This window comes from Apium graveolens, chromosome 4 (genome assembly GCF_009905375.1).
Source record: "Apium graveolens cultivar Ventura chromosome 4, ASM990537v1, whole genome shotgun sequence".
In the NCBI taxonomy this organism is placed as follows: Eukaryota; Viridiplantae; Streptophyta; class Magnoliopsida; order Apiales; family Apiaceae; genus Apium; species Apium graveolens.
In genome coordinates, this window is record NC_133650.1 from 276,916,612 (window position 1) to 276,988,700 (window position 72,089).

Consider the following 72,089-nt stretch of genomic DNA (forward strand, 5'->3'; position numbering starts at 1 on the left):
AAAAAAGCTTGCTTGTGTTGACTTATTTTGTGGTGTAAATGGAATGGTAGGTGGATATTTGTTTGGCTAACTCTTGGTTAGTTAGTGGAAAGTGATGTAAGCAAGCCTATGTCACCACTTGCATCACTCTTGCCACTTGTCCTCTTCTTATGGTGGAACCTTTTCATTAAGCTTAATCTTTGTTAATTAGGTGCTTTAATACTTGTATTATCCTTGCTAATCCCCTAGCTACTTGCCCAAGCTTGATCCTTAGTCGTTTAATTGCTTTACGACTCGTTTATTATTCATTCTCGTTGATCGTTTGAGGGATCATATCCGGGATCTTATTACTTGGGTTCCCCTTAACCTTTCTCAATATTTTATATTCCTTTTATGATCCTCTCTTATAACCCTTGAATTTAAATCCTTTTAATCATGTTACCTTATACTCAATTCTTTCGGTATCTGGTGGATTTTCGAAAAAAATCAAAGTGTCCGGATCCGAATTCTAATGACCTTTACATACACTCATTTAATTTATGGAATACTAATACGATCTTAGAATGTCCATAACAGTACTCCTATATAACGTGGTCTGATAATTTTCCTTAATCAGCATTGTCAGCAAAAGTTACTATTCATCCTTGTTTTAAAATTTCCAAAAATTGGGGTTATTACAACAAGTCACATATAGCACATAATACATCACGTAATCAATGATATATTATTTATAAAGAAGTCTCGGGTAATAAATAGGCTTTCTGGTATTTAAAATGATTTTAAAATATTTTTCGGAATTAAAACGGGTCGTTGGATCAATTTCGGGTTAATAAATAGGGTTCGGTTGGCCCATTCTGGCTCCGAAATAATTTTAGAATAATTCTCGAGCCTTGGAAATAATTTAGAATAATATTTTAAAGCTCGAAACTATTTTTCAGAATTTTTAAATCATTTTTAAATAATTAAATCTAATTAAATAATTAATTAAAATCAATTAATAATTAATTAAATCAATTAATCAATTAATTTTTGAATTAATTGACCAATTAATCAATTATAAATTAACTGAAATTAATTAACTAATTAATTTAGATTTATTTATGAATTAAAAATAATTTTCAGAATTAAAATAATAATTTTTAGAATTTTCAGAATTTAAAAATGAATTTTTATAATAAAAATAAATAGGAAATATGATTTTTAAACATTTTATAAACAGGAACCCTAAATTTGCAAAGTCTGGAAACTTCAGGGACCTAACTGTATCGTCCCAAAAAGTCCAGGGACCAAACTGCAATTTTACACCCCGTCGCCGGAAAACAGTCGGGTTCGCCGGAGAACACGTTCCCGGCGTCCTCACCCCACCAACACTTCCAGATCACATCTACACAACACCAGGAACACAACCATGCAATCAATTCATCCTAACAATCCCTGAGTTGGCCGAAATTTGGCCGTGAAGTTTTTCAGTTTTCGGCGAACATCGGAAAACTTCAAAACACAACTCCCTTCTCTACAGACCTCGTTGGTTCATGAAACTTATACGACTAGATTGCAAATTTCACAGAGAACACAACCTACTATGACACAACATCAATCTATTACAGAATAAGAAACCCCCAAATTTCAATTAAGAACATTCATACGGGTTATAAACCCTAATTTTGAAATTCGAAATCAAACCCACTTTTGAGCATGTTATTGAACTCCAAATCAGACGTATGACATATGAAAATCATCAGGAAAACAAGCTCTACAACATGCAATCATCAAATCATACAAACAATCATCCGAACAAAATTTCATATTTTTAATAAAATAAATTCGAAAATAAATAAATTTTTAGAAAAATAACCTTGATTTCTGCAATGAAACAAAGCTCAGAATCTGATAGAACACTTCAAATCCTTCGTTTTGGTTACTCAAGCTTTGAAAACAGAGATCGGTAACGCCTTCGTTTTGCTGTTTGATTCTTAGAACAGTTTTAGGAAATTAGGGCTTTTCTCTGAAAATTATATAATTAACTATCTGCAAATGATTTTGATACGAAATAAAATACGGTAAAAGGCTATTTATAATTACGGAAAATTTGTATCCCGTTGGATCATTCCGGATATAAAACGGTACGTTTATTTGTAAAAACTGATCCAAACGGTATCGGTTTTCGGGATAATTATCCAAATCAGTACAATTTGTACTGCGGTCTTGGTCTCAGCGCCTAGTTACACGTATTACGAAGTGATAATTGTAATAGTTTAATAAAAAAGCTCTCGTTTATCAAAATACGAGTTTTATTGATTTACCGAAACGAATATTATATCGAAAATGTTGCGCCGGGACCCGCACAGGACAAACCGTACGCCGGATCGAAAAAGTCGAAACATGAAAAATGCTCGGAATATTGCAATTAGGTTAGGAAGGAGTTCTCGGAAGAGTTTCGGGTTCTAAAAACGTAACAACGGATGACGTCGGTTGGTTCCCGTTTTCATAAAATAGATTTTAAATACCCGGAAAAAGATTTTATAAAATTCATATAAATCCTATAAATTCATAAATCAACATAAAAATAAATAGGAAGATATGACAATTATCTATATTTTATTTTGGACATATAAAAATTAAAATACTCAATTAATAATATTTTTAAATATCCAAACACATTTAACACTTAATAATTAATTCACAGAATAGATACTGAACACATAAAATAATTATACGATATATCCCGGATATTACATCCTTCCCCCCTTAAAAGGATTCTGTCCTCAGAATCTCCTAAGAGAACAAATGAGGACACTTTGCTCTCATATCACTTTCTAACTCCCAGGGTGACTCTTCAACCTTTGGGTTTCTCCATAATATTCTTACTAGCTTTACCACTTTATTTCTCAATACCTTCTCTCTTTCCTCTAAAATCTCTATCGGACTTTCTACATATGACGAATCTGCCTGAAGCTCTATTGACTCATATTCTATTACATGCCTGGAGTCTGGATTATACTTCTTAAGCATCGATACGTGAAGAACATTGCGAATGTGCTCTATGTACGGAGGTAACGACAACTCGTAAGCTACTTTTGCCAACGTGCTTTAAAATTTCAAAAGGTCCGACATATCTTGGGCTCGGTTTTCTTTTCTTTCCAAAGCTCGTTAATCCCTTCCACGGCGATACTTTCAGTAGTACTAAGCTTCCTTCTTCGAATTCCATGTCTTTCCTTGATTGATCTGTTTATTTCCTTTGACGGTCTGGTACGGCTATCAATCTCTTCTGGATAACTTCAATAACTTCCTTTGTCTGCTGTACTAATTCAGGTCCAAGTATTTTGCGCTCTACTGCTCCGTCTTAATACACCAGAGATCTGTATTTGCGTCCATAAAGGGCTTCTTAGGGTGACATCCCGATACTAGCGTGATAACTGTTGTTGCAAGCAAATTCTATCAGAGGTAAATGCTCGCCCCAATTTCCTTTGAAATCAATAGCACAAACACGTAATAAGTCTTCTATTGTCTGGATTATTCTTTCACTTTGACCATCCGTCTCTGGGTGATAATCTGTACTCATATTCAATCTTGTTCCTAAACATTCTTGAAAACTCTTCCAAAATCCCGAATTAAATCTTGGATCTCGATCAGATACGATAGACACAAGAATTTCATGATGAACTACAATTTTCTTCAGGCACCTATGGATTAACTTATCGAGCGAAAATCTTTCGTTTATAAGCAGAAAATGAGCTGACTTGGTAAATCTATCCACTATAAGCCAAATGGCATCATGATTAACTTTTGTGATTGGTAACCCCAACTATGAAATCCATGGTGATATGCTCCCACTTCCACTCTGGAACTTTCCATGGCTGTAGTAATCCACTTGGTCTCTGATGCTCTGCTTTAACTCTTTTGACATGTATAACATCTGCTAATTCATTCCAAAAATTTCCCTCTTCATATCTGGCCACCAATAATTTTTCTTTAAATCTCTCTACATCTTGATACTCTCTGAGTGAATTGAATACTTTAAATTATGAGTTTTCTGTAAAATTTCATTCTTCAACTCCGTCACTGGTGGATTCCAAATTCTAGAAGAAAACCTAAGAATACCTCGACCATCCTTTTTGTGTGCACAATTCTTCACTTACTAAATGATTTATATCCTGATTCGTTATCTCTTCCTGACACTTCTTTATCTTTTCTAACAATTCCGATTGAAAAGTTATACTTATACATTCTTACTCCTTTTTAGATCATGAACCCTGACTTCCAATTCTAACTTCTAGAATTCCATAGATAATTCTGCTGGTATATTCTCTATGTTCATTCTCCCTCCTTCTTTCCCATCTCTTACCACTACATTTGCTTTTCCTCGGAAATTCATACTTCAAACTCTTATGGTCCGTATATATCTCCATCCTTCTCTATACTTATAATATTTCCCAATCTTTCAAAACAAATATTATGGTTGCTTTTAATTCCCAGTTATGAGTAGGGTACTTCTGCTCATAAGGTTTCGGTTGTCTGGATGCATATGCAATAACTTTATTGCGTTGCATCAACACACATCCTACTCCCTTACGAGAAGTATCACTATAAACTACCAAATCTCTCTAATACTTTCAAAGTGATAAAATAGGTGTTGTAACCATTCTTTCATTTAACTTCGCTAAACTTTCTTCACCCTTATTCATTTCATATAACCTTTTTGCTTTTCCTGGTTAGCTTCACCCAAAATATTGCAACTTTCAAGAAATCCTGCACAAATTTCTGATAGTAACTGGCCCATGATAAAATTTCTTATTTTTGTTGGTGCTTCTGATCTTTCTTCACTCATACTATCTGTTAGGTCACACTTTCACTGTAGAGGGGGTGAATACAGTGTTTATTACAATCAAATCAAACTTCAAGAACTTATGTAACAGAAAACAAACTTTATTGAAACAATAAACTCTGTTACAATCTGGAACTGTTATCTCTCAGTGATGAACAAAATATCACGAGAGCTGCTAGGGTTACAGTAAATAATATTCTCGATAATGATAACACTTATAGTGTAAACCCTATGTCTGTGTTTATATACTACACAGTTACAAGATAATCGCTAATTGATATGGAATATAATTCTGCTTCCTAATATATATCAATCAGATATCTTCTATTCCAAGTATTCCATTCTTTATGGAATTCCTTCTTCATGCATATCTCTTCTTATGTTTATCTTGATCTTCTTAACTTTAATCAGCTAATGTCCTTATCTGATCATCCTTCAACACTTAAGTTCCGATATCTATCTCCTGATGCTTATCTCCTGATAACATAAGTACTGATATCCCTTAAGTTCTGACTTCCAGTATAAGTACTGATCAGTTAAATACTGATTTGTTCTGTTCAAATAAGATCTGAAATCTAAACATAAAACATATTAGCCATGACATTATCAAATATATCTAACAATCTCCCCCAACTTGTAAATTAGCAAAATATACAAGTTTAACAGATATTTGATGATGTCAAAAACATTAAGTACAAATGCATGAGAAATAGACAAGATAACTACAACTTACAGTCCTTAAAGCTTTTACCAATTCAACTTCTGATAACAACTTTAGTCTGTATACACATCAGAATTTAAGTAGTTGTAGATCTTTGACTTGGCTTCATCATTTTCTGATCTCTCTGATGTCAGGAGTTGTTCTGAGATAATTCTTCAACAAACATTTCTCAGCATATCTGAGTTCATCAATCATTCTCCGTTTGACATCTTTAAGCTCTGCAGTATCTTCACCAGTTTGAAATATTGCAGCTCTGAGATCATTAATCTTTGCTTTTCTCAACTCCCGATCTAGTCTTATGACATAAGCTTTGTTAGACTCTAGATTGAATTCAAGCCCCTTAATACCAAGATATGTTCTGATCTGTGCAGTATTAGGCTTCATATCAACAATATCACCATTGTGATTTCTGTACTTTGGAACATATCTGTTGTCAGACTTAACAGAATAAAGCCTTTTCTGTCTCTGAATCTGTTCTTTTAAGTAGTTTGCAGCAGTCTCTGTTATTCTGTTATCCACTTGAAGTAAGAAAAGTACATGCTCCAATTCTTCAAAATACTTCAAAGGAATGGCATTTTGTCTTATATGATAAACCCTACCATCTGTCATGAAATACAACATGATGTATTCTTTCAAGTAGGTATGGTAAACCATCTGTACAGATTCTAGTTGATTCAATCTCTCAGGAGTTGCTCCAATACCTGGTTCACTCAAGGAAGTTGGATCATCGGTAGTGTTGTGTACTCTTCTTTCATCAGCACTTCCCAATCCAGTTTTATCTCTAGCTTCCTTTCCAGTAACTACTCTTGCTTCAAAACCAATTGGAGTAGTCTTCAAAGATTGAGTCTGTTTTGCTTTAGTGAATCCTGGTAGGAGTGTTTTAGATTTATTTTCTGATATCAAGTTAACTTGAGCACTGTCAGAGGTTACTTGCTTCTTCTGAATATCAGAACTTACAATTTCTTGACTCTGAACAACTTGAGCCATGTCAGAGGTTGTTTTAAGAACTTTTCTTGAAGTCAGAGCAAGATCATTTTTTTCATCAGTAATTTCTTCTTCCTCAGGAGGTACATAAGGCTTGATAGGTTCACCAACCTTTTCTTTACCCTTGGATCTTGGATCTATCTGTGGTTGTGATCTAGCCAAAGTTTCTTCAGTATGTATCCTTTCTTTGATCACAATGCCTTTAGGTTTTGGAAGTAACTTTTTACCAGAAGCTTCAGATTTAGATGTGACTTTCTCTGATTTAAGTCTGGCTTCTTCTTCCTTTAAACTTTCCAAGTCCATCCCTGGATTTTCTTGAAGAAATAACTGTCTTGACATTTCCTCATCAAGATCTAGAAGTTCATCAGAACTTATCCTTTTACCAGCAGCAGAACTTATTCTTTTCCCAGTATCAGAACTTGTTCTGTGACTAGCTTGTCTTGATGTAAACCTTCTACCTTGACTATGACCACTACCCATTCCAGAGTTTCCTTGGTCATCTTTTCCATCATCCTTTCCTTGCAGTGACTTGTTGGTGTTGCATTTGGACTTAATTACCTTCTCCCCCTTTTTGGCATCAGCAGGTAATAAAAGAGAGATAAGTAGTTCCACTGAGGTCTGGATTTCAGTAAGTTGCGATTGCTGAGAAGCTTGATTTGTCAGGATTTGATCAATCTGAGCTTGTTGCTTCTCTTGAGTTTTCTCAATATAAGCAACCCTGTCAATGGTAGGTTGGAAGAACTTTTTCTTATCAATTTTCCAAACTTGTTCCTGTTTGATAAAGTTCTCCTGAATCTTGTGTAGCTCTGCATGAGTGTTGGAATGAAGACCTTGTAGATGTTTAGTACTCAATGCAGTGACTCTAAGCTGGGTTTTAAAATCATCAGAATGTAACATTTCATCAGCTTTAGTCAAGTGCTCAGCAAGATGTAAAGCATTTGGAACACATGAAACTGAGTTCCATTCCTTAGTCCACTCCTGACCTGCAGGAGTTTCACTCCAAGGTACTGGTGCATCCCTGATAACAAACTCCTTTACCAGTTCAGACTTAGGAAGAGTCAGTGGAGGAGTATGTCCTGAAGGACCTGCTTCATCAGCATCTACAGTTGTAGCTGCCTCACCAGTATCTCCAACATTTGCAGCATCAGAACTTAGAGAATCAGTATCTTCTGATAAGACAACTGTGTGAGTAGCAATGGAGGCTTTAACATCCTCTAATTGCTGATCTGATACTAAGTTCTGATCAACAGCCATATCCTGATGCTCACCTAAAATCTGATCATCAGCATCTTGATGCAGAGAAGGTGTTAGTGATAACTCAGGAGTTTGAACAGCATCAGTAACAGGTGTTGTGGAAGGATTATTTGCTGTTGGAGCTTCTAAGAAAAGTATTTCAGGCACAACCAGGTTCTGAATATCAATTTCAGCACTTGTGCCTGGATCAATAAGAGACATAGAAGGTGAATTAGCCTTGTCAGATACAGGTTCCTGAGATGGAGTTGATGGAGAAGAAGTGACTGGAGCAAATTCCTTGTCTTGTGAGATCAGAGATTCCTGATCCCCTTCCTTAGCTGCTTCCTCCTCATCATCTGAAACTGGCCTTTGTGCCCTCTGTTTCTTGTACTTCCTTGTTGATTTGGATTCCTTGGGAGTTTCAGGAACCGTCATACGTCTAAGCCTCTTGAGAAGCCTAGAACCCCCAATTTCAGAATCCTTCTGAGAAGTTGCCTTCTCAGCTTCATTTACCACAGGTTCTGAAGAGGGAATCTGATCCTCAGAATCTGATTCATCTCTCAAAGTAATCCTCCTCCTCTTCTGAGATGTTTGAGGAACAGTCTTTGTTCTCTTTGGTTTAGAGGATGTAGGCTTCACAGTAGGTGCTGAAGAAGAAGGTTGAGCAGTCTGTGAAGTGGAGAGATAGGATTTGAGATAAGTTCTGAGGGTAGGTTGAGTAGAATGAGAGGTAGGTACTGAGGTTGATGGATTTTGGTTATGGTGAGTTGGTTGAACATTTGAGTAAACAGATTTGTAAGTAGCAGGATCAGCATTTACCAGAATCTGTTTCACAAACTGAGGAATCTGTAATTGTCTCACCATTGATTTCTTTGTGTCAGCATTTATCAGGTCGTTAAAGTACCTTTTTGCAACCTTAAAAGGTGGGGTTTGAGTGCTGACTAACTGGGGTTCAGCAGTACAATACGTATAAATAAGTTGACAGAATCTAGCAAAATAAACAACATCTCGATCCTCTGTCATCCTATCCCCAATAAAACCAATTATTCCAGTTGCAAAATCAAAATGAGTTTGATGGATAATAGCATACCCGATGTGCTGACTCAGAATTGGAATAGCATCAAAATTCGAACATTTGTTTCCAAAGGCTTTGGTGATGCAATCAAAGAAGAAACTCCATTCTCTTCTGATATTAGCCCGTTTCAACTGTCCAAGTTTCGTCAGACTCTTTTCATATCCCAAATCAGTCATTAACCCCCGAAGTTCTGATTCCTCTGGTATAGAGAAGGTACAATCTTCTGGAAGATGTAATGCTCTTCGTACTGTACCAGGAGTGACTACATAGGATGAATCACCCACTTGGAAGATAATACTGGGAGTTCCTCGTTTACCACCATCATCAAAAACTCCAGTCCTCCAGAACCGCAGAACTTGTTGACTTGAAAAGAATTCAGGCTGAGTTAAGGCGTACCCAACCTCACTATGTGCAAGAAGATCTTGCACAAAATGTAATTCAGATGGAGCTTCAGCATGATCAAGAATTGCAGCATAGTTGTTTGGAACAAACTTTGCTCCATCAATGATTAAATCCTTTGGTGCCATGTGAAAAAATATTGAAATTCAAGTATGCCTGTTAGGTGTTTGAGATAATGTCTGTATGAAAAACCAACGTGAGAAAGAATGAGAAAGAGAGTAAAAGTAAGAAGAGAGATAATGTATAAAGAAAATAAAAGATTAAAGAAATCTTCTCTCTGTTGTTCTTATACTCTGAAAAAAATGTTACCGTTGAACACCTGTCAGACATGCAGTAATAACGGATAGTTACTGGGCTCGAGAAAACAGGAATGATTACTTACCCAGTTGCCTTGTTTCAAGGAAAAACCATTTCAGTTATTAAGAGACACAGTTTTAATTCAAAATTGAAACCGTTAGCACTGATTGAATTATTTTTCACTGCAACATTAATATTCTGAAAATGAATCATGTTAAAAATGACCGAGATAATTTCGATGAATAAGTGCTGACAAAGAATCAGAACTTAAATAAAGACAAAATTTAAATGGTCATCAGAATATCAAGCAGGATTTAACAACACAAGATAAAATAACTCAGAGACAAAATCTTGAAGTAAAAACAGTTTTCATTAACATATCAAGTCAATACATATATGAAATAGAAATTACATCAATACAAGATTTTCCCTAAGCTTCTAATCCTAACGTCAACAGCTTTAGTCCTAGCTAAGAAGCCTGACAAAGCTGAGGATGAAGAAGAACAGGAAGAAGACGAGATTAAGTCATCTTCCTCTTCCTATCTTCGACAAACAAGATAGCGAGTCGAATGATTCGCTCTTGCTGACGGATAGCTTCCCCATGATTCATGCTGTCTTCGGTTTCATTTTCTGATGCTCCCCCTGAAACTATGCTCTCTGAGTTGGATCCTTCAGTATTTAGATTTTCAGTACTGTCAGTACTTGGCTTATCAGAACTTGACGAATCAGAATTTGAAGAGCCATATGTATGTTCTGATGCTTCTTGAGATGTGATAATATCTTGAGTATGCTCCCCCTGCATTGGTGCATCTTCCTTTGACGTAGTCACCACAGTTTCAATAACATCAGAGTTTAATCCATCAGAATTTACAGTATCAGGACTTAGACTGTCAGGACTTGAGGTATCAGAATATGAATCTTCATTTTCAAATCTCAGCTGATCATGATCAATGCAATCTTCAAGTCCAGTGATCTTCTTGTCATCAAAAGAGACATTGATAGATTCCATGACCACTTTTGTTCTCAAATTATAGACTCTGAAGGCTTTTGTAGAAAGTGGATATCCAACAAAGATTCCCTCATCAGCTTTTAGATCAAACTTGGATAGCTGTTCAGGATGAGTCTTGAGAACAAAACACTTACATCCAAATACATGAAAGTATTTGAGATTTGGTTTCTTGTTCTTCACCATCTCATATGGTGTTTTTCCATGCTTGTTAATGAGTGTTGCATTTTGAGTAAAACAAGCAGTCTGCACAGCTTCAGCCCAGAAATAGGTTGGAAGCTTTGCTTCTTCAAGCATTGTTCGTGCAGCTTCAATGAGAGTTCTATTCTTCCTTTCAACAACTCCATTTTGCTGTGGAGTTCCAGGAGCAGAAAATTCCTGCTTTATTCCATGATTTTTGCAGAACTCTTCCATTATCAGATTCTTGAATTCAGTGCCATTATCACTCCTCAAAATTTTCACAGAATCTTTGATCAATTTATCCAGATGTTTGACATGATCAATCAGGATAGATGCAGTTTCACTTTTTGTGTGCAAGAAATACACCCATGTGTATCTGGTGAACTCATCTACTATGACCAACGCATATTTCTTCTTTGCAATAGACATGACATTCACTGGACCAAATAGATCAACATGAAGCAGATAATAAGGCTCAAGAATTGATGATTCAGTCTTGCTCTTGAACGAAGATTTTCTTTGTTTAGCCTTCTGACATGAGTCACAAAGACCATCAGGAACAAACACTGATTTTGGCAGTCCTCTCACAAGATCTTTCTTGATCAGTTCATTCATCTTGTTGAAGTTTAAATGAGAGAGTTTCTTGTGCCAATTCCAGCTTTCTTCAGTTGAGGCTCTACTTACTAAACAGATTGCAGAACCATCAGAACTTGTTGAAAGCTTAGCTTCATAAATGTTACCACGCCTGAATCCCTTCAGAACAATTTTTTCTTTAGATTTACTAACTATTTCACAATGTTCTGCAAAGAAATCAACATGATAACCTCTGTCACAGATTTGACTTATACTCAGTAAGTTGTGTTTAAGTCCTGAGACCAGAGCTACATCTTTAATGATGACATTCCCAAGATTGATATTGCCATATCCCAAAGTTTTTCCAATGTTGCCATCTCCATAAGAAACACTTGGGCCAGCTTTCTCCACAAAGTCTGATAGCAGGGCCTTATTTCCAGTCATATGTCCTGAACATCCACTGTCCAGAACTAAAATATTTTTCCTGTTGCCCTGCAATCAAAAAGACCACTAATTATTAGTTTTAAGGACCCAGACTTGCTTGGATCCTTTGGCCTTTTTAGGTTTGTTAACATTTGCAGCGGATTTAGCATCAGATTTTATGTTAACAGTTTTCTTATCAGAACTTATACTACCAGACTTTGAATCAGAACTTACACTAGAAGGAACAACAGAAACTTTCTTTAAAGAAGGTTTTATTTGATAATAATCATAGTACAAACTATGATATTCCTTACAAGTATAAATGGAATGCCATAAACTACCACAATGAAAACAAGGATCTTGTGGTTTGTATCTAACAGACTGACTCTTAACTCCTGATTTTGTAGATAAGGAGTTAATATTCTTATTCTTCCTGCAAAAAGAAGCCAGATGGTTAGAACTTCCACAGTTATGACACGCTTTCCTAGGAGCATCAGGAACAGATTTATAGTTATTGCTTTTATTCATACCTTCCTTTCCATTCCTGTTTTTCCTAGGTGATTTTACCTTGTTTGCATTCTTAACATCTTTCAGCTTATGCTTAAGCTGCTTCTTTGTCATTAAGCCTATGTTAACTTCAGCTGTCTTTTCCTGTTTTAGTTTGTCAGAAGCTAATTCCTTTTTAACTTCTGATTTCTCATTTTCAGATTTTTCAGTTACAAACTTAACAGGTTTTAACTTCAGCTTTTGCTTATCAACAGGCTTAATTTCTACAGTTCCTTTTTCATTTTTATTTTCTCCATAACCTAAGCCCTCTTTCCAGTTTCCACTGCTTAGCAAATTTTGAGTTGTTTTGCCAGAGTTAGTCCAAGTTCTGATAATCTCTCTCTCCTTTTCTAACTCAGTTTTTAGAGATTCATTCATTTTTAGCACTTCATCCCTAACATAAAAAGCATCATCTCTATCCTGCTGAGTTTGATGGAACATGACTAACTCTTTTTCTAAGAAATCATTTCTTTTCCTAAAAGCAAGATTTTCAGAAGTTAATCTTTCACATGTTAAAGTTTGATCTCTATAACTAACAAACATGGTTTTAAGATATCTTCTCAACTCATTAATATCATCAGTATGAAAAGCATAAGTAGTCTGAGGTACCTTTGTTTCAGCAGCTTCAGAACTGCTCTCTGAACTTGATTTATCAGCATTTGCCATCAATGCATAGTTCTCCTCACTTTCAGAGTCTGAGGTGTCTGTCCAGCTTTTCTGCTTTGTGACAAGAGCTTTGCCTTTGTCACTCTTGGTCTTCTTGCAATCAGGAGATATGTGGCCTTTCTCACCACAATTATAACATTTAACATTAGCGTAATCTCCTCTGTCAGACTTTCCTCCTCTTCCTTCAGATCTTCTGAAATTCTTCTTATCAGAACTTATGCCTTTCCTGGAAAACTTCTTTCCCTTCCTGAACTTCCTGTATGCAATCTTTGTGATTCCTTTCACCATAAGAGCACACAGCTTCATCATCTCCTCATCAGCATCAGTTTCAGGCAAGCTTTCAGAATCTGAGTCATCATCACTCTCAGAACTTGATGACTCAGTATCAGACTTTATGATAAGAGCTTTACCCTTGTCTTTCTTTGAGGAAGGTGGTTTGGGGGATTCCTCTTCAGCCTTGAGAGCAACTGTCCTTGACTTTCCTCCTTTCCTCTTGCTTCTTTGTTCCATCTCAAGTTCATGAGTCTTGAGCATTCCATAGATTTCATCAAGAGTTGTTTCATCAAGATTGTAGTTGTCTCTTATTGTTGTTGCCTTCAAATCCCAACATTCAGGAAGAGCTAACAGGAATTTAAGGTTTGTATCTTCAAGATCATACTCCTTATTAACCAATGACAAGTCATTCAAGAGTTTGATAAATCTATCATATACATCAGTCAATGACTCATTAGTCCTAGAGTCAAAGTGTTCATACTCTTGAGTGAGTATTGTCTTCCTGTTCTTCTTAACTGTTTCAGTTCCTTGACACCTTGTTTCCAGTGCATCCCATATCTCCTTAGCAGTCTTGCAGTTGATTACCCTGTTTGACATTACATTATCAATGGCACTATGCAATAAGTGTCGTACCTTGGCATCCTTAGCAATAGATGCTATATCTTCAGTAGTGTAATCACTCTTTTCCTTTGGTACGGTCTTTGCTGCTTCACCTGCAACTACAACAGCGAGCTTGGTAGGTTTGTGAGACCCTTCCTTGATTCTATCAAGGTATTCTGGATCTGTTGCTTCCAGAAACATGGTCATCCTTACCTTCCATATGGGATATTCAGATGGTCTCAATATGGGAACTCTGATAGTCTCATATCGACTCTGAGTTGATGTCTTTGATGATTCCTCAGTTTTGGTAGGCTTAGTTGGAGTTTCTGTGTCAGACATGATTGTGTTTGGATCTTTAACTGTATGTGTGTTAACAGAAGGCTCTGATACCACTTGTTAGGTCACACTTTCACTGTAGAGGGGGTGAATACAGTGTTTATTACAATCAAATCAAACTTCAAGAACTTATGTAACAGAAAACAAACTTTATTGAAACAATAAACTCTGTTACAATCTGGAACTGTTATCTCTCAGTGATGAACAAAATATCACGAGAGCTGCTAGGGTTACAGTAAATAATATTCTCGATAATGATAACACTTATAGTGTAAACCCTATGTCTGTGTTTATATACTACACAGTTACAAGATAATCGCTAATTGATATGGAATATAATTCTGCTTCCTAATATATATCAATCAGATATCTTCTATTCCAAGTATTCCATTCTTTATGGAATTCCTTCTTCATGCATATCTCTTCTTATGTTTATCTTGATCTTCTTAACTTTAATCAGCTACTGTCCTTATCTGATCATCCTTCAACACTTAAGTTCCGATATCTATCTCCTGATGCTTATCTCCTGATAACATAAGTACTGATATCCCTTAAGTTCTGACTTCCAGTATAAGTACTGATCAGTTAAGTACTGATTTGTTCTGTTCAAATAAGATCTGAAATCTAAACATAAAACATATTAGCCATGACATTATCAAATATATCTAACACTATCTTTAAATTTTTCTGCTAAATCCCCCTTTGTCTCCTCCTTACTGACTATCTATATTAAGAATTATACTTTCTGCCATTAAAGTTTTCACCTGGTAAACTTTTTATACCGCTTCCTTCTTCTTTGACTCCTCAGCTTTCAGTGTATAGGTTGCATGATTCTTCATAAGTAACACAAGTATATCTTATCCAGATTCCTCTTTCAAGATTCTACTTATCAAATTTAAATATCGATGGTATACCAGTTCATCCAGCTAACATTTTTAGAATTTTGTAACAACAGTACTGAGTTCTGAAAATTATCTTTGATATGTCCATAAGTTCAATCTTCACTTGGTAATATACCCAACCTTAAATCAATCTTATAGAAATACCTTGCTTCATTCATTTATTTAAACAAACCATTGGTTCGAGGTAACAGATATCTGCTCTTGAGAGTAAACTTGTTGAGCTTTCTCTAACACATAAGCTCACCCTTCCATTTTTCTTATTAACACGTCGTGTCGGTGTACTTTAGGGGTACGCTAGGTCCAGTTGCTTTTTCTTCTAATCATCTCATGCGTTTGCTCTGGTAACTTCTTCATGTTATCTGGTGCCATTCTGTGCGGGGCTTTGAACGCTGGCTTCATTTCAAGTGCTAAATCAATCATAAACACATTTTCTTTATCTAAAGGAAATATTAGTAACTCATCTGGAAATATATCTTGAGACTGTAAAATCTTCAAGTTCGGTTTGCTCCGGACTCTTAGTCATAATCGTCATAACACTTATATTTTAGTCACTGGAATCTTAAATCATTCTTAACAAATTCTTTACTTTCCTTTGTCCTTTAAACTTCTTCATATTTTCATTTGGCGTCTTCAGAACTATCTTCCATCACGACGGTCTACCTGGGCATCACACTTGAATAGTTAATCCACTCTTGAAAATAATGTCAAATCCTCTTATCTCAAATGATATCAATTCTTCGCAGCTTATTGCCAGAAATATCGATTCCGCCATTGGTACTTACTTATTCAATAACTGCATGTTCTTTACTTGCTAGTCCTTTAGTCATAAAATTATTGATTCAACAGGATAATTCATCTTATCAATAAAACCTTGAGAGATACATGATCAAATTGCTCTCACATCTTTCAATACTTTAACACATTAGGTATCCGCGATAATCTTCCACGTTATCACATCCATATTCTAAATAACATATTTCTCAGGAAAATCACAAATTCTCGTTCTCGGAGACGTATTCTTTATTGAAGTAGATTCCCTTGACTCGTAATGCATCCCTGGCTAGGGCCAGTAATTTGCAATTCTCACCATATGCCCTTGTTTCCTTTCCATGCATGAGAGGTAGATGAGACTTTGCCCGCTGGGTGTATAATATGTTGAATTTTGTTTAAAAAGCTCTCATAAGGAATAATGGTACAACGAAACAACTAGAAGGATTCACAATTTTAATAAACTTAGAGTTGAAAAGAAAGAAGAAGTAATGATTTGAATATGAATGAGACAACCACATTGGTACTTAAGATGGCCAGTCTTTCATACCGTATGGCATACAGCACATGATTAGGTGGCGTCCCACCCGACTCTTCGTCATTCCGACAAAATGTCTCATCATAACACTGTTTGTCCCAATCAGAAAACAAAACCCGAGGGGAACAATTAAATTTGAAAGGAATGCAAAATCCTTCTTTTTGATATCATCAGAAAGAATTTATTAAGAAAATGAGTTCATACATTTTTAGGAAATAAAAAGGCATGTATTCTGTAATGTTGAGGACAAGAATGATACCATTGGTCACCATCCACATCTCACTTGTATTCATCTTTCGAGCTTGCTCGATCATTTCCCACTTGTATCACATAACAACTTTAGAAGTATGCTAAAATGCCTTCGCAACTAAGCATTATCGTAGATTCTTACTTGTTAAGTCTCGCGTCTGTAACGTTGCACCTTCACGTATAATACTTTAATAATTTGATCATAATGGCGTTCTTATCAGATAACTTTGAGTTTCCACTTTTTAATTTGGAGTAACCATGAATCATTCAACATAGCGATCATTTTATTAATAATATTCTTCCTTTAGAAAAGTCTGAAAATTTTCTCAATCTTCTTCGATCATACTCAGGCTTCCGTTTAATTAATGAATTCTTCGAATTAACAATACTGAATCTGAAACAACATCCTTCCAGATAATCCGGGTCCTTTAACTAACAAGAAACTCAAGTAGTAACTTGACAACCAAGGTTTAAAACTTATTTTATTCAAAAAGGCCTTTGGAAATTTTGTGAGGAAAATCTTTTTCGAAAACTTGTTAAAAATTTTGAAAATTTTGAAAATCACACCTCCGGTTGTCCTTACTGTATGAGTTGGTTGTTGTCCTTCTTATGACCAGATACCAAGTTAAAGAAACAATCACTCAAAGGTCCATTCACTTCCATTTATCTCCTCTCCTTCATTGGGGTCTATTACTTTCTGTAATCAATGAAAACTTCCGCTGTCGTTGCACGTTATCTTATTTGTAGCTTCACGTTAAGGCTCCCATACTGGTAGTACTTCCGTTAACCACTTTGCAATCATTAAGTGGAACAGACTATCCAATAGTCAACAAGTCATCTAATGTCACATCATTACAACATCATTAATTTCAAAAAATCTTCAGATCCCTAATCTTCTCTAACTCTCTCTCTTCAACACTTATCTACTCCATTTCATAAGCTAGTCATGAGTGGCCTAATTACTAACAGCTTCTTGTAACCTGATAACAGCCATCCTCCGGAACACTTAAATCTTCTTTCTAAACTCCTTCTCACCTTAATTTGTATCTTAATACTCACCATTTACTGCAGCTATCGTGTCCCTTCTCGCAAATGCTGTTGTTTCATTGGAAAGGTTTTCAAACTGGGGATATAAAATATGGTGTATAGTAAACAGAAACGATACATCCATAGTTAAATGTTCAAAAGAACAAGAATAAGCAAATCAAGAAGCAAATGAAGGTTCTTGAATAGGTAGTCTCATATCAAAAGATGATAGAATAGCGTTGAAAACCTTGGAGAGGCGCAACTGTCATAACAGAAGGTAATACCATTAATACTAATGGAAGAACAAGGCGTAAATCGAATATGGGAAAAGATGACGATCCTTAAACGGAAAGCTCCAAATGATCAGTTGATGCAGGGAAATCAGGATCTGCCATTGTCGTTGCCTGGATATCACGTCCCTAGTTGAGAATCCCGAATCGCAACACGACCCGTGCCGGAGACCTACTATACATTCGCACTCAAACTCACGATAACCTATCTTTCTATTTCCTATTCCTAATCCTAACCCTCTACCCAATCCTGACAATCTAGGCTTGTTTCAGTGACTTATAACCTGTAGCTCTGATACCAACCTATGGCGCCCTCTAAACCCGGGTCAGAAGTTTGGGGTCCACAATACATACTCAATATATAAACCTGAATATAAAATATTATTTACAATGACCCTGCTTTACATAACCACGGATCGCAACAGGTTAAAGTATGAAAACAAGCCACAACCTTAACTTTTATTACAACGTACCAAATCCCAACTAATTTAATTTACAACTGATATGAAATTGTTCTTACAACCTTACTATCTCACTACTGCAATAAGCTCCTGCTAGCTCGATCAATCATAATTTGGAATCCTAGCTCGAACATTGAACTGTGAAACCTCGCTATCAACTGTATCCTTTGTAACTGTAGCATACATAAAAAGATTTGCAAGAGTGAGCTAACTAGCTCAGCAAGTCATATCATTATTCACTGAGGTTAAACAATAATAAACAAGATGATTCAAAGGAATCAAGTTTCTTGTTAAACAACCAATAGAATTGGATATTTATTTTAAGTTTTTAAAACAAAGGTTAGGCTGCTGATCAGTCACGCACTAACCCCGAGCAAAGCACACAGCATTGCTCTAACTACTGGATCCAAGGCACACATTGGCCTAACTTGACCATTGATATGGTCTGACCACGAATCTGGTCTACACAAAGAAAACTATCCAATTCTAAAGCAGTTCAATATGATAAACAACAGAATTCAATAAGACCTGATCATAATCAATAACAATAAAACTTTTGTATAAAAGCATGGTAAAATTCATGGTTACTGAAAGGGTATGTCAAAGTACATGAAAGAAGTGGCCTCCAGTCTGCAGGACAATCGGGTATTAGATGAATAATGTTTTTACAGGGTTTCAATACTTTGATGTCACAAGGTATGGTTAAGTATAAAAGTTTCTGCATGTTTAAAACAATTTTGTTCCAGTGTTTGGTATGTGATGGTTATATATTTGTGGAGTAGTATCGTATATGTGTGGTTTAATATTTGGAAAATCAACCAGAAACGGTTCACAAAGAATAAGGCTTACAGCTCAATATCAAATGATGTGGCTCAGGTTCAAGGCTGAAGGATTTAAAGTATTTCCAATATAAAATAGAGCTATTTTGAGTATTAACAATATGTCACAAGAGAATTTAGAAATATTTGCAATATATCTCGAGAAAGGTTTAGAAGTACTTGCCTTATCATAATCGATTTCAACTTCACTTGTACTTATCTACTGACTTCATTCAACAATCACTCGTCTGCTTTTCTTATGCCTCGCTTCTATTCTCTGATTACTTGCTGTATTTTCTACATGTCAATTCTATTTTCTGATCACCTGCTTCCCTTTCTTATGCCTTGCTTACTCTGCTAGGCATTATAAATATCTATCAATATTTAACTCATACGATTCTATTCGACATACATTTCTATCTACCCTTCGTTTCACCCAAATCCGATTAACGGATCGAAAGTTAGGCTATAAACAAGTAATCACCGAATATATAGACCGATAGTCAATTAACAAGTCACATATAGCACATAATACATCACGTAATCAATGATATATTATTTATAAAGAAGTCTCGGGTCATAAATAGGCTTTCTGGTATTTAAAATGATTTTTAAAACATTTTTCGGAATTAAAACGGGTCGTTGGATCAATTTCGGGTTAATAAACAGGGTTCGGTTGGCCCATTCTGGCTCCGAAATAATTTTAGAATAATTCTCGAGCCTTGGAAATAATTTAGAATAATATTTTAAAGCTCGAAACTATTTTTCAGAATTTTTAAATCATTTTTAAATAATTAAATCTAATTAAATAATTAATTAAAATCAATTAATAATTAATTAAATCAATTAATCAAATAATTTTCGAATTAATTGACCAATTAATCAATTATAAATTAACTGAAATTAATTAACTAATTAATTTAGATTTATTTATGAATTAAAAATAATTTTCAGAATTAAAATAATAATTTTTAGAATTTTCAGAATTTAAAAATGAATTTTTATAATAAAAATAAATAGGAAATATGATTTTTAAACATTTTATAAACAGGAACCCTAAATTTGCAAAGTCTGGAAACTTCAGGGACCTAACTATATCGTCCCCAAAAGTCCAGGGACCAAACTGCAATTTTATACCCCGTCGCCGGAAAACAGTCGGGTTCGCCGGAGAACACGTTCCCGGCGTCCTCACCCCACCAACACTTCCAGATCACATCTACACAACACCAGGAACACAACCATGCAATCAATTCATCCTAACAATCCCTGAGTTGGCCGGAATTTGGCTGTGAAGTTTTTCAGTTTTCGGCGAACATCGGAAAACTTCAAAACACAACTCCCTTCTCTACAGACCTCGTTGGTTCATGAAACTTATACGACTAGATTGCAAATTTCACAGAGAACACAACCCACTATAACACAACATCAATCTATTACAGAATAAGAAACCCCCAAATTTCAATTAAGAACATTCATACGAGTTATAAACCCTAATTTTGAAATTCGAAAATTAAACCCACTTTTGAGCATGTTATTGAACTCCAAATCAGACGTATGACATATGAAAATCATCAGGAAAACAAGCTCTACAACATGCAATCATCAAATCATACAAACAATCATCCGAACAAAATTTCATATTTTTAATAAAATAAATTCGAAAATAAATAAATTTTTAGAAAAATAACCTTGATTTCTGCAGTGAAACAAAGCTCAGAATCTGATAGAACACTTCAAATCCTTCGTTTTGGTTACACAAGCTTTGAAAACAGAGATCGGTAACGCCTTCGTTTTGCTGTTTGATTCTTAGAACAGTTTTAGGAAATTAGGGCTTTTCTCTGAAAATTATATAATTAACTATCTGCAAATGATTTTGATACGAAATAAAATACGGTAAAAGGCTATTTATAATTACGGAAAATTTGTATCCCGTTGGATCATTCCGGATATAAAACGGTACGTTTATTTGTAAAAACTGATCCAAACGGTATCAGTTTTCGGGATAATTATCCAAATCAGTACAATTTGTACTGCGGTCTTGGTCTCAGCGCCTGTTTACACGTATTACGAAGTGATAATTGTGATAGTTTAATAAAAAAGCTCTCGTTTATCAAAATACGAGTTTTATTGATTTACCGAAACGAATATTGTATCGAAAATGTTGCGCCGGGACCCGCACAGGACAAACCGTACGCCGGATCGAAAAAGTCGAAACATGAAAAATGCTCGGAATATTGTAATTAGGTTAGAAAGGAGTTCTCGGAAGAGTTTCGGGTTCTCAAAACGTAACAACGGATGACGTCGGTTGGTTCCCGTTTTTATAAAATAGATTTTAAATACCCGGAAAAAGATTTTATAAAAATCATATAATTCCTATAAATTCATAAATCAACATAAAAATAAATAGGAAGATATGACAATTATATATATTTTATTTTGGACATATAAAAATTAAAATACTCAATTAATAATATTTTTAAATATCCAAAACACATTTAACACTTAACAATTAATTCACAGAATAGATACTGAACACATAAAATAATTATACGATATATCCCGGATATTACAAATATTATTTAAATAATAATATTCAGATATTTTCTAATATATCGGGACTGATTTATTTTATTAAATCAGCATTACTCCAAACATTCTTAAAAATGTTTTCGAGTCTTCAAAATGATTTTAAAAGTTAGGGCGGATCCCAAAACTCATTTTAATATTTAAGATCCTCCTTTCGAAGGGGATTTAAATACTCGCTCAAAACCTGAGGGATCTGGCTCTGTGGTGTGTTTTATATTCGCAACAAGGTTGCTATTTTGATAAAAGAGTTTTTGATTACTTACCCAACACTCGGGAAGTAAAATTCTTGGAACAAGTTAATCCATTAACAGGCATCGCCTGGGAAATATCGGTGAGTTTTCCTTTCCAACTAGATACGACTTCTTGGTGGAGCCGTATCAACAAGTTTCTACTTGGGGAAATGGGGGACGAGCTTTACGTTTCAGAGTCATGGATTTCATCTGAACTAGGAGTGGCGTAAGTGGTCGAGTGGCGCCGACCCAGCCTTATTTATTGGCCCCAATGGCCCGGAAGTTCCGCTAAGACGGTCCATTCCTTAGGAGTCCAGTGTTCGGTTGACAAGTAAATCCGACAGGTTCTCCTCTACATGTAGAAAATGGTGGGGTTGCACTACTACGACTGATCATCATAAGTGGTCTTCCTGGCGCGGCAAACTCCCGTAAGGAGTTCATCATCCAGTTGGATATTTCTGCAACACTACCCAGAGCACTTCGATAGAAAGGCTACGGCTGGGCGATTGTTGAGTGTTGGCAGGGTCGAGTTTTCAAAATGATGTTTCCATCAAATGAAGTATCTCGTAACTTCATTTCTTTTGAATGATATTTCAAAGATTGATTCTATACAAGTTATGCCTTGTAGCTTCATATATGTGATGAACTATTTATACCTTGAACGGTGGTAGTTCAAGTAGTATTCGGAAAGGATATAAGTATATTGGAGTATCTTGTAACTTTATCTTTTCAACTTATATCTAGTAAATGATTATCTTATGCATGACAAAGATTTTCAGAAAAACGTTGAGACAAGGTTAGATATATGAGATCACCTTGCAACGATATTTTTATACAGTTATAAACTGGAACTCTGTGTATATTATACATGGCAGAAGATTTCAAAGTTTTTGAAAAGTATATAAGTATATATACTGAATATTTTGCGACTTCGTCGCATTAAGAGGTCAAACTTGGTTCATTTCTTCTTGACCAAGACTTTCATGAGTACTATGAGAATGCTCATATATTGTTAATTATTATGCATATTATTTCGATGGGCTTGTTGCTCACCCTTGCTTTCTTCTTTCATCACATAACAACAGATATAAAGGATGAACAGGACCAAGCTCCCAATTCGCAAGCGGTTAGGAAAAGTTCCGCATTTTTCTGGAAGCGTTGATGCCGCCGTAGCTGAGGTAGGAGCTATCAATAGGCTAGTTTTTCAACTTTTGATGTACCAGACTTATGTATCTTTATGAATTGTAATAATGGCAAAGAATATGTAAATTTATTCAGAAACCCTTTTAAGGTGTAATGGTTTATAATTGTGGAATAAAATGACTTGTGTTATTTTTGGGTATTCATCTCTGAGACTATAACTTGTGGTGTGTGTGTATATTGTGGGGTCACAGTACGCAGTAGTTGGTTGATTATTAAGATTAAGTATTATTAAGGGAAATGGAACTTGTGACAACCCGGATCCCCGACCCCGAATTTGGGGGTGTTACAGTTACTGCTGCGAGGCCTCGTTTGTTTGATAGGGCTGCTGAGGAGGAGTATACTAGGCTTCTGGGTAAGCCGATTTTGAAGGAGAGGGGATTCTTACCATCGGGGAGGGATAGTGAGTTGTTGCCAATAATTGTTGAGAAGGGTTTGATTGCTTTTTGTGTGTCACCAGAGGCAGTTCCGATGAGCGTTGTTCGCGAGTTCTATACGAACACGAAGGCTGAAAAGAATGGGTTTTCTGTTGTGCGGGGGATGACGGTGGATTATCACCCTGAGGCGATTCGCCGTGTGATTGGGCAGCGGCAGAGGAAGCCCACGGAGGAGAATTGGAACGAGAAGAATGCTGAAGATTTTGACTTGGATTTAATTTATGCTACTCTCTGTAGGCCGGACACAGTTTGGACTTTCAAGACTGGGACTAACGAGTATCGCCATTTTCCGGTGATTGCGATGAATAGATATGCCCGTGCATGGAATGCCTTTATTTGCGCTAATATTCTGCCTACTTCACATGCACATGAGGTTACAGTTGAGCGAGCACAGTTATTATGGGGTGTTTTGAATGAGGAGTACTATGTGGACCTTGGTGAGTTCATCTACCAAGGAATTCTGAAGTTTTTGAGGGGAGCTAAGCACATGAACATCCCTTATGCATCCACTGTTACAAAGCTTTGCCGAGCAGTGGGAATTCAGTGGCCGTCTCACGAGCAGTTGCAGTTGCCGGCCGCTCCTATTGATTCCGGGACTCTGAATGCGATGCAGGAGTGGACTGGTGGAGAGCCCGAGGAGCATGGGCTGGGTTATCATCTTCCAGGAGGGCGTCCAGCACATGGTGCTACCATGGCGAGGCCAGGGCGTGATGAGGCAGGCTCTTCTAGAGCTCAGGAGGGTGCGGGGATGGCTAATACCCAGTATAGGAGGTTGTCGAGGAAGATGGATGCTATGTACGAGACGCAGAGCAGGTTTGCTCAGGAGCTCACCCTTACGCTTGGGACTGCTTTTAGAGGCCTTGGAGCTAACATCCAGTGGCCAGTTTTTGGTGAGGATTCTGCATATCCGCCTCCTGATACTCCACCCTCTGAGGGTGATGATGATGATGATCTCTCCGAGTAGGTATACCCTGTGTTCCTTTCTACTACCTTCACTGGGGATAGGATTTTAAGTTTGGGGGTGGTAGTTAAGGAATATTTTTTGTGTGTGTCATATAGTTGCATATTCATGATAGTTTAGTTCATATAAACGCACTTTTGCCATAGTTTTTTTTTATTTTATAGCTTTATTTATCATGTCATATAGCTCATGCATATACCATGATCCCTTTAGCGTTGCTTTACCAATTAAATTGTGATGTTGATGCGAGTGTAGTGATAGCGTTAAGGTGATGTTGAGTCTTGTAGATTGACGTGCATGCTAAGAAACACCTGTAATTTCACTAAGTCTTAGAGAATGCTTAAGGACTAGATTGTTGTTATGGTTTGATGGTTTTCAAGGTTAATCTATTGATTATGCTTAGAATTTATAATAGGTTCTTAGTGATAAAAGGCATGAAAAGAAAAATTGGAGTAAAAAGTGGAATACATTGCTAATTGTGGCTAGGCGTCAAGTAGCCGGCTCGTATTTTTATGTGAGTAGTCTAGGGTTGAGCAAGATGGAGCGAAACGCACTTGCTCAGAAATTTTGAAAAAATATTGAAAAAAATATAAAAAAAATAAAAAAAATAAGAAAAGAAAAGAAAAAATAGAGAGTTAATGCATAATTGATCACGAGTGGGCTCATTGGTATTTGAGTTATTAAGTTCTTAGGGAACTTTGTGCCTAGTGACCTAAGGCTTTTTTAGTCTGGGATCCGCTAACCTAACGCTCACTACATGGATGCCATTGTATAAGTCTTTTGTGGACCTCACTCATTGCACAGTCAAATAAGCATTTATTTGTTGTGTTAAATAAAAAGCATGATTCCGTAATAAGCTCCAGTAATCTTGAAGTGTATAAGTCATTTTGTGCCTAGAATTTTATTCTTCGTATAATCATATGATTACCTTGAGGATAGTCGAGTTATGATAATTGATCTAGTTTCGAAGCCTATCTGTTAAGCATCCGCACACACCACGTTTCCGGCTGTATGTTAGTTTAAATGATTTGATTGATCTTTATTCGCCTAATTGCATTTGTTGAGATGTCATAAGTTGGTTGGTTTGGTCATAGTAAGGGGGATCGCTGCATTTCATATAGATTGCATTCATACATGTTTTTGTTTTGTTTTTGAGTCTGTGACGCTTGAGGACAAGCATCGATTTAAGTTTGGGGGTGTGATAAGTGGCATTTTATACCACTTAGAACGTCTTATAATGGCTTTAATTGATGTCTTGGAATCAAGTATTTTGTGTATTTGATACGTTTTTCTAGTGTTTGTGTATTTAGGGTAATAATATCATTTCTGGAGAGATTTCATCAAGAATAAGCCTTGGCATGTGTTTGGCATTGCGCGCAGGAAGATAGGAGCAGAATGCAGCAAGAAACGGGAGCAAAAACAGAGCATTTTCCAGAAGGGGTCTGAGCGCCCGCTCAGGAATGCTAAGCGGCCGCTCAGGGACAGAATTTTAAAATAATTATTTTAGACTCCTGATTCTGTTAAGCTTCCAACTTCTGAGTTATCTGGGTTTTATGGGACTCCTATATAATTAGTTTTCAAAGATGTTTCATATAGTGTTGGATCGTAGTATTAATCGAGGAGAGAGAAGATAAGGAAGAAGACCGTTTTAGCACACCGCAACGAAGAGGAGGCATATTTTCTTGTGATTCTTTATTTCGTTGTAACGTTGGATGCTAGTTTTCTTTACTTTGAACCTATTTACTCTTGTGACGTACTCTGGTTTAATATAAGTAGTTTTAATTATTCTCGTGTGATATTATCATGTTTTCATATGAACCCATGATGACGATGAGTTCTATCATGGGCTAATCGTGATCATGGGGTCGTAACGGATTTACTATGGAATTCTTTAGTTAGTTGTTTAATACCTTAGTGTGTGATGATTGTATGATATCTAGTATTGGTTGTGCTTATTCGTCTTATGTGCGTCGCGAACATATAAGATAGGGTGTTAATCTCTTGTGAAGCGACGGTGGATCTTGAGGTTTAGAACTTGCCATGCTAGCATAGGTTCATATATGTGTATGCATGATTAGTGGGTAACTCTAACCGTTTTACTTGCCCTGTGTAATCATAAGGAATAACTTGTGCTTAAATCATTATGTTGTCAAATTCTATAGACATATAGGGTCTCAACATAATTGATGCCTATTCAACGTCTATCTTAATTGTGCATGCTTGGTAGAATGGTATTAGTACAATGAAAGTTGGCTTTTATCAGTTTCGTGTTGTTCGATTAATATCATCATTGTTGCATGCTAAGGGTAATGACAATGACTATTGAAGGAAGTAGTAATGAAGTTGTGATCTCATGTGTGTTTTAATATTTTTAATTCAAGTGTCAATTAAGTGCTTAATTCTCGTAGTTAATTGTAGTTAATAATTAGTTAATCAAATCTAAGTGTTATTGTTTTAACATTGAGAAGTAATTATACATTGGTGAGTGAGTGTTAATTAAACATAATTAGTCTGAGTCTCTGTGGGAATGAATTAGAAAGTATTCTATATTACTTGCGAACGCGTATACTTGCGTGTATTGTTAGCGCGTGTTTCCGCCCTAACACAACTGGTAATGAGCCATCTGTTCCAAAACCTAGGCATGAATGGTCAGACCCTGATATTGAACAAGTCAGGAAGGATAAAAAGGCCATGAATATATTGTTCAAAGGAGTTGATGGTGACATGTTTGATAACATCATTAACTGTAAAATAGCCAAAGAGGTTTGGGACACAATCCAGATTATTTGTGATGGTACTGAGCAAGTAAGGGAGAATAAGATGCAACTCCTAATTCAGCAATATGAGCACTTCCACTGTGAAGACAGTGAGTCTCTCACTGATATATTTAGTAGATTTCAAAAGCTACTAAATGCTCTAAAATTTTATGGAAGAGTCTGTAAAAAAAAGACTCTAACCTCAAGTTCCTTAGATCTCTTACAAAGGAGTGGAAGCCAATGACAGTCTTATTGAGAATTTCACAGGATTACAAGGAGTTCACCTTGGAGAGACTATATGGCATCCTGAAAACGTATGAGCTTGAAATAGAGCAAGATGAAAGGATGGAGAAAGGAAGGAATACAGGAGGGTCCATAGAACTGTTTGTTGAGTTAGAAAAGGAGAAAGAGATAAAGGTGGAAGCTGTTGAGTCTACATCAAAGGTCTGTGAAAGCAAGGGTAAAGGGCTGGTAGCTGAAAATAAAGATCTGTTGAGCCAAGATGACATGGATGATATTGATGAACATCTAGCATTCCTATCCAGGAGATTTTCCAAGCTCAAATTCAAGAAGAATTTTGGAGCAACTAAGCCAAACAGAAACATGGTTGATAAGTAAAAATACAAGTGTTTCAATTGTGGCTTGGCGGGTCTTTTTGCCAGTGAATGTAGAAAGTCTGATTCCAGCAAAAAGAAGTTTGAGCCTGTTGATTATTAACAGAAATACTTTGAGTTGGTCAAACAAAAGGAAAGGGCTTTCATCACACATGAGAATGACTGGAAACAAGCTATGTCAATCTAACCCTAATGGACAAATCTGATGAAACAGAAACAAGTTCTTTAAGCAATCAGGTAATCACCACTAACCTAGCATATTTATCTAAAGCTGAGTGTAATGATGCAATAAATGACATGTCTACAGAATTATATCACCTGCGTGTTACACTTAAGTCCCTCACTAAGGAAAATGCTAAAATCAAAGAAAACAATTTATTTTTAAGTGAGAGGAATAATATGCTAGAGTCTCAGTTTATTGAATTTGAGAAATTGAGAATTGAGTGTAAGATTGCTAAGGACGAATTAACCGAGTCCTTGAAGAAAGAAGAGATTTTAAAGAAGCAGCTTGAACAAGAACATGAAGTGATTAAGGCATGGAAATCATCAAGAAATGTTCATGCTCAAATCATTAAAGTTCAAGGTATTGAGTCCTTTTATGATGCAGCCTGGAAGAAGAGTAAAGAGAAGCTTGAGTCCAATTTGGTTGAAGGATTGTTGACAGATGTGGACTCGACAGATGATGAAAATCATCCGTAGGATAATCAAAAGGATTATCCGTCGAGTGACAAGGAGCCACATCCGTCTGCTCTGAGTAAACCAGTTAGCAAAGCTAAGCTAGCTAAGTTGAATCAGAAATATGGATCAGTTTATAAGAACTTTATTCCAGGAGAATCAAGTCAAGATAGAAAAGAAAAGAAAGTTAATGTTGGTCATCTGTGTATCAAGAAATTAAATGACAGATTAGAAAAGATTGAGGTTAAAATAGAAGCTAAAAAGAAAAACAATAGAAATGGGAAAGTAGGAATTAACAAACATAACAACTACACACCTGTTAAGTATGCACCAAGAAAAATATGTGTAAAGTGTGGTAGTGTTAATCATTTGTCTGTTATTTGTAAGCTTGCCATGCCTACTCCCATGTCTGCACCTTCTTCCTTTCTCAACATGAATGTCATGCCTGCTATGCCTATGAATGCTATGTCTACTCAGAATATGAAGGCATAATTTGCTAATATGCCATTTGCACCTAATCCTTATTATGCCGTATTTAGTATGCCTCAAATGCCATTTAGCATGCCTTACTGGAATAATATGTTTGCAAATAACATGCCTTTTCCTGTTAATCAAAATGTGCATGATAATTCTTTTTTAATGACTGGTTTCAAGGGCCCAACTCAAATGACTAAGGATGAATCAGAAATCCCCAAGTCAAATGAGGTTAAATCTAAGAAACCAAAGAAGATAACAAGGTAGGACCCAAGGAAACTTGGGTACCAAAATTAACTGGATTTGATTTTGATGTGTGCAGGGAAACAGAAAGAATCTTTGGTATCTGGATAGTGGTTGCTCAAGACACATGACTGGAGATTCTACCCTGCTCACTGAGTTCAAGGAAAGAGCTGGCCCAAGTATCACTTTTGGAGATGACAGCAAGGGTTATACTGTGGGATATGGCTTGATTTCAAAAGATAATGTCATCATTGAAGAGGTTGCCCTAGTGGATGGTCTCAAACATAATTTGTTGAGTATCGGCCAGCTTTGTGATAAGGGCAATTCAGTTACCTTCAATTCAGAAGCCTGTTTGTGATAAACAAAAAGAGCAACAAAGTGGTTCTCACTTGAGTGAGAAAAGAAAATGTGTACCTAGCTGACTTTGTAACGTCTGGGATATTTACGTCTGTATTATATCATATTTATAATAAATTATGTGTGTTAATGTGTCATTTATGTGTAATTAACTGTCAAACCCTAATTGTTATGTGTTTCGTGCATTATGCGTCGTCCATGTATTTTAAGATATTTTTCAGATACTTTATTTTTGCATTTATAGCTTTCATTTCAAAAGTTATACGACCCGAATCATGATTTTAAAGCAGGTATTTCAAATAAAACAATGAACCTTATTTTTCATCAAACAGCTTTTACCATCGCATTATTCTGAACATCTAGGTATTTTACAAATTTTTTTTGTTTCGCGAAAAATGACTTTTCCGGGCCCCATTGAGTGTTAAAAACCCCACAAAAATCACATTTTTATTTTTATAAAATTATAGGACTTTCATTTATACCATTTCTTTGTATTTTTGCATTATTCACAATTTTTGGAAAATTTTGGCATATATATTGTATATATAAAATATTTATAAATTAAATTTTAATACTCAAAAATTATAAAATTAGGGGCTTATTAATTTTAAAAGATGTAGAATTAGGGCCTTAATTTTAATTAGGATTATTAATTTTACTACTATAAATAGCCTAATTTTTATTTAATTAATTATAATTAATCATTAAAAATCAGAAAAATTCATAAAATTCTCTGAAATCGGGTCGGGAAGAACATGGTCGGGTCAGGAATTCAAGCCGTGATTTCTCACTGATTACAACATCAAATCGTGTTATTCAAGTACCCAAATCGAAGGTTTTGATCTGTTCTTTCTATTTCTAGCATCAATTTCATATTACAATCCGTAGTTTTTGATTTCTAGGGTTTATGTTCAAATTAGGGCTTTTTGATTCTAGGGTTATTATGATGTTTTGATGATTAAAATGGCTTTGTTAGATGATTTACAGTCGATTCATGGTGTTTAATTGAATAAACGATACCTGGGTAGCAAAGTTCGATTATTAGGGTTTATACTCAATTTTTTTTATCTTAGGTAACTCGCAGCCGGTACCCTTTGGGTGCGCACTGGGTAATCCCTACAGATTCACGTAATAGCCTGCAAACCACGTGAACCAAGGTAAACCGCATTTAAGCATCAGGCTCTGACTCAGGAGGCATAATCATAAATTCTCCTCCCGTGGGATTCGAACCTGTGACCAAGAGGATAATTATCCCCTCTTTAACCAACCTGTGATTTCTGTGAATATTTGGTTCTTATAATGTTAGGGCTTTGATTGTACATGTTATTAGCTTTAATTTGCACTATAAAGCATCGATTTCATGTACAGATGAGTGATTTCATATTTTTGGCCGGAGTTGATGTTGGTTTGATCGGAGATTGTTATTCAGGGATGTTTTTGGTTGATTTTGGCCTGAAATAGATTGGTGAAGTGATTTGCAGTGATTTGGGATCAAAAACGATTCCAAACGACACGTTTTTGACCCCAAATCAGACTCGTCGGAGTCCGGTGAAGTCGCTGGATTCTGGGTTTCAACCCAGATTCCAGTGGTGTTCTTCACTTACCCGGATTGTGACCTGGTCGACCAGTTTGGTTAACCCGGTTTTGATCCAAAATTGTCAGAGTTTGGTTTCTGACATGTGTTTCTGAAATTTGATTTTTATTTTTATTAATTATAAAAATCAGTTTTATTTATTTTATAAATTAATTAATTAATTATTTAATTAATTGATTTATATTATAAATAATTCTGAAATATTTTCTAAAAATCAGTTTCAATTATTTTCTTAATGATTTGTTTATTATTTATTATTTGTTATTTATTTATTAATTATTTTGATAATTAATCAAATAATTTTCAATAAATGTTAATAAATTCATTTTAATTCCAAAAATTATAGAAAAATCATTTTTAGTTCTGATTTTTCTTAAATAATTATTTAAAAAGTATTTTAGGATTTAAAAATTAGTAATAGTTATTTATATTAAATAATAAATTGAATTATCTGTGTTTAATTGATATTAATTAGATCGTTAGTCCGATTCGAGCGAAACGAAAGCCCTTTGACTCAGGAAAATGAATTCTTTTCATTAAAAATAATATTAAAACCTAATGTCTTCTAGGAATTAGTTGACATTGTTATTTGTTTGATTATCAGCCGAATCGCGCGCCAAGACGAGTCCGATAAATCCCAAAAAATAGGAAACAAATTAGATAATGATCAGTTAAGCGATCAGTGAGTCGATTTTGATTCTAAAAATTATTTTAACAATAAAAATGATTATGTGACTTATGTGCTTATGTGTATTATGTGGTTAATCGAGTCTTACTTGCTAATATATAATATACAAGTTAATCATAACCGCATGGGTAGACAATAGGAACGATGTGAAGTCGGTTCAAGACGCAATTGAAGTACGAAATGACTAAACCAGTCTATTTCGCTAACAGAAGCTAAGCCAGCAAGGCAGGTTGAGTCGGTGATAAACAAAGGTGATATAATTGAAGTGAGTCGCACATAAGGCAAGTTTTTCCCCTATTCTAATTTCAGAATAGTGATATTTCTTCAGATTCTTATCATGCTTGCACTTTTTGATTCTTGTTCATAAACACTGATACACACTTGTTAGTCTTTTGTTCATATTCATTTCGATTCTTGATGTCTCATTTTCTTTGAATTCTTTATTCATATTTCAAATTGTTACTCACATATATTGATATATTCTGGTGATTAGAATATATAAAAGCATACCGATTGTTCCGGTTGCTACTCCATGGACTGGATAGTGATATTTTTGGGGATTAAGTTTACTTAATCCTAAAGACCGGGATATAACCGGATCCTTGATATGGGCCGTAGTGCCTGGGTGCCTGACTGGATATATATAGTGGGATATAGATCTGTATTGTATCCTGGCTGATCAGCAGGGTATAGATGCGAACTTGTGTCCAGTTTAGTTCATTTGTACTCACCAGCAGTGGCCTTCTTTCTATTCTTGCGGGGTTATATCTTTGCAGATATACCCAGATTACCGTTTCATTTAAACTGGTTTAACATTGTTTATATTTTGCAGACTTGTTGAGCAATTTTTGGCTCACCCCTTTTTGTTGTTATTCACCTTATTGTTTTCATTTAAGAAGGAATATGAAACCTGTCAGGACTCGAGTGGTAAAGAAGCGGGTCAAGCCTCGGGATCCTCTCATACCCAAGGTGTCGATCCCAATCCAGGAAAAAAGCTTTGAGTTTCCCGATCAGGTGGAGTGTAGATAGTTAGTGTGTGTGTTTGAATAAAAGATGAAATTAGTTTAAAACTGGTTAGACAATGGTTTGTAATAAAGAGAGTTGTAAGATTTTGAATTTGGTTTGTAATAAAGTAGTTATTGGTTCTTGTTTTCATACTTCAACCTAAAAAGATCATGGCTAGTGTTAAAGGGGTTTAGATGCCTTTCTTTATAATTTGTTATTCAGATTGTACATGTTTGGTGATTAGCTAGTAACCCCCAGACTTATACCCCGGGTCTGGAGGGCATTACAGACTTCAACTCATCAAATGCCGAATCAGTCACTTGTCTTCTCAGTAAAGCAAGTCAAGACGAAAGGTGGCTATGGCACAAGAAGCTGTCACATCTAAACTTCAAGACCATGAATGAGCTTGTCAAGAAAGAATTGGTTAGAGGTATTCCTCAAGTGGAGTTTACTAAGGATGGATTATGTGATGCTTGCCAAAAAGGAAAGCAGATCAAAGCATCATTCAGAAAGAAGCTTGATTCAACAATGTTAGATACATTTGATAATGTTATGACTAATGTGATTTGTGTTTAGTTTTTCAGATCTTACTTAACAGGACAAATCAGTACTTAACTGGAAATCAGTACTTATACTGAAGTCAGAACTTAAGTTGTCAGAACTTAAGTTATCAGGAGATATTTATCAGGAGATAATATCAAGACTTAAGGAGACTTTCAGATAAGGAAGACGGCTGATTAAAAGGAAAGAAGATCAAGACAAACGCAAGAAGAGAAATGCATGAAGAAGGATTTCTATGAAGAATATAATACTTGGAAGAAAAGATAACTAGTTGATATATTTTAGGAAGCAGAATTACATTCCATATCAATTAGTATTTATCTTGTAACTGTGTAGTATATAAACACAGACATAGGGTTTATGTTAGATATATTTGATAATGTCATGTCTAATATGATTTGTGTTTAGTTTTTAGATCTTACTTAAACAGGACAAATCAATACTTAACTGAAATCAGCACTTATACTGAAGTCAGAACTTAAGGTATCAGGAGATAATATCAGGACTTAAAGGAAACTTTCAGATAAGGAAGGCGGCTAATTGAAAGGAAAGAAGATCAAGACAAACGCAAGAAGAGATATGCATGAAGAAGGAATTGTGTGAAGAATGGAATACTTGGAAGAAAAGATAACTGATTGATATATTTTAGGAAGCAGAATTATATTCCATATCAATTAGCTATTATCTCGTAACTGTGTAGTATATAAACACAGACATAGGGTTTACACTATAAGTGTTATCATTATCGAGAATATTATTTATTGTAACCCTAGCAGCTCTCGTGATATTTGTTCATCACTGAGAGAGGACAGTTCTACATTATAACAGAGTTTAATAAAGTTTGTTTTCTGTTACTTGTGTTCTTTGAATTCGATTTGATTGTGCTATACACTGTATTCAACCCCCTTGTACAGTGTGTGTGACCTAACAAGTGGTATCAGAGCCTATCTGTTAACACACAAAGAGTTTAAGATCTAAAAACAATCATGTCTGAAGCAGAAACGCCAACCAAGCCCACCAAAACTGAAGAACCCCCAAAGACTCAAATCCATAGTCGATATGAGGCTATTAGAGTTCCCATACCGAAACCGTCTTAATATCCCATATGGAAGGTGAGGATGACTATGTTTCTGGAAGCTACAAATCCAGAATATCTTGACAGAATCAATGAAGGACCTCACGAGCCAATAAAACTCATTGTTGTAGTTGCATGTGAAGCAGCAAAATCTGTACCAAAGGAGAAGAGTGATTACACTGCTGAAGATATCGCATCAATTGCTAAGGATGCTAAGGTACGACACTTGCTGCATAGTGCCATTGATAATGTAATGTCAAACAGGGTAATTAACTGCAAGACTGCAAAGGAGATATGGGATGCCTTGGAGACAAGGTGCCAGGGAACTGATTCGATTAAGAAGAACAAGAAGACAATACTCACTCAAGAGTATGAACACTTTGACTCAAAGCCTAATGAGTCATTGACTGATTTATATGACAGATTTGTCAAACTCTTGAATGATTTGTCACTAGTTGATAAGGAGTATGATCTTGAAGATTCAAACCTTAAATTCCTGTTAGCTCTTCCTGAAAGTTGGGATTTGAAGGCAACAATTATAAGAGACAACTATAATCTTGAAGAAACAACTCTTGATGAAATTTATGGGATGCTCAAGACTCATGAACTTGAGATGGAACAAAGAAGCAAGAGGAAAGGAGGAAAGTCAAGGACAATTGCTCTTAAGGCTGAAGAAGAATCCCCCAAGGTAGCTACCTCAAGGAAAGGCAAGGGAAAAGCGCTCATCACAAAGTCTGATACTGAGTCATCAAGTTCTGATAGTGATGATGACTCAGAAACTGAAAGCTTGCCTGAGATGGATGTTGATGAAGAGATGATGAAGCTGTGTGCTCTTATGGTGAAAGGAATCACAAGGATTGCATACAGGAAATTCAGAAAGAGAAAGAGGTTTTCCAGGAAAGGTGCAATTTTTGATGAGAAGAGTTTCAGAAAATCTGAAGGCAAAGGAGGGAAGTCTGACAGAGGAGATTACACAAATGTCAAATGCTACAACTGTGGTGAGAAAGGCCACATATCTCCTGATTGCAAGAAAGTGAAGAGTGACAAAGGCAAGGCTCTTGTCACAAAGAAGAAAAGCTGGGCAGACACTTCAGATTCTGAAAGTGAGGTGAACTATGCCTTGATGGCAAATGCTGATAGCAGTTCTGAAGCTGCTGAGTTAAAGGTACCTCAAACTACTTATGACTTTCATACTGATGATATTAATGAGTTGAGAAGATATCCTAAAACCATGTTCATTAGTTATAGAGATCAAACTTTAACATATGAAAGATTAACTTCTCAAAATCTTGCCTGTAAAAAGAGGAATGATTATTTAGAAAAAAAGGTAGTCATGTTCCATCAAACTCAGAAAGATAGAGATGATGCTTTCTATGTTAGGGATGAAGTACTCAAAATGAATGAATCTCTAAAGACTGAGTTAGAAAAGGAAAGAGAGATTATCAAGACTTGGACTAACTCTGGTAGAACAACTCAGAATTTGTTAAGTAGTGGAAACTGGAAAGAGGTTTTAGGTTATGGAGATGATAAGAATGATAAAGGAACTGTAGAAATTAAGCCTATAGTTGTTAAACAAAAGCCAAAGTTAAAACCTGTTAAGTTTGTAGCTGTAAAGTCTGATACTGAGAAATCAGAAGTTAAAGAGGAATTAATTTCTGACAAACTAAAATAGGAAAAGACAACTGAAGTTAACGTAGGCTTAATGACAAAGAAGCAGCTTAAGCATAAGCTGAAAGATGTTAAGAATGCTAACAAGGTAAAGTCACCTAGGAAAAATAGGAATGGAAAGGAAGGTGTGAATAAAAGCAATGATTATAATCCTGTTCGTAATGCTCCTAGAAAAACATGTCATAATTATGGAAGTTCTAACCATCTGGCTTCCTTTTGCAGGAAAAATAAGAACATAAACTCCTTACCTTCAAAGTCAGGAGTTAAGAGTCAGTCTGTTAGATATAGGCCACAAAATCCTTATTTTCATTGTGGTAGTTTATGGCATTCCATTTATACTTGTAAGGAATATCATAGTTTGTACTATGATTATTATCAAATAAAACCTTCTTTAAAGAAAATTAGCACTGTTCCTTCTAGTGTAAGTTCTGATACAAAGTCTGATAGTGTAAATGCTGATAAGAAAAATATTAACATAAAATCTGATGCTAAATCCGCTGCAAATGTTAACAAACTTAATAAGGCCAAAGGATCCAAGCAAGTCTGGGTCCTTAAATCTAATTATTAGTGGTCTTTGTGATTGCAGGGCGACAAGAAAAACATCCTAGTTCTGGACAGCGGATGTTCAGGACATATGACTGGAAATAAAGCCCTGCTATCAGACTTTGTGGAGAAAGCTGGCCCAAATGTTTCTTATGGAGATGGCAACATTGGAAAAATACTGGGATATGGCAATATCAATCTTGGGAATGTCATCATTAAAGAAGTAGCTCTGGTCTCAGGACTTAAACACAATCTGCTGAGTGTTAGTCAAATCTGTGACAGAGGTTATCATATAAATTTCTTTGAAGAACACTGTGAAGTTGTAAGCAAATTTACAGGCAAAGTTGTTCTGAAAGGATACAGGCATGGTAACATTCATGAAGCCAAGCTTTCAACAAGTACTGATGGTTCTGCAATATGTCTGTTGAGTAGAGCATCAATTGAAGAAAGCTGGAATTGGCACAAGAAACTCTCTCATTTAAATTTCAATAATATAAATGAACTAGTCAAGAAAGATCTTTTGAGAGGACTTCCAAAATCAGTATTTGCTCCTGATGGCCTTTGTGATTCATGTCAGAAGGCTAAACAAAGAAAATCTTCATTCAAGATCAAGTCTGAATCATTAATTCTTAAGCCTTATCACCTACTACATGTAGATCTATTTGGTCCAGTGAATGTCATGTCTATTGCAAAGAAGAAATATGCTATGGTCATAGTAGATGAGTTCACCAGATACACATGGGTGTATTTCTAGCACACTAAAGTGAAACTGCATCTATCTTGATTGATCATGTCAAGCAACTGGATAAATTAGTCAAAGATTCTGTGAAGATCATAAGAAGTGATAATGGCACTGGGTTCAAGAATTTGATCATGGAAGAGTTCTGCAAAGACCATGGAATCAAGAAGGAATTTTCTGCTCCTGGAACTCCACAGCAAAATGGAGTTGTTGAAAGAAAGAATAGAACTCTTATTAAAGCTGCACGAACTATGCTTGATGAAGCAAAGCTACCAACCTACTTTTGGGCTGAAGCTGTGCAGATTGCTTGTTTTACTCAGAATACAACACTCATTAACAAGCATGGAAAGACACCATATGAGATGGTGAAGAAAAAGAGGCCAAATCTAAAGTATTTTCATGTATTTGGATGCAAGTGTTTTGTTCTTAAGACTCACCCTGAACAGCTATCCAAATTTGATTTAAAAGCTGATGAAGGAATTTTTGTTGGATATCCACTTTCCACAAAAGCCTTCAGAGTCTACAATTTAAGAACAAGGGTTATCATGGAATCTATCAATGTCTCCTTTGATGATAAGAAGATTACTGGACTTGAAGATTTCAATGATCATGATCAGCTGAGATTTCAAAATGAAGACTTAAATTCTGATACTGAAAATCCCGACTGTCTAAATCCTGCTACTGCAAACTCTGATGGATTAAACTTTGATGTTATTGAAACTGTGGTGACTATGCCAAATGAAGATGCACCTGTGCAGGGGGGAGCATACTGAAGAAACAACCACATCTCATAAAGCATCAGAATATACAACTGGCTCTTCAAGTTCTGATTCATCAAGTTCTGATAAGCCAAGTTCTGATAGTTCAGATAACTTAAATTCTGAAGGATCCAACTCAGAGAGCATAGTTTCAGGGGGAGCATCAGAAAATGGTGATGAAGATAGCATGGATCATGGGGGAGCATCCAGTTCTAGAGAAAACCTTCCATCTGCAAGGAAGTGGACTAAATCATATACACCTGAATTTATTATTGGAAATCCTGATGCAGGTGTCAGAACTAGAACAGCTACTTCAAGTGAATGTCTCTATAATTCTTTTCTTTCTCAGACTAAACCAAAGAAAGTGAAAGAAGCTCATCAAGATGCTGATTGGGTGCAAGCAATGCAGGAAGAGTTAAATGAATTTGAAAGAAACAAAGTCTGGACCCTAGTGCCAAGACCAAAGAACAGTCTGTTGTTGGTACAAAGTGGGTGTTCAGAAACAAAACTGATAGTGATGGCATAATTACAAGGAATAAAGCAAGGCTGGTTGCAAAAGGATATTCTCAACAGGAGGGAATTGATTATGATGAAACATTTGCACCAGTTGCTAGATTGGAAGCCATAAGGATATTTTTGGCTTATGCTGCTCACAAAAAGTTTACTGTCTTTCAAATGGATGTAAAAAGTGCTTTTCTCAATGGAGAATTGGAAGAGGAAGTATATGTTGAACAACCTCCAGGCTTTGTAGATTCCAAATTTTCCAAATCATGTCTACAGGCTTGATAAACACTTTATGGCCTTAAGCAAGCTCCAAGAGCATGGTATGAGACTTTAGCTCAGTTTTTTCTGGAAAGTGGATTTAACAGAGGAACTATTGACAAAACTCTGTTCTACCTCAACCATGGAAAGGACTTACTTTTGGTACAGATATATGTTGATGATATCATTTTTGGTTCTACAAATGACAGACTTTGCAAGAAGTTTGCCAAACTGATGCAGTCAAAATATCAAATGAGTATGATGGGGGAACTTAGCTATTTTCTGGGCCTTCAAGTCAAGCTAAATGAAGCAGGCACTTTTATTTGTCAAACCAAGTACACCAGAAATTTGCTGAAGAAATTTGGAATGCAAGATTGTTCAAGTGCATCCACTCCCATGGCCACTGTAATAAAATTGGATAAGGATACTGGTAAATCATTAAATATTACTGATTACAGAGGTATGATTGGCTCTCTACTCTATCTAACTGCTAGTAGACCTGATATCACGTATGCTACCTGTCTTTGTGCAAGATTTCAAGCGGATCCAAGAGAACCTCACTTAACAGCTGTGAAAAGAATTTTCAAATATCTTAAGGGAACAGCTGATCTGGGATTGTGGTATCCCAGAGAATCGGTCTTTAAACTAATAGGTTACTCAGATGCAGATTTTGCAGGTTGTAAAATCGACAGGAAAAGCACAAGTGGAAGCTGCCAATTTCTTGGAGGCAGATTGGTTTCTTGGTTTAGCAAGAAACAAAAGTCAATTTCCACATCAACTGCAGAAGCAGAGTACATTGATGCAGGAAGCTGTTGTGCTCAGATTCTTTAGATGAAGAATCAGTTACTGGATTATGGGTTAACATATTTTAAATTCCCTATTTACTGTGATAATCAAAGTGCTATCGCTATGACAGGTAATCCAGTTTAACACTCAATGACAAAGCACATCAGCATAAGGTACCACTTCATAAGGGAACATGTGGATGAAGGTACAGTGGAATTGCACTTTGTTCGAACAGATCAACTAGCAGATATCTTCACAAAACCACTGTGTAAAGCTACTTTTACAAGATTGGTAAATGAACTTGGAATGGTTTCGGGTTCTTTCTCTAAATCTGCTTAGTTTTTGTTCTGATGCATCAGACTTTATGATCAGTATTTACAAATATTATCATCTTTGTGTATTCTGTGCTTAATTGAAAATTGCTTAAGTACTGATTGTTGTCTGATGTGAATTTCTAAACTCTGATAGTGATATGAATGTTTCTGTGATTATTCAATCCAATGAGGATAAATATGCTAGATGCTGACCTAGTAGTCTTTAATATACTAACAAATCCCATGTTTGAAGTAATTGTTTATGTGGAAATCTGTTGACACAAGCAAATTCTGATATTGAGCTTAGTTAAGTTTACTTTGTCTATCTTATTACTAAGTCAAAAACTAGAATAATGCTTCTCATCTGTTAAGCTCTGATGTTAGTAAATCTGGTGAATGTACTAAGTGCTGATAAGCCTCACTTATCAAAAGAAAAGGAGAAGAAAAAGAAATAAAAATCAGGTACTCCTTTGAGATCTAGAGTAAAAACTGTGGAAGGGAAGACCCAAGTGCATTGCTGGTATTAAGTAATATGCATCAGAAAAGCAAAAATGAATATTTCTCTTGGTGACTTTTCACACTCTATGATTACTGGAGAAATACTCTGATAATAGCATAAATTCTGATAAGCAGTCGTGACTCACCTACACTGAGAAGCCACTGTAAAATGGAATTTCAAAAGATGCATAAAATAAGCATAAAACAGTTGAGGTGGACTCATGCATGAACTCATTCTAAAGTAGACTTCAGAATCATGACAGATTTTGAGCAAAGTTCTTAGTTATGTCTTATTTCTAAGATGTACTGAAGTGAATCAGACTTTAATCTTTATCTGATATTTAGCTTACTGCACACACATACACTCCATATGAATGATGAAAATTACTGTGGTGATAAATGTTGTTTTAGATGAACGTTTAAGTGTCAGTTACATAAATTCTGAGGACAAGTTATGATGGAAGTTTTGATGATTAAGTTCTGAAAAAACGAAATCAGAATTTGTGTGAAGAATGACAGAAATAGGCATTCACTTTTCGAGTTAAGAAATCATGTTCTAATGACTGTTAACTTCTGATATAAGTCTAAGTTCTGATATTAAACTCTGATTCTTTACTTGACATATTTGTGGTTAAAATCTGAAACAGTCTTATTTAAAATTAGAATATGTTTGGGTGAGATATTAACAGTCAATATAATTTGGGTTAGTGGTACACGTCTATGCAAAATGATTTTTACTTGTTTCATGTGCGCATTATATCCTGTCTCAAACTTCCAATGGCTGTTTTTAATCTCATCAGTCTAGGGAGACGAGGTAGAATTATTTCTACCTATAACCATTCAATTTTCCTTGCGTCTTTTGGCATTCTATTGGCTATATAAACCAACTCCTCATTTCAGCCAACACATCTCTCATTTTCTCTCAAACTCTCAAACTCATTTCTTTTTCACTCATCACAACCATGGTTCATTACAACTTAGTTCTGAACTATAACACCTTCACTATCAATATGAGGTGTACAGAATGGCAGCAGGAATGGCATGTCACTGCCATTCCTGATGAAATTTGGGACTCAGTTCCCCAAGAGGTCCTCACAGACCTCTTGTTCTTCTACATGGACTACCATCGCCATCTTGAGCGACTGGAAGAGGAACGGCCGGAAGCTCTCCGACAGCAGGAGCATATTATTCATCTTGCTGTTCTTTTTGTTGAGAGTAGGAAGAAGAAATAATTTTTCTCCCTGTTTCTCTTCACCGTCAGCTTTGTCTGGCTTCTTAGCTTAGGACAAAAGCTGTTGATGTTAGGATTTGTAGCTTAGGACAATCTTGTACTTTTAAGCATATAATTTAAATTTCATGAAATGTATTTGCTCAATATATTAATGATATTTTATATTTATGCAAGATTTTGTCTCTGAGTCGTTTGATATTCTGATAACATTTTAAATCCTGATACTAACCATATTCTGATGACCTTTTTAGCTCTGATACAAATCAAGTTCTGATTCTGACGTGGTAGTATCTGTTTACGTAGTTTTTTTTAATGGTCATTCTATCATTGGTCATATTTTTACAGAATATTGGTCGCGCAGTGATAAAAATTTATTAAGTGGGAACAGTTTTAAATTTTAAAATAAAACTGAACTACCTTGATTAATGGGATTACTTGGTAAATGGAACAGTTTTTCCTAGAAAAATGCATGTGATAAGTAATGATTACTGAATACCCGTGCCCATTAAATATCTTTTACTGTTGCATGTCTAACAGGTGTCTCAACGGTTACTTTTTCTACCGTGTATAAGTAAAAGAGAGAAAAGATTGTAAAATCTTTTATTTACTTTCATATTTTATCTCTCTGTCTTTACTTCTATTCTCTCTCATCTACTGACGATTTTTCATACAGACATTTTCTCAAACACCTTACAGGCAATCTTCTTTCTCACGAATTCTCATGGCACCCAAGGACATAATCTTCGATGGAGCAACGTTTATTCCTAATAACTTCTCTGCTATTCTTAGAAAGTCAGAAGCACCCTCTGAACTTCACTTCATTCAGGACTTTCTTGCTAGTTCTGATATTGGGTATGCTCTGACTGAACCAGAAGCAGTTTCTAGTACTCAAGTACTGGAGTTCTGGAGAAGCGGTGTGTATGATGATGGTGGTGCTCAAGGGTCCCCAAGTATTATTTTTTCATCCGGGGAGGATGAGTATGTTATGACGTTGTCTACGGTTCGACAAGCACTGCAGCTACCTGAGAACTGTGTCTATTCTACTGTTGATGAGCCAGTTCTTCAAAACATGATGGCCAGTCTGGGATATGAAAGAACATTGGCAAAGCTGGGCCAGTTGAAGAGATCTTTCATAAGGAGGGAATGGAATTTCTTCTTTGATTGCATAACTAAAGCTTTTGCAAACAAATGTTCCAATTTTGATGCAATTCCCATATTCAGCCAACAAATCGGGTATGCTCTTATAAATCGAACTGATTTTGACTATGCAAGTGTTATTTTAGGTTTTATTGGGGACATAATGAATGAAGATAGATCTACTGTTTATTTTGCTAGATTCTGTCAGCTTATTTATAGTTTCTGTTGTGATAATAAGCCCCAAAATTATGGTGAATTAATTTCATCATTCAGAATAGCTAAAAGAGCTTTTGCTGACTTATTATCTACTGATAATAAGAAGGCTATGTTAAGACCCCTCTTAATTCCTTTATCTGTCAAACAAGCCTTAATAACCTATGATCCTGTTAAGTACACTGCATTATATCCTGATGTTCATCCATCTGAACCTCATCCATCAACACCTAACACCTCTACTCAACCACCACAAACTTCTCAACCTCAACCATCAGAACCTATAGTGCAGCCTTCATCTTCCAAACTTAAGAGGACTAAGAAAGTACCTCAGACACAACAAAAGAGAAGGAGATTCATTCTGCGAGATGAATCAGATGCTGAGGAACAGGTTCCTGTATCAGAACCTGTTGTTAGAGAAGCTGAGAAGGTCTCTTCTCAGGAGGATGTTGATATTGGGAGTTCTAGGCCCCTAACAAGGCTTAGAAAGCGTAATTCTGATGATACAGCTCCTAAAGTCACCTTAAAAGCTAAAAGATTCAAAAATATTGGCAAAAAGGCCTGAAGATTCTGGTAAAGGAATGGAAGCAGCAGCTAAGGAAGGGGATCAGGAATCTCTGATCTCACAAGTCCCTGTTGCAGCTCACAATTCTCCTAGTGCTGATCCAGACCCTCATGCAACTCATCACTCTCCACTACATGAGCCAGAATCTACTCACATTCCTACACCTCTAGTATCTCCAATAAATGCTGATAACCAGGGGCCAAGTGATGAAATTGACATTCATTACTTGGAAGTGCCTCAAGTTTTGCATATAGAAGCTCCAACAACTCAAGTCACTCCACCAACAACACCAATTCCTAATGCTGATTTTAATCCAGAATTGCCTACAACACCTTCTCTGCATCTAGATACTGAAGATCAGATTTTAGTTGAGCATCAGAATATGGATGTTGATCAGAAATTAGTTGGAGATCAGCCCTTAGAGGATGATGTTGAAGCCTCCATAGCTTCTCATACTGTTCTTTTATCAGAAGATGCTGAAGCTGTTGACTCTGTAAGTTCTGATGCTGCAAATGTGGATGCTACTGGTAATGCTGCTATAAATTTAGATACTGATGCAGCTGGTCCTTCTGGACATGCACCTCTGCAAGATCCTTCAAAAGCTGAGATAGTCAAAAAGTTTGTTACAGGGGAAACACCAGTACCTTGGAGAGAAACTCCTAGAGGACAGGAGTGGACTAAGGAGTGGAACACAATTACCTTTGTTCCAACTGAAAGAATTCTTGCTGAGCACTTGGCAAAAGCTGATGAGATGCTAGTTAATGATGATTTCAAGACACAGCTGAGAGTTACTGCATTGAGTACAAGACACCTTCAAGGTCAACACTCAACAACTCATGACGAGGTGCATAAAATTCAAGAAGCTTTACTCAAGAAAGAAATGACTATGAAACTTGAAAAGAAAAACTTTTTCAAACCTTCCTTTGACAGAATTGCCAACATTGAGAAGACTCAAGAGAAGCAACAGCAACAGGCTCAGATTGCTGATATTATTAAGAATCAAGCGACTCGGCAATCTTAACTCAATGAAATCCAATCCTCAGTGGAATTGCTTGTCTCTCTTCTTTTACCTGTTGAAGCCAAAAAGAGGGAGAAAGTGATTAAGTCCAAATGCAAACCTGATAAGACACTGAAGAAAAAGGATGATGGTAATGACCCGGGAAACTCTGGAATGGGTGGAAGTCATGGTCAAGGTGGAGGTCTCTCATCAAGTAGAGCTGGAACTACAAGTCATAGAACAAGTTCTGATACTGGGAGAAGAATAACTTCTGATACTGGTAAAAGGATAAGTTCTGATGAATTTTTGGAACTTGATGAAGAAATTTCAAGACAGATATTTCTGAAAGAAAATCCAGGAATGGACTTTGAGAGTCTAATGGAAGAAGAAGCTAGACTTAAGTTAGAAAAGGTCAACTCAAAATCTGAAGCTTCTGTTGTTAAAAAGAAACTTCCTACGGCTAAAGGCATTGTGATAAAAGAAAGGACAAATCATGTGGCAACCAAGGCCAAATCACAATTGCAGATAGATCCAAGGTCCAAGGGCAAAGAAAAATTTGGTGAACCGGTAAAGGTTTATGTGCCTCCTATGGATGAAGAAATTTCTGTTGAAGATGCTGATCTTACTCTGACTTCAAGGAAGATTTCTAAAACAACCTCTGACATGGCTCAAGTTGTTCAGAGTCAAGATATAGTTAGTTCTGATATAACAATGAAGCAAGCAACCTATGACATAGCTCAAGTTGGCTTGATATCAGAAGATAAGTCAAAGGAAACCTCTGACATTGCTCATGTTAAATCCTCAAAGTTACTCTTACCAGGATTCACTAAAGCCAAACAGACTCAACCTTTGAAGACTATAGCAAGTGGCTTTGAAGCAAGAGTAATTACTGGAAAGGAAGCAAGAGATAAATCTGGATTGGGTAGTGCTGATGAAAGGAGAGTGCAAAATACAACCAATGATCCAACTTCCTTAAGTGAACCAGGTATTGGAGGAACTCTTGAAAGATTGAATCAACTAGAATCTTTACAGATGGTCTACCATACTTTCTTGAAAGAACACATCTTGTTATATTTCATGACAGATGGAAGGGTTTACCATATAAGGGAAAATGCTATACCACTGAAGTATTTTAAGGAACTAGAACATGTTTTATTCTTACTTCAAGTGAATGACAGAATAACAGAAAGTGCTGCAAATTATTTGAAGACTCAAATTCAGAGACAAAAAAGGTTTTATTCTGTAAAGTCTGACAGCACATACTGTCCCAAGTACAAAGATCACAAGGGTAATATTGTTGATATGAAGCTTAATACTGCAAAGATCAGAACATATCTTGGTATTAAGGGACTTGAATTCAATCTAGAGTCTGACAAAGCCTATGTCATAAGACTAGATCAGGAGTTGAGAAAAGCAAAAATTAATGATCTCAGATATGCTATCTTCCAAACTGGTGAAGATACTGCAGGTGTCAAAGATGCTAAAAGGAGGATGATTGATGAACTCAGATATGCTGAGAGATGTTTGTTAAAGAACTATCTCAGAACAACTCTTGACATTGAAGAGATCAGAAAGTGAAGCCAAGTCAAGATCTACAACTGCTCAAATTCTGATGTGTATACAGACTGAAGTTGTTATCAGAAGTTAAAGTTGGTAAATCTTTAAGGATTGTAAGTTGTAGTTATCTAGTCAAATTCTCATGCATTTGTACCTAATATTTTTGACATCATCAAATATCTGTTAAACTTGTATATTATGCTAATTTACAAGTTGGGGGAGATCGTTAGATATATTTGATAGTGTCATGTCTAATATGATTTGTGTTTAGTTTTCAGATCTTACTTAAACAGGACAAATCAGTACTTAACTGAAATCAGCACTTATACTGAAGTCAGAACTTAAGGTATCAGTACTTAAGGTTCAGGAGATATTTATTAGGAGATAATATCAGGACTTAAAGGAAACTTTCAGATAAGGAAGGCGATTGATTGAAAGGAAAGAAGATCAAGATAAACGCAAGAAGAGATATGCATGAAGAAGGAATTTTGTGAAGAATGGAATACTTGGAAGAAAAGATAACTGATTGATATATTTTAGGAAGCAGAATTATATTCCATATCAATTAGCTATTATCTTGTAATTGTGTAGTATATAAACACAGACATAGGGTTTACACTATAAGTGTTATCATTATCGAGAATATTATTTATTGTAACCCTAGCAGCTCTCGTGATATTTGTTCATCACTGAGAGAGGACAGTTCTACATTGTAACAGAGTTTAATAAAGTTTGTTTTCTGTTACTTGTGTTCTTTGAATTCGATTTGATTGTGCTATACACTGTATTCAACCCCCTTCTACAGTCTGTGTGACCTAACAGTTTACACTATATGTGTTATCATAATCGAAGTTATTATTCATTGTAACCCTAGCAGCTCTCGTGATAATTTGTTCATCACTGAGAGAGGACAGTTCCATATTGTAACAGAGTTTATTGTGTTAAATAAAATATGTTTTCTGTGTTCTTATATTCGATTTAATTGTGATAAACACTATATTCAACCCCCTTCTACAGTGTGTGAGACCTATCAAGTGGTATCAGAGCATATCTGTAAACACACAAACCGTTTAAGATCCAAAAACAATCATGTCTGAAGAAGAACAAACTCCAACCAAGCCCACCAAAACTGAAGAACCTCCAAAGACTCAAATCCATAATCGATATGAGACTATTAGAGTTCCCATACTGAAACCATCTGAATATCCCATATGGAAGGTGAGGATGTCTATGTTTCTGGAAGCTACAGATCCAGAATACCTTGACAGAATCAATGAAGGACCACACAATCCAACCAAACTCTCAGTTGTAGTTGCAGGTGAACCAGCAAAGTCTGTTCCAAAAGAGAAGAGTGATTGCACTGCTGAAGATATCTCATCGATTGCTAAGGATACTAAGGTACGACATTTGTTGCATAGTGCCATTGATAATGTCATGTCAAATAGGGTAATTAACTGCAAGACTCCAAAGGAGATATGGGATTCCTTGGAGACAAGATGCCAGGGACTGATTCAATTAAGAAGAACAGGAAGACTATACTCACTCAAGAGTATGAACACTTTGACTTAAAACCTGATGAGTCATCGACTGGTTTATATGACAGATTTGTCAAACTCTTAAATGATTTGTCACTAGTTGACAAGGAATATGATCTTGAAGATTCAAATCTTAAATTCCTGTTAGCTCTTCCTGAAAGTTGGGATTTGAAGGCCACCACTATAAGAGACAATTATAATCTTGAAAAAACAACTCTTAATGAAATTTATGGGATGCTCAAGACTCATGAACTTGAGATGGAACAAAGAAGGAAGAGGAATGGAAGAAAATCAAGGACAGATGCTCGAAAGGCTGAGGAGGAATCCCCCAAAGAAGCTGCCTCGAGAAAAGGCAAAGGAAAAGCTCTCATCACAAAGTCTGATACTGAGTCATCAAGTTCTGATAGTGATGATGACTCAGAAACTGAAAGCTTACCTGAGATAGATGCTGATGAAGAGATGATGAAGCTGTGTGCTCTTATGGTGAAAGGAATCACAAGGATTGCATACAGTAAATTCAGAAAGGGAAAGAAATTTTTCAGGAAAGGTGCAAGTCTTGATAAGAAGGGTTTCAAAAAATCTGAAGGAAAAGGAGGAAAGTCTTACTGAGGAAATTACTCAAATGTCAAGTGCTACAACTGTGGTGAGAAAAGCCACATATCTCCTGATTGCAAGAAAGTGAAGAGTGACAAAGGCAAGGCTCTTGTCACAAAGAAGAAAAGATGGACTGACACTTCAGATTCTGAAAGTGAGGTGAACTATGCCTTGATGGCAAATGCTGATAGCAGTTCTGATAATGCTGAGTTAAAGGTACCTCAAACTACTTATGCCTTTCATACTGATGATATTACTGAGTTGAGAAGATATCTTAAAACAATGTTTATTAGTTATAGAGATCAAACTTTAACATGTGAAAGATTAACTTCTGAAAATCTTGCTTATAAAAAGAGGAATGATTATTTAGAAAAAGAGTTAGTCATGTTCCATCAAACTAAGAAAGATAGAGATGATGCCTTTTATTTTAGGGATGAAGTACTTAAACTAAATGAATCTCTAAAAACTGAGTTAAAAAAGGAAAGAGAGATTATCAGGACTTGGACTAACTCTGGCAGAACAACTCAGAATTTTTAAGTAGTGGAAACTGGAAAGAAGGCTTCGGTTATGGAGATGATAAGAATGATAAGGGAACTGTAGAAATTGAGCCTATAGTTGTTAAATAAAAGCCAAAGGTAAATCCTGTTAAGTTTATAGCTGTAAAGTCTGATATTGATAAATCAGAAGTTAAAGAGAAATTAACTTCGGACAAATCAAAAAAGGATAAGCCAACTGAAGTTAACATAGGCTTAATGACAAAGAAGCAGCTTAAGCATAAGCTGAAAGATGTTAAGAATGTAAACAAGATAAAGCTACCTAGGAAAAATAGGAATGGAAAGGAAGGTGTGAATAAAAGTAATGATTATAAACCTGTTCTTAATGCTCCTAGAAAGAAATGTTATAACTGTGGAAATTCTAACCATTTGGCTTCTTTTTGCAGGAAAAATAAGAACATAAACTCCTTACCTTCAAAGTCGGAAGTTAAAAGTCAGACTGTTAGATATAGGCCACAAAATCCTTGTTTTCATTATGGTAGTTTATGGCATTCCATTTATACTTGTAAGGAATATCATAGTTTGTACTATGATTATTATCAAATAAAACCTTCTTTAAAGAAAGTTAGCATTATTCCTTCTAGTGTAAGTTCTGATGCAAAGTCTGATAGTGTAAATGCTGATAAGAAAAATGTTAACATAAACTCTGATGCTAAATCCGCTGCAAATATTAACAAACTTAATAAGGCCAAAGGATCCAAGCAAGTCTGGGTCCTTAAAACTAATCATTAGTGGTCTTTGTGGTTGTAGGGCAACAGAAAAAACATCCTAGTTCTGGACAGTGGATGTTTAGGACATATGACTGGAAATAAAGCCCTGCTATCAGACTTTGTGGAGAAAGCTGGCCCAAGTGTTTCTTATGGAGATGACAACATGGGAAAAACCTTGGGATATGACAATATAAATCTGGGGAATGTCATCATTGCAAAAGTAGCTCTAGTCTCAGGACTTAAACATAATTTGCTGAGTGTTAGTCAAATCTGTGACAGACGTTATCATGTGGATTTTTTTGAAGAACACTGTGAAGTTGTAAGCAAATCTATAGGCAAGGTTGTTGTGAAAGGATACAGGCATGGTAACATTTATGAAGCCAAGCTTTCAGCAAGTACTGATGGTTCTGCAATCTGTCTGTTAAGTAGAGCATCAATTGATGAAAGCTGGAATTGGCATAAGAAACTCTCTCATTTAAATTTCAACAATATAAATGAACTAGACAAGAAAGATCTTGTGAGAGGTTTGCCAAAATCAGTATTTGTTCCTGATGGCCTTTGTGATTCCTGTCAAAAGGCAAAACAAAGAAAATCTTCATTCAAGAGTATCACCTACTACATGTTGATCTATTTGGTCCAGTGAATGTCATGTCTATTGCAAAGAAGAAATATGATATGGTCATAGTGGATGAGTTCACCAGATACACATGGGTGTATTTCTTGCACACAAAAAGTGAAACTGCATCTATCTTGATTGATCATGTTAAACAACTGGATAAAGTGGTTAAAGACTCTGTGAAAATCATAAGAAGTGATAATAGCATTGAGTTCAAGAATTTGATTATGGAAGAGTTCTGCAAAGACCAAGAAATCAAGCAGGAATTCTCTGCTCCTGGAACTCCACAGTAAAATAGAGTGGTAGAAAGAAAGAATAGAACTCTCATTGAAGCTGCATGAACTATGCTTGATGAAGCAAAGTTACCAACCTATTTTTGGGCTGAAGCTGTGCAGACTACTTGTTTTACTCAAAATGCCACACTCATTAACAAGCATGGAAAGACACCATATGAGATGGTAAAGAAAAAGAAGCCAAATCTGAAGTATTTTTATAAATTTGGATGCAAGTGTTTTGTTCTTAAAACTCATCCTGAACATCTATCCAAATTTAATTTAAAAGCTGATGAAGGAATTTTTGTTGGATATCCACTTTCCACAAAAGCCTTCAGAGTCTAAAATTTAAGAACAAGGGTTGTCATGGAATCTATCTGTTACGACTGGTATTTTCGTGTAATATTATTTGCGGATTTGGTATAATATTAAAGCCGAATGAAAATATATTCAATGATTGTACGTTTGTGTGAGTGAAAATTTCTGTATTATAAATTTGTTATATGTAGTATATGATTTTTCAAAGTAAAAGTTTATTTATTTCCTTTATTTTTGATTTATAAGGAATATTCTAAGCCTTGGAAAAATTTTCTTTTAATAGTTATTTTGTTCACAAATTTTGAGAGTGATTTTATATAATTTCTAAAAATCTAAGTTATTTTATGGTATAAATTTTGTAATTTTTGAACTTTTATTTTATTTTATAAAAATAAATCTTTGAAAATTAGTTACTTAGTAATTATCAAATTACATGGTTACCCTTGCATGCAAATACTCTTCTATTCAACTAAAGAGCAAGGAAGGCATTTCCAACCCCACTCACTTTCATTCTACTAGCCAAATTACCACCTTGTCCTTGCATGCAAATCTACCTAACTATGTTGGAAGGCTACTCTTGTAAATTCTCATATCCACCCACTTGTGGTCAAATCAAAAGCATAAAAACCAAACAAATATGATTATCACTCCACTTTCACTCCACAATTTCCACACCCCCTCCTTCCTCCCCTTCTCCTCTCGGCTCCTTCCTCTCGGCTATTTTTGCCGAAGCCCCACCCCCCTCCCTTTTCTTCATTCTTCATTCAAGCTTCCATCTCCCATTAAAGTAAATGTTACTTCCTATATCTTGATCATATATAATCCAAAGAAGTTTGAGTAAAAAGTTTAAGTTTTGATCTTGCATGGCATAGTTTTAGTTGGAACTCAAAGTACAAGCTTAATTCTCATGGATGTAAGGTTGTTTTATTGAGGGAACTACAAGGAATGGTGAAATGCCAAGTCATGAGAATGAGGCTCCTGATTTTAATGGTCATTTTCCCTTCCATTTCATTCGGCCATGACCTTGAGGGAGCCGAATGAATGGTTCTTAATGATATTTTGGTTGCTTTGTTTCATTTTGTGTGTTTTTGTGATAATAACATGAAAATCTTAGTGAAATCTTGGTAAAAAAAACCTTTGCATGCTAGGTGGTTATTTAGATATAAACCATGATAGGCTTGCATTTTGAGTTAAAATGAAAATTTATTTGGAAAGCATGTTGTTTTGATTAGTAAGACTCGAAGTCATGCATGCATGCAAATTTCTCTTGAATTCTTGGAAGTTCTTGATCATTCGGATTGATATCTTGATAGTAAACCTTAATTGTAGTTAAGTTAAGATATTAACTAAGAATTGTGCTTCTTAAAATGTGATGTTATTTCGTTTATATTTATCATAAAGGTTAAAGTTGTTGTCCTTGAAAACTTGATGACTTGTAATTTGTATAATGTGATTTCCTTTGTTTTGCTATGTTGCACCTTAGGTAAGGATGATCTCCACTAATTCAATTTTGAGTGTAAGGGGGTTATTTCAGTAGATCACCATAGTTAAGTTATGGTTTGGGTAATTTGGTTGTTGGTGGTTGGGTTGTTAAGTGAGAACCTTGGAGAAAGGAGAGTCTTAGTTTCTGCAGAAAATCAGTTTGGTACCCTGAGGTTTAGAGTGAGTTTTGACCATGTCATTGTTGTGCACTTTGAGGACCAAGCCACCAGAAGCTATCATTAGGAGTATATAAAAGGTTTTAGGTGTTTGTTGGAGGTTTACAAGTCGTTTGGATAGGTGCACGAGTGGAATCACAAAATCTGTCCAGCAGGGGACAGTTTTGTTGCAACTTAGAAATAGGAAGTTTTGACCATGAAATGGGTAGGCCCTCATTAGGCCCTGTTGGGCCTTAGTTAGAGGGAGTGTCAGAGGAGTTTTTCCAACCATAGTTCATAGGACTTGAGTTAGAACCATGTGTCGCAAGTTAGTTCAAGTCAGGGCGTTTTCTGCCCAGAAAAACAGGGGAACCATGGACTTTAAGCTTAGGTCCAAGGAGGTCCAAGCTAGGCCCTTGATCCACATCAAGTTCGGGAGATGCCTTATAGTCAGAAGAGTCTAGTGTAGAAGTTTTGGAGGTAAACTTGTAGTTTAAGAGTGTCTAATGCACTCAAGAAACCATAGATGTCATTCTGAAATTTACTCCAGTGAGCACTTTCACTTACCACATAGTTTTAGAGCACTTATGAGTGAGACCTAGGTTGACCACTATGGTTGCAAGATAGTATAAAGCCATTAGGGTTAAAGTCCCAAGTGAGGGTCAATAGGTTTTGGATAGTTTAGTAAAGGCACACCGAGTTAGGAAGCCAAAATTTGGAGACTTTGTCTAGTTTAGCGACCAAGTGACTTAAGTTGTGGGTCGAGATCATCCAAGCCTAGTGTTGCATTATGATGTGTGTGATATTATTTGATATTAAAATATGATATGTGAGTATATGTGGCTATGTGGACTATGGTATTTATAAGGTGATTATAAATTGAGTGCATATAGGCCTAATTGCCATTTGTGTTTAATTTCGGGTTGTAGATAGGTTGAGTTGGTGAGAATATATTATAATGAGGCTATTATTATTTATGTAGGATCTCGAGACGAGGGTAAACTTGCCATAAAGGTCGAGTAAAGCTTCCAGTTGCTCCTACCATCCAGACCAGACCAGCCTTTCTCAAGGCAAGTGATTCAACCTGTCTTTCGTATTCACTGCAAATGTGTAATAATTAGTTCATATATATTGATGTGATTATCCTGAGTTATCTTGATATACTTGAACCAAGCGATTCTTAAATCTATCTTTATATAATATAGAAATGCCATGAACCCTCAAGTATATATTGCAAGTAGATTAAAAGTTGTATCACGCTAGTATATCAAAGTAATTGGAATGCCATGATAAAATAAAGATTTGATATAATATTTGATTGATCCTCTTGATTAACATGCTATTGATTCCTAAAATATTGACATCTCACCTTGATGCTTGAACCCCAATAGAAACTGTACTTTGATACCTAAAAGCCAGATATTCTTTAAAGTTGTTCTTAATTGATTGATAACCCTTTTTCTTGCACTAAAGTTCGACAATCCTGAATTACCTTGAGCTAAAGATCATTTCTTCATACCTTAACACCCCTAGTATTCATGAAGCTTATCTTCTTGATGTTCTAGTACTTGTACCTTGTCGAAAACATTTGCTTTAAGCCTAGTTTGACATTATTCTTTCATATTATCCAATAGCCTTGCTAAATCTCCTTGTCAAAGTTCTTGTTTATGGAAACCTCTCAATTACCCTAATATAGTAAAGTCTAGTGGATCATGGCCATGAGATTTAATGTCATATTTCCAGTGTTTCAAGTTGATCTATAATCCCTTGATAAAAATGTTTACTACTTAAGAGATTTCATCATAAATCGACATCAGTTTTTGAAATAATTAAAATATGGATTTTCAGTCCCAAAGGGGGATAAATGTTTTCTTTGAATAGTGGATCTGGACTGAGATGTGAGTCCTTTCCACACTTATATTGTAGGCATAAAAGTTTCCTAGGGATCCCATTAATGTTTTAGAACCCATCGAGATTCGGGATTACTTCGTGTCTGATCACCGGCTGTAATCCGTAGCGTCATAAAATGATTTTGTTTAAGTTATGATTTTGAAAATGTTTTGATTCAAGCAAATGATGCCATCACTCAAAGTTTTATCTCTTGTTAACATTGGTTATGCCTTCACATTGTCATTCTTTTATATATATCTCGATTTATGTTTTGTACCATATAGTTTAGCACTTGTTGAGCATTTGGCTCACTCATTGCTTTACCCTGATATTACAGCTAGCAGCTATGGTTAGATTCAAGCAGACAACACATAAGACCTGTGACGCCGATGCGTATGTCCGAGCTCAGGTAGAATAAGAGATAGTTTTGTGTGAGGACTCAATATTAAAATCAGTTGTAATAGATGGTAATGTTGGGTTGTTCCAAACCCTAAACTGTAAGATCTTGGATTCAGTTATGTTTACTTTCTTTTAAATATTGTAATAGTTATATTTATTTTGTTCGTTAAGTTGGGGGTGTGACAGGTTTTGGTATTAGAGCTATGGTTTAGAGTCCCTGGACAGCCCAAATAGGTTATAGGATATATGTTTAGGCTATAGATAATATGCTAGAGAGTAGGTAAGTAAATTTATTATTATTAATACTCCTCTTATTGGTTTGTCAGCAAAGGGCGCATTCCTCGTCATCCTCTGGGTCAGACGACACTATTGCTTTCTCCGTGTATGCTGAGTTGAGGCGCGAGTTTGACATGCTTCAGGGCAAGTACGACCGATTGATAGACCGACTGAAGAACGTGTACCCGGACAGCCGAAACTATAAAGGGAAACCTAAGGAGCAGATGAATGCGAGACTTGAGACTTTGGTTCAGTACGTCAACACTAAGCTTGAGGAGATGCCATCACACCGAGACCGCACTAGCCAGTATATCATCCAGATGGTGGCGGATGAGCTCCAGAGCATTGTGAAGAAGCTTTGAGAGGAAAAGACTACCAAACCCCATTCTGATGGAGAGGAGCCTTAGTTCTTTCCATTATTTACCTTTCATGTTTTTGTATTATCAGACTTCGTAGAATTCCCAGTTGTTTCCTTTAAATAAGCATGTTATTCCTAGAATCAGACTTCGTCCTAATCCCAATATATTATGACCTTAAAATTTCAATTATTATGCACTATCGTTCCATTTGCTCTCAACTGTTATTTTACGCCTTTGTATGCATCATCATATCTGTTTAATTCAAAACTTGACCTCATATGTAAATAAGAATGCCATGCGATACCCTCGAATTATTTCATTATTCATAACTGTTATAATATAACTCTTATTTCAGGATCATGCCACCCAAAAAGAAAAACCCAACAACCACATCTACCACAGATCCAAATATTCTCCGATTACTGGAAACTTTGCAACAACAAACCGATGCTATAGCTCAACAACAACTAACTCTTCAACAACGAATTGAAAACCAAGATAACCACGAACCACACCAACCACCTGATCCACCAATACCACCTCGACAAGTTGTCACTTTCAAGGCTTTTCAGAATGTGAATCCACCTGCATTTCATGATACCACTGATCTAATAATAGCTAACACATGGATTAAGGAAATGGAAAGGGATTTTGAGTTGGTATAGTTAGGAGACGATCAGAAGACGCCATATGCTACTTACTTCTTGAAGGGCGAAGTCATCTTTGGTGGGAATCAGTAAAAGCTATGGAAGCAACTCAGAAGGTTTCTTGGGAAAGATTTAAGAAGTTATTTCTGGAAAAGTATTACCCTAAGTACATGCAGAATCAGATGGAGCTTAAATTTCTTGAGTTGAAGCAAGGGAATATGTCTGTACTGGAGTATGAGAATAAGTTCACTGAGTTGTCAAGGTTTGTGACAAAGTATACCAGCACTGAGGAGGAAAAAGCGAAGAGATTTCAACAAGGATTGGAGCCTTGGATCAGAGATAGAGTGGCTATGTTTGAGCTTGATACTTATACGGGAGTAGTACAGAAAGCTGCTCCGGTTGAGAACAATGGGATGTAGTCCAGAAAGGAAAGGGATAACAAGAAGAGAAAGGTTCCATTTTATGGAGAAAAGTCTGAAGCCGGAAATTCACAAGATCGGAATGTAAAGAGGATTGGATTCCATAAGGGCGGAAATTTTCAAAAGAAGGGAAATTTGGGCAAAAGACAAGAATCGAAGGGGAACAACCAGGCAAGCCAAGGACAAGTTGGAGAAAATAGATTCCAGAGACCAGAATGCAAGCATTATGGAAGGAGGCACCCCAAAGTGTGTAATAAGCTGAGCATGACATGCTATAGGTGCAACCAGAAGGGACATTTGGCAAATGAGTGTAAGATGCTGAAGCCAGGAGTTACATGTTACAGGTGTGGAAAGACTGGACACATAGCTAGGGAGTGCAAGACAACCGGACCAGTCAAAGCTCTAATGAATATGGCAAGTACCAGTGCAAGCGTGCCAGACGAGGTATTGGCATTACCTCCACCACCTACAACAACTCCGCAAGCAACAGCAAGGACATTCGATTTGAAAATGAAGGATGCTGTTCAGAACTCTGAGGTGATAGCAGGTACACTTTTACTCAATAATGTCAAAGCTAAAGTATTGATTGATTCGGGAGCAACAAGATCTTTCATATCAGAAACTTTTGTTGATAAACTTCAATGTGATAAAATGATTATGAGCGAGGTAGTAAATGTGGTAATTGCGAACCAAGAGAAGATTCCTGTGAATCAATTCTGTCTGAAGTGTGAGATTGATATTTCGGGGCATAAGTTTTCAGCCGACTTAATACTCTTCAAGTTGGGAGAGTTCGATATAATTTTAGGAATGAATTGGTTAGGGAAGAATAACGCCCAGATTAATTGTAAGACCAAGGAAGTGTATTTAAAGATGAAGAGTGGAGAGAAGGTAGTATTTTAGGGATAGAGGCAAGAACAACTGTTTCTTACAATCGTTCAGGCTAAGAAGTTACTTAGGAAAGGTTGTGAGTCGTTCCTAGCTTATGTAGTGGATTCAGAAAAAGGCAGTCCCAGCATAGAACATATCCCCGTAGTTAACGAGTTCCCAGATGTGTTTCCAGATGAACTACCAGGCTTACCACCAGATCGACAAATCGAATTCGAGATCAACCTTGCTCCGGGAACAGAATCAGTTTCAAAGGCTCCATATAGGATGGCACCAGCAGAAATGAAAGAGTTGGCCAGCCAGCTATAAGAATTGTTGGATAAAGGAGTGATTCGGCCAAGTACGTCACTATGGGGAGCACCTGTTCTGTTTGTAAAGAAGAAAGATGGAAGTATGCGGCTATGTATAGATTATCGGAAGTTGAATAAGGTAACGATTAAAAACCGCTACCCACTACTAAGAATTGATGACCTATTTGATCAGCTGAAGGGAGCAAAGTGCTTTTCAAAGATTGACTTGAGATCAGGATACCATCAACTAAAGATCAAGGAAGAAGATATTCCCAAGACAGCATTCAGGACCAGATACAGATATTATGAATTCTTAGTAATGCCGTTTGGATTGATTAATGCCCCGACCACATTTATGGATCTGATGAATCGGGTATTTAAAAAGTATTTGGACAAGTTCGTAGTGGTATTCATTGATGACATCCTTATTTATTCTAATCGGAAGAAGAACATAAGCAGCACCTATGGATAGCATTGGAGATACTCCGACAAGAGAAGTTGTATGCCAAGTTTTCCAAATGTGAGTTTTGGTTAAAGGAAGTTCAATTTTTGGGGCATGTCATTGGAAATGAAGAAGTTAAAGTAGATCCGGCAAAGATTGAGGCGATTATGAGTTGGGAGAGGCCAAAGACGCCTACAGAAGTGCGAAGTTTTTCTAGGATTGGCAGGGTATTATAGAAGGTTTGTCAAGGATTTTTCGAAAATCTCTACGCCATTGACTAAGTTAACCCGGAAGAATCAGAAGTTCGAATGGAGTGCAGAATGTGAGAATAGCTTTCAAGAGTTGAAACAGAGATTGGTAACGGCTCCAGTGTTAGTACTACCAGACGACCAAGGAAACTTTGTGATTTTCAGTGACGCTTCACATAAAGGATTGGGCTGTGTGCTAACGCAACACAATAAGGTGATCGCGTATGCGTCAAGACAGTTAAAACCGTATGAGTTGAAGTACCCGACGCATGACTTGGAACTAGCCGCCATAGTGTTCGCACTTAAGATTTGGAGACATTACCTTTACGGAGAAAAATGTGAAATCTACACAGATCACAAGAGTTTAAAGTACATTTTCACTCAGAAGGAGCTCAATATGAGGCAAAGGAGATGGTTGGAATTGATCAAGGACTACGATTACTCGATAAATTATCATCCTGGAAAGGCGAATGTTGTAGCCGATGCTTTAAGTAGGAAGGAGAGATTGAATATGATGGCAACACCAAAGGAATTGTCTGAAGAGATTAAGAAATTTGGATTAGAACTTTGTAATTATTGAATAGTTGAAGAACTTTGTCGTGCAATGACTTTTCAGCCAACACTAGTGGAAAGAATAAGGAAATGTCAGGAAAAAGTAATGGAGAGAGAGAAGAATCAGCTGGCTGAAGAAGAGATTGGCACTCAAAGGGATGAGCAAGGTATACTAAGGTTTTCCTCAAGAATTTGGATTCCTCGTGTACCTGAATTGAAGAATGAGATCCTACAAGAAGCCTACAATTCAAGATTTTCAATCCACCCAGGAAGCACCAAGATGCATCGGGACTTAAAGCAGAACTTTTGGTGGCCAAATATGAAGCGAGACGTGGCAGAATGGGTTATAAAGTGTTATACTTGTCAGAAAGTGAAGGCAGAACATCAACGACCAAGCCGATTAATTCAGCCCCTAAAGATTCCAGAATGGAAATGGAAAAATATTGCTATGGACTTTATAGTGGGACTACCGTGAACGAAATCCGGACATGACGCTATATGGTTTATAGTTGATCGCCTTACGAAGTCGGCGCATTTCCTTCCAATTAATGAGAAGTCGTCATTGGACAAATTGGTTCATCTGTACGTGCGTGAAATCGTACTAAGACATGGAGTACCCGTATCGATAGTTTCAGACAGAGATCCCCGATTTAACTCGAGATTCTGGAAGCAGTTTCAAGAAAGTCTTGGAACGAAGTTGAACATGAGTACGGCATACCACCCGCAGACTGATGGTCAGAGCAAAAGGACAATTCAAACAATCGAAGACATATTGCGCAGTTGTGCAATCGATTTTGCAGGAAGTTGGGACGACCACTTGCCATTGATTGAATTCTCTTACAACAACAACTATCACTCCAGTATTGGCATGCCACCATACGAAGCTTTGTAGGGACGAAAATGTAGATCACCGATAAGTTAGGATGAAGTAGGAGAAGGAAGGATTCTAGGCTCGGAATTGGTACAACAGTTGCATGACACAGTCAAGTTAATTCAGAGAAGGTTGCTTGCTGCTCAAGATAGACAGAGGAAGTATGCGAATCCAGCGCGTAAGGATGTTCGATTCCAAGTAGGCGAAGCCGTTTTGTTGAAGGTGTCACCAAGAAAAGGGTTGTCTAGATTTGGCAAGAAGGGGAAGTTAGCACCTAGATATATAGGTCCTTTTGAGATTTTGAGTCAAGTGGGGAAGGTAGCCTACGAGTTAGCCTTACCGCCTCAGTATCAATATATGCATAATGTGTTCCATGTGTTGTTGCTTAAAAAGTGTAATCCTGACGCCAGCCATATGATAGAATATGAACCTGTAGAAATTTAGGTAAACCTGTCATTTGTGGAGCAACTTGTCAAATTACTCGACTGGCAAGTAAAGAATCTTAGGAATAAGCCGGTAAAGTTAGTGAAAGTACTTTGGAGGAACCCCAAGGTCGAAGAATCAACTTGGGAGTTAGAGTCTGATATGCGTTCCCGGTATCCTCATCTGTTCTCTTAGATTCTGGGGACAGAATCCCTTAAGGGGGAGAGGATGTTACGACCGGTATTTTCGTGTAATATTATTTGTGGATTTGGTATAATATTAAAGCCGAATGAAAATATATTCAATGAGTGTACGTTTGTGTGAGTGAAAATTTCTGCATTATAAATTTGTTATATGTAGTATATGATTTTTCAAAGTAAAAGTTTATTTATTTCCTTTATTTTTGATTTATAAGGAATATTCTAAGTCTTGGAAATTTTTTCTTTTAAAAGTTATTTTGTTCACAAATTTTGAGAGTGATTTTATAAAATTTCTAAAAATCTAAGTTATTTTATGGTATAAATTTTGTAATTTTTGAACTTTTATTTTATTGTATAAAAATAAATCTTTAAAAATTAGTTGCTTAGTAATTATCAAATTACATGGTTACCCTTGCATGCAAATACTCTTCTATTCAACTAAGGGGCAAGGAAGGCATTTCCAACCCCACTCACTTTCATTCTACTAGCCAAATTACCACCTTGTCCTTGCATACAAATCTACCTAGCTATGTTGGAAGGCTACTCTTGTAAATTCTCATATCCACCCACTTGTGGTCAAATCAAAAGCATAAAAACCAAACAAATATGATTATCACTCCACTTTCACTCCACCATTTCCACACCCCCTCCTTCCTCCCCCTCTCCTCTCGGTTCCATCCTCTCGGCTATTTTGGCCGAAGCCCCACCCCCTCCCTTTTCTTCATTCTTCATTCAAGCTTCCATCTCCCATTCAAGTAAATGTTACTTCCTATATCTTGATCATATATAATCCAAAGAAGTTTGAGTAAAAAGTTTAAGTTTTGATCTTGCATGGCATAGTTTTAGTTGGAACTCAAAGTACAATCTTAATTCTCATGGATGTAAGGTTGTATTATTGAGGGAACTACAAGGAATGGTGAAATGCCAAGTCATGAGAATGAGGCTCTTGATTTTAATGGTCATTTTCCCTTCCATTTCATTCGGCCATGACCTTGAGGGAGCCGAATGAATGATTCTTAATGATATTTTGGTTGCTTTATTTCATTTTGTGTGTTTTTGTGATAATAACATGAAAATCTTAGTGAAATCTTGGTAAAAAAAACCTTTGCATGCTAGGTGGTTATTTAGATATAAACCATGATAAGCTTGCATGTTGAGTTAAAATGAAAATTTATTTGGAAAGCATGTTATTTTGATTAGTAAGACTCGAAGTCATGCATGCATTCAAATTTCTCTTAAATTCTTGGAAGTTCTTGATCATTCGGATTGATATCTTGATAGTAAACCTTAATTTTAGTTAAGTTAAGATATTAACTAAGAATTTTGCTTCTTAAAATTTGATGTTATTTCGTTTATATTTATCATAAAGGTTAAAGTTATTGTCCTTGAAAACTTGATGACTTGTAATTTGTATAATGTGATTTCCTTTGTTTTGCTATGTTGCACCTTAGGTAAGGATGATCTCCACTAAGTCAATTTTGAGTGTAAGGGGGTTAGTTCAGTAGATCACCATAGTTAAGTTATGGTTTGGGTATTTTGGTTGTTGGTGGTTGGGTTGTTAAGTGAGAACCTTGGAGAAAGGAGAGTCTTAGTTTCTGCAGAAAATCAGTTTGGTACCCTGAGGTTTAGAGTAAGTTTTGACCATGTCATTGTTGTGCACTTTGAGGCCCAAGCCACCAGAAGCTATCATTAGGTGTATATAAAAGGTTTTAGGTGTTTGTTGGAGGTTTACAAGTCGTTTGGATAGGTGCACGAGTGGAATCACAAAATATGTCTAGCAGGGGACAGTTTTGTTGCAACTTAAAATAGGAAGTTTTGACCATGTCATGGGTAGCCCTCATTAGGCCCTGTTGGGCCTTAGTTAGAGGGAGTGTCAGAGGAGTTTTTCCAACCATAGTTCATAGGATTTGAGTTAGAACCATGTGTCGCAAGTTAGTTCAAGTCAGGGCATTTGCTGCCCAGAAAAACAGGGGAACCATGGACTTTAAGCTTAGGCCCAAGGAGGCCCAAGCTAGGCCCTTGAGCCATATCAAGTTTTGGAGATGACTTATGGTCAGAAGAGTCTAGTGTAGAATTTTTGGAGGTAAAATTGTAGTTTAAGGGTGTCTAATGCACTCAAGAAACCATAGATGTCATTCTGAAATTTACTCCAGTGAGCACTTTCACTTACCACATAGTTTTAGAGCACTTATGAGTGAGACCTAGGTTGACCAATATGGTTTAAAGATAGTATAAAGCCATTAGGGTTAAAGGCCCAAGTGAGGGTCAATAGATTTTGGATAGTTTAGTAAAGGCACATCGAGTTAGGAAGCCAAAATTTGGAGACTTTGTCTAGTTTAGCGACCAAGTGACTTAAGTTGTGGGTCGAGATCATCCAAGCCTAGTGTTGCATTATGATGTGTGTGATATTATTTGATATTAAAATATGATATGTGAGTATATGTGGCTATGTGGACTATGGTATTTATAAGGTGATTATAAATTGAGTGCATATAGGCCTAAGTGCCATTTGTGTTTAATTTCGGGTTGTAGATAGGTTGAGTTGGTGAGAATATATTATAATGAGGTTATTATTATTTATGTAGGATCTCGAGACGAGGGTAAACTTTCCATAAAGGTCGAGTAAAGCTTCCAGTTGCTCCTACCAGCTAGACCAGCCTTTCTCAAGGCAAGTGATTCAACCTGTCTTTTGTATTCACTGCAAATGTGTAATAATTAGTTCATATATATTGATGCGATTATCCTGAGTTATCTTGATATACTTGAACCAAGAGATTCTTAAATCTATCTTTATATAATATATATAAATGCCATGAACCCTCAAGTACATATTGCAAGTAGATCAAAAGTCGTATCACGCTAGTATATCAAAGTAATTGGAATGCCATGATAAAATAAAGATTTGATATAATATTTGATTGATTCTCTTGATTAACATGCTATTGATTCCTAAAATATTGACATCTCACCCTGATGCTTGAACCCCAATAGAAACTGTACTTTGATACCTAAAAGCCAGATATTCTTTAAAGTTGTTCTTAATTGATTGATAACCATTTTTCTTGCCTTAAAGTTCGACAATCCTGAATTACCTTGAGCTAAAGATCATTTCATCATACCTTAACACCCCTAGTATTCATGAAGCTTATCTTCTTGATGTTCTCGTACTTGTACCTTGTCGAAAACATTTGCTTTAAGCCTAGTTTGGCATTATTCTTTCATATTATCCAATAGCCTTGCTAAATCTCCTTGTCAAAGTTCTTGTTTATGGAAACCTCTCAATTACCCTAATATAGTAAAGTCTAGTGGATCATGGCCCTGAGATTTAGTGTCATACTTCCAGTGTTTCAAGTTGATCTATAATCCCTTGATAAAAATGTTTACTACTTAAGAGATTTTATCATAAATCGGCATCAGTTTTTGAAATAATTAAAATATGGATTTTCAGTCCCAAAGGGGGATAAATGTTTCCTTTGAATAGTGGATCTGGACTGAGACATGAGTCCTTTCCACACTTATATTGTAGGCTTAAAAGTTGCCTAGGGATCCCATTAATGTTTTAGAACCCAGCGAGGTTCGTGATTACTTCGTGGCTGATCACCGGCTGTAATCCGTAGCACTTGTTGAGCATTTGGCTCACTCCTTACTTTACCCTGATATTACAGCTAGCAGCTATGGTTAGATTCAAGCAGACAGCACGTAAGACCTGTGACACCGATGCGTATGTGCGAGCTCAGGTAGAATAAGAGATAGTTTTGTGTGAGGACTCGATATTAAAATCAGTTGTAATAGATGGTAGTGTTGGGCTGTTCCAAACCCTAAACTGTAAGATCTTGGATTCAGTTATGTTTACTTTCTTTTAAATATTGTAATAGTTATATTTATTTTATTCGTTAAGTTGGGGGTGTGACACTATCAATGTCTCTTTTGATGATAAGAAGATTACAGGACTTGAAGATTTCAATGATCATGATTAGCTAAGATTTAAGAATGGAGTTTTAAATTCTGATACTGTAAATCCTGACAGTCTAAATCCTGACAGTCTAAATCCTTATACTGCAAACTCTGATGGATTAAACTCTGATGTTATTGAAACTGTGGTGACTACACCAAAGGAAGATGCACATATGCAGGGGGAGTATACTGAAGATATAACCACATCTCAAGAAGCATTAGAACCTACAACTGGCTCTTCAAGTTCTGATTCATCAAGTTCTGATGGACCAAGTTCTGATAATTCTGGGAACTCCAATTTTGAAGGATCCAACTCAAAGAGCATAATTTCAGGGGGAGCATCAAAAAAGGTTGATGAAGACAGCATAGATCATGGGGGAGCATCCAGTTCTAGAGAAAACCTTCCATCTACAAGAAAGTGGACTAAAGCACATACACCTGGTTAATTATTGGAAATCCTGATGCAGGTGTCAGAACTAGAACAGCTACATCAAATGAATGTCTCTATCACTCATTTCTTTCTCAGACTGAACCAAAGAAAGTGGAAGAACTCTTCAAGATGCTGATTGGGTGCAAGCAATGCAGGAAGAGTTAAATAAATTTGAAAGAAATAAAGTCTGGACCCTAGTACAAAGACCAAAGAACAGATCTGTTGTTGGTACAAAGTGGGTGTTCTGAAATAAAACTGATAGTGATGGCATCATTACAAGGAATAAAGCAAGGTTGGTTGCAAAAGGATATTCTCAACATGAGGGAATTGATTATGATGAAATATTTGCACCAGTTGCTAGATTGGAAGCCATAAGGATATTTTTGGCTTATGCTGCTCACAAAAAGTTTACAGTCTTTCAAATGGATGTAAAAAGTGCTTTTCTTAATGGAGAATTGGAAGAAGAAGTATATATTGAACAACCTCCAGGTTTTGTAGATTCAAAATTTCCTAATCATGTCTACAGACTTGACAAAGCACTTTATGGCCTTAAGCAAGCTCCAAGAGCATGGTATGAGACATTAGCTCAGTTTCTTCTGGAAAGTTGATTTAATAGAGGGACTATTGACAAAATACTGTTTTATCTCAACCATGGAAAGGACTTACTTTTGGTGCAGATATATGTTGATGATATCATTTTTGGTTCTACAAATGACAGACTTTGTAAAAGGTTTGCCAAGCTAATGCAGTCAAGATATCAAATGAGTATGATGGGAGAACTTAGCTATTTTCTAGGCCTTCAAGTCAAACAGAATAAAGAAGGAACTTTTATTTGTCAATCTAAGTACACTAGAAATTTGTTGAAGAAATTTGGAATGCATGATTGTTCAAGTGCATCCACTCCTATGGCCACTATAAAAAAATTGGATAAGGATACTGGTTTATCAATAGATATTATTGATTACAGAGGTATGATTGGCTCACTACTCTATCTAACTGCAAGTAGACCTGATATCATGTATGCTACCTATCTTTGTGCAAGATTTCAAGCAGATCCAAGAGAACCTCACTTAACAGCTGTGAAAAGAATTTTTAAATACCTTAAGGGTACAGCTGATCTGGGATTGTGGTATCCTAGAGAATCAGACTTTAAGCTAATAGGTTACTCAGATGCAGATTTTACAGGATGCAAAATTGACAGGAAAAGCACAAGTGGAAGCTGCCAATTTCTTGGAGGCAGATTAGTTTCTTGGTTTAGCAAGAAACAGAAGTCAATTTCCACATCAACTGCAGAAGCAGAGTACATTGCTGCAGGAAGTTGTTGTGCACGGATTCTTTGGATGAAGAATCAGTTACTGGATTATGGGTTAGAATTTTCTAAAATCCCTATTTATTGTGATAATCAAAGTGCTATTGATATGACAGGTAATCTAGTTCAACACTCAATGACAAAGCACATCAGCATTAGGTACCACTTCATAAGGGAACATGTGGATGAAGGTACAGTGGAATTGCATTTTGTTCCAACAGATCAACAACTAGCAGATTTCTTCACAAAACCACTATGTGAATCAACCTTTACAAGATTGGTAAATGAACTTGGAATGGTTTCAGGTTCTTTTTCTAAATCTGCTTAGTTTATGTTCTGATACATCAGACTTTATGATCAGTATTTACATATATTACTATCTTTGTGTATTCTGTGCCTAAAATGAAAATTTGCTTAAATGCTGATTGTTGTCTGATGTGAATCTCTAAACTCTGATAGTGATATGAATGTTTCTGTGACTATTCAATCCAATGAGGATAATTGTGTTAGATGCTGAACTAGTAGTCTTTAATATAGTAAAGATCCCATGTCTGAAGTAATTGTTTATGTGGAAATCTTTTAACACAAACAAATTCTGATATTGAGCTTAGTTAAGTTTACTTTGTGTATCTTATTACTAAGTCAAAAACTAGACTAGTGCTTCTTATTTGTTAAGTTCTGATGTTAGTAAATCTGGTGAATGAACTAAGTGCTGATAAGCCTCACTTATCAAAAGAAAAAGAAAAGAAAAGAAATAAAAATCAGGTACTCCTTTGAGATCTAGAGTAAAAATGTGGAAGGGAAGACCCAAGTGCATTTCTGGTATTAAGTAATATGCATTGGAAAAGCAACATAAAATTTTCTTGGTGACTTTTCACACTCTATGATTACTGGAGAAATACTCTGATAATAGCATAAATTCTGATAAATAGTTGTGACTCACTTACACTGAGAAGCCACTGTAAAAAGGAATTTCAAAAGATGCATAAAATGAGCACAAAACAGTTGAGGTGGACTCATGCATGAACTCATTCTATAGTAGACTTCAGAAAAATGACAGATTTTAAGCAAAGTTCTTAGTTATGCCTTATTTCTATGACGTACTGAAGTGAATCATACTTTACTCTTTATTTGCTATTTAGCTTAATGCACATACATACACTCCATATGAATGATGAAAATTACTGTGGTGATAAATGTTATTTTGGATGAACTGTTTAAGTGTTAGTTGCATAAATTCTGAGGACAAGTTCTGATGGAAGTTCTGATAATTAAGTTCTGATGTACCCATATCAGTATTTGTGTGAAGAATTACAGGAATAAATATTCTTTTTTCGAGTTAAGAAGCCATATTCTGATGACTTTTAAATCTCGATAATGATCAAGTTCTGATGCTGACGTGGCAGTATTTATTTACTTGGTTTATTTTTGGTCATTACCTCAACGGTCACATATTTTTTGAATATTGGTTTATGTGAGATAAAGCAGTAATAATCATTTGTTTAGCGGGAGCAGTTTTTTTTAAAAACGTGCAAAGTCATAATTGCTTATTTACCGTTCCCATTAACTTTTGCCTTAACTGCTGCATGTTTGACAGGTATAAAGGTCTGTTCCACTCCTCATTAACTGCTGTAACGTGGGTTGTCTAAGTAAAAGAGATAAAAGATTTTCAAATCTTTTATTCATATTTTTATTCTATTTCACTCTCTCTCTTTTCTTATTCTCTCACATTTTCTGACGGTTCACTCTACAGACATTTCAACAAACACCTTTCAGGCAAACAAGTTTCTCACTAATTTCTGATGGCACCCAAGGATTTAATTGTTGATGGAGCCAAGTTTGTACCAAATAACTATGCTACAATCTTGAACAAGGCTGAAGCTCCATCAGATTTGCACTTTGTGCAAGATTTCTTAGCAAATAGTGAGATTGGGTATGCTTTGACCCAACCTCAAGCCATTTCAAGCCAACAAGTACTGACTTTTTGGCGGACTGGGATTTTTGATGATGGTGGTGCTACTGGTACTCCAAGCATTATATTTGAAGTAAATGATGTTGAACATGTTGTTACTCTTGGGGCAGTTCCCAAAGCTCTCCACTTACCAGAAGGTTGTACATTCTCAACAGTGGAGGATCCTGTTCTACAGCATCTTATGGCCAGTTTGGGTTATGAGCAAAGTTTGGGAAATCTTGGACAACTGAAAAGAGCAAATATCAGGAAAGAATAGAGCTTTTTCTTTGATTGCATCACTAAGGCATTCGCCAATAAATGCTCCAACTTTGATGCTATTCCAATCATGAGTCAGCAAATCGGGTATGCTTTTATTCATTAAACTCACTTTGATTTTGCAAGTGATGTGCTAGGTTTCATAGGGGATAGGATGACAGAGGATAGGAATGTAGTATACTTTGCTAGATTCTGTCAGCTTATATATACGTTTTATATAGATGAACCCCAACCTACCACTGATTTAATTCCACCCTTTAAGCTTGCAAAAAGGGATTTTAATGATTTGCTAAATGCTGACATTAAGAAACGAGTGGTTAGACCCTTACAAATACCTCAGTTAGTGAAACAGATACTGGTAAATGCTGATCCTCAAACCTACACATCTATTTACCCTGATGTTCAACCCACATCCCAGCCACCACAATAGCCATCAGAATATACCACATCTACACAAACACCTCAACCTACTCAACCCTCAATCAGGACATATTTCAAACCATCACAGTCATCTCAATCTCAACCTTCAGCACATCCTGTGAAGCCTTCATCTTCCAAACCCAAGAGGACTAAGACAATACCTCAGACTCAACAGAAGAGAAAGAAACTTGTTCTGAGAGATGAGTCAGACAATGAGGAACAGGTTCCCATGTCTGAACCTGTTATAGTAGAAGCTGAGAAGATCTCTTCTCAGAAAGACACTGTAACTGGGAGTTCTAGGCCTCTCAAAAGCCTTAGAAAGCTAAATCCTGATGATAAAGCTCCTACAGTGTCTCCACCCTTGAAGAAAAAGAAAAAGCAAAGAGCTCACAGGGACACAGTTGAGTCAGTATCAGAAGATGAGGAAGCAGCTAAGGAAGGGGGTCAGGAATCTCTGATCCCAACAGAACCAATTGTTATTGAATTACTTCCTTCAACACAACTAGAAACTGCTCAAGACAGAGTACCTACTCCTCTTGTATCACCTATAATTGAACAAGTACATACTGATGACCCAGGTACAAGTGCTGAGATTGATATTCATAACTTGATTGTGCCTGAGGTTTTGTACTTAGAAGCTCCAACAACTCACATCACTCCACCAACAACACCAATCCTAGATGCTGATCTTAATGAAGATATTCCTACTACACCAATTCTGAATTTGGATGATGAAAATCAGATTTTAGGTGGGCATCAAGGTTTGGCTGTTGATCAGAACTTAGTTGGAGATCAGCACTTAGAGGATGATGTTGAAGCCTCAATAGCCTCTCATACTATTCTTTTATCAAAGGATGCTGATGATGCTGATTTTATAAGTTCTGATACTGCTAATGATGAATTTACTGGTGAAGCTGCTGCCAATGTAGATGCTGATGTAGCTGGTCCATCAGGACATGCACCTCAACAAACTCCAAACAAAGCAGAATTAATCAAGAAGTTTGTTAGAGAAGAGGCACCAGTACCTTGGAGTGAAACTCCTAGAGGAACGGAGTGGACTAAGGAATGGAACAAAGTTGATTTTATTCCTTCTTCAACCATACTTGCTGACCACTTGACCAAAGCTGATGAGATGCTACTCAATGATGATTTCAAGACACAGCTCAGAGTTACTGCACTAAGTACAAGGCACCTTCAAGGTCAACAATCTGTAACTCAGCCAAGGTAGACAAGATTCAAGAATCCATAAATCAGCAAGATATGCTTGTCAAGCTGGACAGGAAAAGGTTTTTCAAACCTACCTTTGATAGAGTTGAGTATATTGAGAAAACTCAGGAGAAGCAACAGGCTCAGATTGATGAAATTTTGAAGAATCAAGCTTCTCATCAAAATCAACTCAATGAGATCCAATCCTCAGTGGAATTGCTTCTCTCTCTTCTTTTACCTACTGATGCCAAAAAGAGGGAGAAAGTGATTAAGTCCAAATGCAAAACTGTTAAGACACTAAAGGGAAAGGATGATGAAAAAGATGACCAGGGAAACTCTGGAATGGGTGGAGGTCATGGTCAAGGTAAAGGTTTTTCATCAAGCAAAGCTGGAACTACAAGTCAAAGAACAAGTTCTAATACTGGGAGAAGAATAAGTTCCGACACTGGTAAAAGGATAAGTTCTGATGAACATCTGGAACTTGATGAGGAAATTTCAAGACAGTTATTTCTGAAAGAAAATCCAGGAATGGACTTTGAGAGTCTAAAGGAAGAAGAAGCTAGACTTAAGTTAGAAAAAGTCAACTCCAAATTTGAAGCTTCTGTTGTTGAAAAGAAACTTCAACTTCCTAAGGATAAAGGCATTGTGATAAAAGAAAGGACAAATCCTGAGGCAACTAAAGCCAAATCACAAGTGGAGATAGATCCAAGGTCCAAGGGCAAAGAAAAAGTTGATGAAACTATAAAGGTTTATGTGCCATTTGTGGATGAAGAAATATCTGATGAAGATGCTAGTCTTACTATGATAAAAAGGAAGATTTCTCAAACAACCTCTGATATGGCTCATGTTCTTCAGAGTCAAGATATAGTAAGTTCTGATATAACAGTGAAGCAAGCAACCTCTGACTTAGCTCAAGTTGGCTTGATATCAGAAGATAAGGAAAAGGAAACCTCTGACATTGCTCATGATAAACCTTCAAAGTTACTCCTACCAGGATTCACCAAAGCTAAACAGACTCAATATTTGAAGACTGCAATAAGTGGTTTTGAAGCAAGAGTGGTTACAGGAAAAGAAGCCAAATATAAATCTGGATTGGGTAGTGCTGATGAAAGAAGAATACAGAACACAGCCAATGATCCAACTTCTTTAAGTGAACCAGGTGTTGGAGCTACTCCTGAAAGATTGAATCAGCTTGAATCTGTACAGATGGTTTACCATACATTTTTAAAAGAACGCATCTTGTTATATTTTATGACAGATGGAAGGGTATACCATATTAGGCAGAATGCTATACCACTGAAGTATTTTGAGGAACTGGAACATGTTTTATTCTTACTTCAAGTGAAGAACAAATTAACAGATGGTGCTGCAAATTATTTGAAGACTCAAATTCAAAGACAAAAAAAGCTTTATTCTGTAAAGTCTGACAGCACATACTGTTCCAAGTACAGAGATCACAAAGGTGATATTGTCGAGATGAAGTCTAACTCTGCTAAAATTATAACTATTTTTCTGGGTTATAAGGCTGTGGAATTCAATCTTGAGTTTGACAAGGCATATTTAATCAGACTAGATCAGGACATAAGGAAAGCTAGAATAAATGATCTCAGGGCTGCTATCTTTCAAATTGGTGAAGATACAGTTGAATTGAAGAATGATAAAAGGAGGATGATTAATGAACTGGAATATGCTGAGAGATGTTTGTTAAAGAACTATCTCTGAACAACTCCTGATATCAAATAGATGAGTAATTGAAGCCAAGTCAAAGATCTACAACTGCTTAAATTCTGATGTGTATACTGACTGAAGCTGTTATCAGACCTTGAGGATGGTAAAGCTACAATGACTGTAAGTTGTAGTTATCTAGTCAAATTTTCATGCATTTGTACTTAATGTTTTGAACATCATCAAATATCTGTGAAACTTGTATATTATGCTAATTTACAAGTTGGGGGAGATAAATCTGGTAACAATTAAAGAACCTTTGCAACTGTTGCACATGGATTTATTTGGA